Raw genomic sequence first — 72,089 nt, forward strand, 5'->3', positions numbered from 1 at the left:
AAAAGTATATAATAGAGTATATAATCAATTTTAACCGACAAAAATATGAAACTAAAATTAAATGCAAAAATAATTAGAAAATAGGTCGGAGAAGAAGACATTGCAATTTTATAGTAGTTCGGTCAAACTCGACCTACATCGATTATTTTCACAAGCACCTCTTGGAATCAATTTTGATTGAAAACCTTCTTAATTTGACTACCTTACTCCTTTTACGACTTCAAAAACCAATAATTGTGTATAAATTAAAAAAGGAGAAAAAAAAACATAAACGGCAAAACAGTCCAACGTATTACTCTAAACACTCAACAATCCAAATCGTCTTTTCAAATACAATAAAAAATTACAAAATATTTACTAAAAATAACAAAATATCAGTTAAGTCCAAAACTTTTCTATTTTTACAGAAATTATTAAAGAAAACCAACCAAATTTGGAAAAAAAAATCCAATAAAAAATAACATCAAGGAGATATCCATTTTAAAATTGGAAGAAAGTTGATTTCTACATGTGAAAATACTCGCCTTTAACCTAAAAACGTATGAAATGATCTGTTTAAAGTTATAGGTGGATGCTCCCTTCATTTTGATCATAACTTTTTGCCCCCAACCACTTCTTCGGGAACTAAAATTTATTTTATAAAGTCAAAGAATTTATTGTGATGGCCTCCAAATCTGTTTTCATTTAATGTCACTATCTTTGTGATAGTGTGGAGGGACATGATATTAGTGGATACTTTAGGTATAAAATTTATAAGGGTGACTCTGATGTGGACAACCATGTGACTTCCCTTTATTTCATCATCCTCAAACCTAAATATATTTTATTAACTATACAACAAACAACTTTCCTTTCCAACACACTGCTGATGTTTATTGTTAATGTCATTCCCACACAGATTTACACTCCTCCTTTTAAATGTATTATTTTAAACAATAAACTAATCTTTAAACTTTTGTAAATGTATCAATTTATGCATTTTTTTAATTTTTTTTGTTCGACCGATTTCGTGTGTTACTTATGAGTTGAGTATGTTAAACTCCAAAATTTTAATAAATCAATCAATTTAGATTCTTAATTATAATTCTTTTTTAAAACCATTCCTACGTACATTGATTCTCAAATATGTGTATAGACTTCTTTACGAGCCAATTTTACAAAAGAAAAGATTAGAGTAATTAAAAAGAATTTGTGATTAGAAAGTTTAAATTGATTCGTTTGTGAAACATTTATGATATAATTGATACAATTATAAATTATGCACGCTTTTAAAATTTAACTAATTTCATTTGTAAAAAATCATCAGGGTTTGAATTAAATTTTGGGTTTGTGTATTTTAAAAAACAGGTTGAATAGGGTAATTATCTGTTAGAGATAAAAACTATTAATAGTTTTTTAGACTAATTGAACACAACATTTATGTATAAAATACATACAATTGGACACTCCTAAAATTTAGGAATCAAATATGAAGTGTTGAATCTTAGCGAAAGAAAAGAAAATGATAATCTTCTTGAATTCAATCAGTACACTTGTGTAGGTGCTTTTGAGTGTGATTTGCAACAAATAGCAATGCACATTGAAAAATTATCTTTACAAATCCTATATGATCAATCAAACATTTTGAGTTGATCCTAATTCCTTAAGTTTATGCACTTTTTGTTTTTCCCTCTTTTATTTTCTTATTGTTCTTTACTTCTTTTCATTTCTCATTTCAACGTTTTACATTTTCCAACCATACGAAAACATCCTGATTTTTATTGCTGTAGTTAGCAATTTTATTGGTTCGAAAGTATTGTTGCACTTCCCTGCATGTCAATTGGGTTTTGTGCTATTGTAATTGTAATGACCCAACTCTTTATACTAAGCTGAAGTCATTACTAAAAAGAAACAATTACGAGAGACACTTTTTTTGAAACGAGGGAAGACTAAATTTTCATTAAAAACGAAATATTAAAACATTGAAACATAGACGTGGAAGCAAAATTGAGTCCCCATATGACATGTCATGGATCCTTCTTTGTCGCTCGCCAGTTTTCCTCTACCTTTACCTTCGCCTGAAATATTAAACATAGAAAGAGTGAGTATAAACATATACTCAGTAAGGGACCTAGTACTAGTCCCACTAGGTGTCTGTTAACTTCCCATTAGAGTCCTGAAAAGTGGTACCCAAGAACTGGTACGTTCCCAAACACGTGCAATCTGTGATCCCGGAGGAACATAACTGGTCTTTGGTGATCCCAAAGAAACACCTAGGATAAACTGGTCTGTAGTGTACCCAGAGGAAACACTAAGACAATCGGGCTGCGAGCGATCCCGTCGAATCACTTGAATCATGTCTATGTCCATGCTAGACTGGCGGTCCCGTCGGACTACGCAGTCCTAAATAGGTGATGATCCCGAAGGACACCCCATGCAGGTACGACTCTAATAGACAAAGTTAACAGAACACCCTATCTATAGCATGTAGCATAACATAACATCATAACATGACATGAATATTCATCTTAACGTCCTTATTCATGTGATTAATATCTCATTATATTTTCCCAAAACATGATTATTTTACTTTTTCTCCCTTACTAAATATCCTTTCTCCAAAATACAATTATTTTTTTCTTAAATAATTATATTTCAACAAATATAATTATCTTTTCTTTTAACATAATAATTATATATATATTTCCACATATACATATAATTATTAAATCTCCAACAAACTTTTCACCTCACAATTTAATTAAATAACGTCCATAATTATTTAATTAAATTCAACTTCAACAACACTAAAAATCCACAACTTAACTTAATTATCTTAACTTACCATTTAATCAAAAACTCAACAAACACCACATGCCAAAAAACCTCTAATTAATTAAATATTCATTCAACAAATATTTAATTAATTTCAATTTCATTCAACAAATATTTAATTAATTTCAATTTCCACATAACTCAAATAATTCTCATTAAATGAATTCAAAATAACGCTAAATAAATTATCTTAATTTTTGGGGCGTTACAGTAATATTATTCAATTATAGAGGATGTATTGATTAGTAACTATGTATTTTATTTTATCTTAAGAATATCTCAACAAGTTCTTGCAATCTAAAGTATTGTGCATAGACATCCTATTTATTAGCAACGTTTATTATGCATGCACTATATTTAGTACATTTATATACGTCAATCTCACTATGGTCTACCACTATTTTAAAGGGTTGTTGTCCATAGTTTACAAATAGAAAACAAAAGCAATAAGACATTTTTATTTTAATTAAGTCTAAGTTGAATTTATGTTAGTAGAGTCAACTCTATGCATAGTTTAAAAATCAAGAAATTGGCCATTGAATAAAACCCCTAAAAAAAGAAAAAAAAAAAAACTCTCATACACACCTCTATTGAGTGCATTGCTTTCCTTCAAAGTTTTATGTTTATTAATACTTCAATGAGTCGTATGATTCTCCTCGATCTTATTGTCAAGAATAAGCTAAGATTGACAATACTTAAAGAATAATTAGACGAAATTGATGGTTAAAGATAAAAGTTATAACATCAATGAAAAAAAAATTAAAAAAGATGTTTGACCTAAGAAATTGAGATCGTGACAACTCCAATCCTTATCAAGTTGAAGAAGCTTGTAGGCTCTACAATTAAAAAGAAGAAGTACGTATTCATTAACTCTTACTACTCCACAAGTCTCCTAACTTTATAACTTCACTTGATGTCTCAAAGGTTTCCATTACGATGCATGGAAAGTTAAAACTCTTAAAAAAAACAAAAAGGAGGTAAATCGATATATTCTTTTAAGAGTAGTACTTGGGGTGCATCCTCAAATGAAAATCATCTTTAAGCATCCCTTCTATCCACTCATTAAAAAAAGAAATACTAAAATACTAAAAAAATTGTTGCAAAATGATATGGTATGATTCGGTAACTAAGTGGGGTGCACAAAAAATAAGTGGTCTACTTGGTTCGTCTAGAGGACAAATATCAATTTATACCTTTATAGACCCTGAACTAATAATTGTATCAATTTAAACTCTAAATTTTTACAAATATATTAAATTAAACTCTAAAATTACATAAACATATCGATTTAAATCTTAAACTTTCGTATCTATATCAAAATAAAAATATAATAGAGATTTAAATAATACAATTATATACGTTTGAACTTTATATTAAGTATAAATCTAAAAGATGATGGTCCGTGGGGCCCAATCATAGTCAAAGAAAGCCACGGCGTTGATTTTGGGCCACGTAGAAAGCAAAGTCCGATCCTAAAAGCATTAAAAGAAGATGTATTTTTCCCTCTTCTAAATTAATAATTATAAGTGTGGTTTGGTTCCTAATGTCTACCTACCGACTTAACTTTAACTTAGTACATCCAAATTAAAAATCTTTTAAAATTAATTGAGTTCGCCCCATTTTTGGAAATACAAAAATTTAAAAGGTAATTATACAATGGACTTAAATTTGGGTTTGAATTGAATTTTACCTAAATTTTAATATATTCTTTTTTCAATGATCATCCATCTAAAACAACTTTCAATAATACACACCATCGTTTTTCACACTCTTTTGATATAAATGTTAACAAATAATCAATGAGAAATAAGAATTTCGAAATAATGAATAACAACATGAAATGAAAAATATAAAAGTGAAAAGAGTTTAAAACCTAAACGACGACAATGACAAAGCAGGATTCTAACTTATTTCAACTTAGTTTTTTCACACATCATTTTAAAAAATTGACGATGTTATGTCATTAATTATCATTCTTAAAATTTATATATACTTTGATTACTTTTATTTTTTACATAAGTAAAGGTGTATAAATACCGTCATTGTAGCACAAGAGACAACAAAATAAACACGATAACCAGCAGCGAGGCATAGAGTCAAAGACAGCATAACGCTCGATTTTCCATCGTCCAAATTTCAGGTGATCCTTCGCCCCTTCTTAATCAATCGATTTTTTTTTCTTTTTTCCAATGTTTGAATCAAATATAAAGCGGATTTTTTACTTTTGAATTCCGCAATTCTTGTGAAAAACCTACTCTTCTTTGTGGAATTCATTCAACAAACAAGCTTGATTCGTCAAATCCCCATTGTCTAATAAGTTCTTCCATGCTACGGTTTACATGTTAAAGTATTTTATATAAAACCCATTTTGTTATTCATGGCCAATCTTGAATAGGAATTGAAGTAGAGTCCGTCTGGAGGTACTATTGTGGGTGCAGTTATTGTTTAATTGAAGCAAGGAGAGAAAATTAATGGGGTTTAACTTGTGTTTGCAGAAACATTGTTTATTAGGTGTTTGAGACGTCTGTTCTTGATTTATTGTCATGCCTCACCTTGTACGTGAGAGGCTTTTCATTGGAAATATTGGTGATGCAGCAGAAGTTCTACAGCATGGTACCTCAGATATCACACATATGCTTTCGGTTCTTAGTTCTGAGTCGATTTCGTTCTTTTCCGAATGGCGCAGTGGATTGATAATCCCCAGCAAAGAAATAAAGAAGGTGTATGTGGGTGGGACTGGGTGTGATTCAGCTTCTGAGAGTGACTATGTTGATGGGTCGAAGAGTTCTTTATCACCTGATAAGCTCTTGTACTCGTTGGAATATGCTGGAAAGGATTTGAAGGTGGAGAGGATGGCAGTGCCGCTGAGAGATATGGAAAATGAGGATTTGTTGGATTATTTGAATGTGTGCTATGATTTTATTGAGCGGGGTAGAAAAGAGGGATCTGTTCTGGTGCATTGCTTTGCTGGAGTATCTAGAAGGTATGCGCAACTTATCATTTCATTTTACTTTAACCACTCATTTTTTGCTTTGGATATGTGATACGGTATTTCTGCTAGGTTATTTTGAAGGTACTGTGATTTTTTCATCGTTAATTATGGATAAATTTTCTGTTAATATTAGTTGTTTGTTCTACCTGGATATGGTGTTATGAAGATCGCAAGTAGGTACTACAATCATATAAAAAAAGGTTGTGCAGAACAAGTAAAGCATCCCAAATTTTGAACATGAATTATTAGAAAACTAGTTGAATGTGAGATATGGTGCTTTTTAAGACATCTAGCGCAGCCACCTCCCACAAATTTGAGGACAAAAATTGATAAAATTACAAAAAAATACCCAAAAATCTTATTTTGAGCTTTCTGGAGTTGTCTTGGGGAACGAAGAATGTGGGAACATACTTGATGTGGGGTGGAACAAATACCCAAATACTTATTCAAATACCTCGAAAAATGGGGCTTCTTTTGCTAATTGTTGGGACAGTGAACAGAGAACTGAGGACTTGGGGATTAAAAGACCTCCTTTGATAGAGAATTAGGGAATTTAGTTAATTTGGTCGAGTTCCTAAATGGTTGGGCTGTGAGCAATGATCGCGATAGAATGAGATGGACGATTGACTTATTTGACTCATATGTTGCTAAATCCACCTTTTTTATGCTAACCAATAGGGAGAAGACACTGTCCTATCCTTTGGTAAACAGAAATTCAAGATCTCAAAAAAAGCTAGGTCTTCTTCTATGTGCTGTTTGTGTTTACATGAGGAAGAAAATCTTGACCACTTGTTTCATCTCCACTGCCATTTTGCGGCTAATTGGTCAAGTACGTTATTTAAGGAGTTTGGGATTGCTTTTTGCCTTCCAAAAAAGATTGTTAATTGGATTTTGGAGGTGCCTGACAGTAAATTCGTTGGTGGTTGGGGAAGAGTCCTTTGGTGTTGTGCAAAACGTTCTCTTCTTTGGTGCAGGAAAGGAACAACCAGGTGATCGGAGATAAGTTCTCTCTTCGGTTCTTTTTAACGTTTGGTGCAAGACAATGACTCTTGGAGATGTATAAGCTGCTCAAGATTCTTTTTTAATTACAAACTTTGGGTTATTATTAACAATTGGCAGACTTCTCTTTGATAGTTTTGTCAGGGAGTGGGAACCTTAGTTGCCTTAGGCTGTACTTTTCTCTCCTTTTGAACATAAATTTCTGTTTCTCATTAAAAAAAAAAAGAATAAAGGAAGGAGGAACCAAGTGAGATGCACGAGCATTGGATAAAAAATTGTGGGAGGCTGATGGTCTCTTGTCTGCTTTCATGTCTCCCGTTGGGTTTCAATTTCGAAGATCTTTTGTAATTATTCTATAAACATGATTTTGTATAGTTGGAATCCCTTCTTATAGCGGGATTCATTCTTTCTCAATGAAAGTCGTGTTACTCATTAAAAAAAAGGAAATTGTGGGAGGGAGATGGCACTCTCAAAATGTTATCAACCCTATGGTTATCATCTTTCCATCTGGTAGAATTATGTGGTTCATACAGATGACATGACGACATGTCCCAAAATCATGCTGGAGGTCACGATTGAAGAGAGTGTGATTAACAAAAACTATTCTGAAGGAAGTTGTAAGGATTCCCTTACCGTTTCATTGAAATATAAAGGAGAAAACAACACAAAACAGAGGAAACACAGAGAATTTTCAAGTTCAATGGATTGATCCAAAGTTCAAGATCACAGAAAATAGGCAACCACCTATCTTATTTTGAGAGGGTTGGTAACCTCTTCTACCCACTTGACTACCTTAAATTCCACACCCCCAAAAATCAACTTTCCCTATTAAGACTACTGTCCATTTGTATAGACTCTCAGCACGTTCCTGCTGCTAACCATCGGTAGGAGAATTCCCTTTCCTACACTTGCTTGCATATGTCTTCGATATAGGGGTCTCACAGGAGTTTTTGTTTCATTCATGCTTGTAATAGGGTGTTACCGCTGAGTGTTGGCTCTCTTGAATTTCACAAGTAAGCCTTTCTACAACTTCTTTCATCTCATCGATCTCTCTTGCTGTTTCCACTTTCTCCTACCGTCTCTTCAAGGTTTTGTTTTCAGCCACTTTTCCTAACCTCTCCAAGATTGGATGTGCTCCATACCACTATGTGAGCATTTCTAGGAGCAAGTCAACACATGCTATTTTAAGAATATTTCTGCTGTTTGATTGTATTGTGAGGTGAAAACAAACCATCATGGGTTGGTTTAGTGGTAAAAAAGGAGACATAGTCACAATAACTAACTAAGAGGTCATGAGTTTCATCCATGGTGGTCACCAATCTAAGAATTAATTTACTACGAGTTTCCTTGACACCCAAATGTTGTAGGGTCGGGTGAGTTGTCCTGTGAGATCGGTTGAGGTGTGTATAAATTGGCCCGAACACTCAGGGATATAAAAAAATTGTGAGGAGAATAATGCAGCAATCCCCAAGTTCAGTTCATCAACATGAACTTCAAGATAACAAAAAATAGCCCAACACCCAACTTATTGCGAGAGAGCTGATGTCCTCTCCTGCCCATCTCACTACTTGAAATTCCACACACTACCCATTCTCGTATGTCTTCAATATAGAGGGCCTTTCAGTAGTAGCATAAAGAAAACGTGCCTATTCCTTGCCAACCACAAATTGTAGAGAATGGTTCTAAAGACATTGAGCTAGATAGAGCTAAACTTTCCGTATAGAGAAGAAAGGCAAGAACTTGATACAGAAGTTCATCATCTCCAAGGGGAGCACCAGACTTTGAATGTGTTGAATTTCATTGACCAACATGCCTGAGAATATTGGCAGTGGACAGAAGCATCCTGTGATCTTTTCTTGATTATCTCTAATAACCTGGTACTATGCTACTAGAGTTATTCTTTTGAAGCAGTCAAGATTCTCCCCATTCAAGAGCAACATACCAAATTCTTCAAAGTTAAAATTTAGGAATGATTAGTATACTTCATGCTCTATCATAGATTAATCCAGTCCTACATGATGATTTTTTCAATTTTCTTGATATACGTTAGAATTAGTGGGCTTAGTCCATTGGGGAGATTTACCTTAAATATTCTTTCCTTTTTTTTATCTCTTTATACTTTTCTATTTATTTCCCTCTTATACCTATTGTGTTATTATCAGAAAATAACAAAACTAAAAACATCATGGTTTTTCTCCCGATTCTCGGGTTTCCACGTAAGCTTGGTTTCGTGTTTATGTCTTTCAATATGGTCTTAGAGAGAAGCAACAATGAAATCCTAGAAAAAAGTTTAGAAAAAAACCAGACCAAAACAGAAGCCACCACCGCCGTTGTTGACATCACCATGGAAAAACTACTCCAAAGGATTCAGGCGCCACCGATCTATCCAATGGGCCAACCCTCACTGCCGTCTGTGCGAGCTTCCGGCCAAAACAACTTCATGTGCCGCTGTCCGTTCATCTCACCGCCCATCGCATTTGATTCTACACGCCGTCGCCCATCCAACCATCTCACCCTTTCGGTCATCCGCCGCCTGTCGTCGCCCGACAGCAACCTGTAGAATTGTCAAATCTATACATCAATGGAAATCTGTCCGTCAACCCTTTACAACAATCTTTCTTCTATAGGAAGGAGGTTGACCAACTCCATAACGGATTGGGGATTGAAGCGGGCGAGTCATCGACACTCTCCGATTATGGACAACCATATGTTTGTGGTCTCGGAATTAACCAAACCTACAGGAGAGGTGTTTTTTTAAGTTGGTGCATCCTTGACACATGATAATGAAAAGAATAATGGTAAACCAATTCTCATTTGTGAGCACTGCAAGAAACAATGACATACTAAGGATCAGTGTTGGAAACTCCATGGTCGACCGCCAAGAGGTAACAAACGTTCCTTCAACGAGCAACAGAACTCAGGGCGTATCGATGTTAGGGAGACTCCCAGCACCTCTTAGCTAACTGGCCTTACTGCTAGTCAGACCAGTTTTTCTACTCTAAGCACCATTGCTCAGTCAGGTATGTCTCAGTCCCTTGGCCTTATTAATATTGATGGGAAGAATTCCTGGATCTTGAACTTCGGGGCCACAGAGCACTTGACAGGTTTTTCGGAGCATTTTGTCTCTTATAGCCCCTGTGTCGGTAATGAGAAAATCCGGATAGTTGATGACTCTCTAGCTCCGATTGCTGGGAAAGGACAAATAGTTCTCTTTGACGATTTCTCTCTCCAGAATGTTTTGCATATGCCTAAGCTTTCTTACAATTTGTTATCTATCAGTAAGATCACCCGTGAGTTGCACTGTAAAGCTACTTTCTTACCTGAATCTGTTTGTTTTCGAACTTGAGTTCGGGGAGGATGATTGGCACTGCCTGGTGTCACAATCGTAACTCTTCAAACACAATTTTGCGGCACTTGTTCTGTTCAATCAATAAGTCAGTTGTTCAAAATTCGAAATCCGCGGACAAACTCGCGGTATGATAGAACCTCCTTTCACGTTCTTGAGAAAATGGTTTTATAAAACGTGAGAGAGAAAATAAATTGTTGAAAACATCATAAAAGAGAGCATTGAAGGCTGTCATTTGCAAAGAAATAGCTTAGTTTGCAAAGATTGCGACAAGACTCGACGAGGATGCGACTACTCAGGTACCCCCTATAGTGATATTGAGATTTTTGGCGTTGACAGACTTGCATATGGAAAAGCCGAAATGACACACTGTGGCTTGACGACACGAAAATGAAAGAAATAGACTAAATTACTTTTAAGACATAAAGATAAAGCGATTTAGGGGTATTCGAGCATACGGCCATAGGCAACAACACCTTGGACAAGTATGCCCGTGACATTCTCCCCCACCTAAACGGTTGACGTCTCTGTCAACTGGCGAAGCTTGAATTCTTCTATCTTCTGCGTCCAGGCTTCTAGATCTTCGACACGTTACCAACTGGTTTCCTCCACAGGAAGGTTCTTCCACTTTACCAAATACTCGTGGATCCTTCATGTGGGTATTCTGTCTCTTCTTACTCGTTCAGCCAGAATTTCTTCAACATCTTTGTCTTCTTTCTAACCAAGGTCGATAATTGAGCAAATTATGACATTTTGTTGCAGGTCTTCGGTGCCTTGGTAGTAGGGTTTCAGGTTACTCACATGAATTATTGGGTAGATTTTCATCCATGTGGGTAACGCTACTCTGTAAGATGTATTCCCTACCTTTTTCAGCACTTCTACTGGTCCTTTGTACTTTCTGATGAGACGCTGGTCTTTGCGTCCTCGAAACCAGATCTGTTTTGGCTGTAGTGTGATGAGTACTTGGTCTTCTGCTCGAAACTCAAGAGGCCGTTGCTTCTTATCCGCCCACTTCTTCATCTGCCTCGACGCCTTTTCTAGGTACGCTCGGACAATGTCATTTGTCCGTTTCCATTTCTTCGTGAAATTGAGGGCTTGAGGGTTCTTCCCTACATAGGGATGATCAACGATGTGTGGTAATACAGGTTGTCTGCCAGAAACAATTTCAAACGGGCTTCTCCCAGTAGATGAACTTGTCTGAGCGTTGAAACAAAATTGGACTAGTCCAACAGCTGGACCCAATTCTTTTGCCTTGCGTTTACAAAATGACGCAAGTATTCCTCGAGCATGCAGTTGAATCACTCAGGCTGTCAGTCTGAGGGTGGTAGCTTGAGGATATGTTCAGACTCGTCCCCAAGAAGGTAAAGCCAATAGATTTACCATCCTTGTCACTCACTATACTTGTCGGGACTCCCCACAACTTAACAACATGCTTGAAGAACAATCGAGCTGTCATTTCGACTGAACACTGCTTGGTGGTGGAGATGAAAGTGGCATACTTTGAAAATCAATCAACGATGACCAAAATGGCCTCAAAGTCGCCTACCTTGGAAAGATGGGTGATAAAGTCCATAGAAACACTCTCTCAAGGTCTTATTGGAAATGGTAGAGGGTCGAGAAGTCCAGCAACCTTCACTTTCTATACTTTATCCTGCTGGCAGATGAGACACGTCTTTGTGTACTGCATGGCATCATCTCTCATGTTCGGCCAAAAGTAGCCCTTCTTCAACAAGGCGTACATTCGTTGCCATTCGGGATGGCCAACCCATAGAGTGTCGTGAACAACAATTTCTTCCTTAAGTCCCTTGCTCTAGGAACGAATAGTCGATTGCCCTTTATTACTAACAGGTTCTCCTCGACCCAAAACTGTCGTGTTTTGCCCGCCTTAGCTAAATTCATGACAGTCTGAGGTGCATGATCTTTCTGTAGAAACTCTCTCAAGGTGTCTCTGACTGACCCGTCAATCTCACTCGCTCGGAGGTGAGCTAATAGGCATATAGCTGCATGTTCTTGTTTTCGACTTAGGACATCAGCAGCGTGGTTGCTCGACCCCTTCTTATGTTCAAATTCGAAGTCAATCTCGGCTAGAAATTCCTGCCATCTTGCTTGCTTCGAAGTCAACTTTGGCTGGGTAAAGAAGTGGCAGGTTGCACTGTTGTCTGTCTTCACTACAAATGATGAACCTAATAGGTATTGTCTCTGTACTACTGCCAGCATTTCTTTTTCGGACACGGTATATCTGCGACTCACCTTCCTCCGGCTTATCACCGGCAGTCTGCTCAGGGTTCCAACCTCAACGGTTGGCAACTAAACACGAGGGTTGCGCTCGTTGCAGGACTTAACCCAACACCTTACGGCACGAGCTGACGACAGTCATGCACCACCTGTGTCCGCGTTCCCGAAGGCACCCCTCTCTTTCAAGAGGATTCGCGGCATGTCAAGCCCTGGTAAGGTTCTTCGCTTTGCATCGAATTAAACCACATGCTCCACCGCATAATCAGACGCATCTGTCTCAGCCTCGAAAGGTTTGGTCACATCAGCAATCCCCAAAAGTGACCCTTCCATCATGGCTTGCTTCAGGCCGTCGAAGGCGGCTTGACACTCGGGGTCCCAACTCCATTGAACATCTTTTTTCAGTAGCTCAGTCAACGGACTTGCTCGTTTGGAGAATCCCTCGAGAAATCGACGGTAGTAATTTGCTAACTCGAGGAAGGAGCGTAACTTTGAGACCGATTTCGGTATTGCCCAGTCGTGTATCGTAGCAATCTTCCCTTCTTCCATCCTAATTCGGCCACACTTTATCACATGGTCCAATAAGTTTATCCGCTCTTGTGCAAAAGAACATTTTTCTCTTTTGACATACAGTTGGTTCTCCTTCAATTTCTGAAAAACCTTTTGTAGTAGTCTCTATGTTCCTCCATGGTCGTGCTATAGACCACTATATCATCCAGGTAGACTACTACGAATTTGTCGAGATATTCATGAAAGACTTGGTTCATCAACGTACAAAAGGTTGTAGGGGCATTGGTAAGACCAAATGGCATTACGAGGAACTTAAACGCTCCATATCTGGTGACATAGGTTGTCTTTGGCTCGTCTCCCTCTGCAATTCTCAGTTGGTAGTATCCCGACCGTAAGTCCAATTTCGAAAAATACTTCGCCCCATGTAAGCGGTCAAACAAATCGATAATTATGGGAAATGGATATTTGTTGCGAACCGTGAGCTTGTTCAAGACACGATAGTCGATGCACAATCGTAAACTCCCATCCTTCTTCTTCTGAAAAAGCACTGGGCCCCATACGGAGCTTTTGCAGACCTAATAAACCCTGCATTCAGTAACTCATCTAACTCTTTTCGAAGTTCAGCTAACTCCGGAGGTGCCATACAATAAGCATTCTTCGTAGGCGGTTTTGCTACTGGCACTAACTCGATCTCATGATCAATCATCCTTCGAGGTGGCAAATACTTGGGCAAACTGTCGGACATCACGTCACGATACTTCTCTAATATGCACAGAATCTCCTTAGGGACTGTCTCCCCTGAGTTCTCCGACGGATCAAGTGGAATGGAGATAAATGTTGGTTCGTCTCAAGAGAGACCCTTCTTTAATTGCATGGTCGAAATCATTTTCAACCCATCTGGCTGGCGAAGGTCGGTCTGTATAATAGAGGGGTAGATTTAGTGATCACCAAGCATTTGGCCAAAGGCATTGGGATCACCTGATGTTCGGATTGAAACTTCATTCCCAGCACCACGTCAAAGTCATCCATTTTTATTACCACAAAATCTACGAGGCCACTCTATCCTCCCAAACTTATCATCGTTTGTTTTACTAGCCAGATGATAAGCATGACAGCAGATTGACGACTTTCATTCTTCCTGCATCCTTCTCCCAACGGAGATTCAAACGCTTAGCTTTTGCTTCCGTTATAAAATTGTAGGTGGCACTGGAATCAACCATAGTGCTTTTGGTCGGCTTCTGGTTGATCCAGGTGTCAACGTACATTAAGCCTCTTTCCACTGGTGTATTCCACTTCTTTTGGAGAGAGGACAAATTTCAAGGCCCCCATTCGAGGGTTATCAACTTCCTCTGTCTGGTCTACTTCCCTTTCGATTTGACCTAGTCGGTCATCTGAATCTGAGGCTAAGGATGTCTGGAATACATTGAAAGCAGTTTTGTTCGGAGATTTTCTGGCCAAGTGTGGTCCTTTACATATGAAACAACTGAGAGGACGATTGGACACATTTTGGTTACTTGGTTCTCGCCAGGTGTTTCTAGTATTTGATTGGTGGGGCCTACGATCTCTATTAAAGCGTTTGTCCCCTCCTGCAGTTTTGGGAGAACTTGGCCGTTGTTCTTATTTTCCCAGACGAGGAACTTGGATGAAGTCTCGTATCCTGAGAATCGTTAGACAGGTCAAACAGCTGCTCGGCTGCAGCGTACGCTGACGGGAGGTCTTGAACCCTTTGTTCATATAGCTTTATCTTTGCCTACAACTTTAACCCTTCGACAAAATAGAAAACTTTGTCTTTCTCGGACATGTCGCGTATGTCCAACATCAGTCCCGCAAATTGTTTCACATACTCCTGAGTACTACCGGTGTGTTTCAGCTTGCGTAACTTTCGTCGAGCCAAGATCTCAACATTTTCGGGGAAGAACTGTGAGCAGAGTTCTCTTTTCAAAGCATCCCAAGTATCTATCGTACAACGTCCCTTTTACATGTCAACATATTGAGACCTCCACCACAACTTGGCATCCTCAGACAGAAACATCGTCGCCAACGTGACTTTGGCTTGTTCTGTAATCGTGGTCGTGGCCCTGAAGTACTGCTCGAGGTCAAAAATATAGTTTTTTAGGGCCTTTGCATCTCTTGCCTCATAGAAGGGCTTTGGTTTCGGAATCTTCACTCTACTAACCGGAATTGCTTCTTCAGATGGAGCTTGGTTTGTCATTGCTCGCATTGTGAGGTTCAATCTCGCATTCACATCTGCGATTTCATTTCTGACGACATCGAGGGCAGCTCGAAAATCCTCCGACATGCCGTTTATCATCTCCAAAAGTGTCTTTTGAAAGCTATCTAGCTCCCGGACATGCTCCTCAATATGGGTAACAGAGCCCATCGAACTGTCCCCACGTTCATGGCTACCAGTTCTTCCAACGTTTCCTTCTAGAGTTTGCCAACAACTCTTCTATCGGTAATACTTCGAAACGGCTAGCTACTGCATCGATCGTGTCAGTTTTCTCAGCAATCTCTTCGAGACGGGACTCCAAGAAGTAAATGGAGTCGGGAACTTCGACTAAGTAGAGCATTTGCTCCTCCACCACTACCGGTCGGTCTCCTGGGCCTTGCTCGATGGATTCGTCGACGACATATTTCGATCTTATCGTCAATTAGCCGATTTGGCTCTGATACTACTTGTCACAATTGTAACTCTTCGAACACGATTGTGCGGCACTTGTTCTGCTCGATCAACAAGTTAGCCGTTGAAAATTCGAAATCTGTGGACAAACTCGCGGTATGATGTAGCCTCCCTTCACGTTCTTGAGAAAATGGTTTTATAAAACGTGAGAGAGAAAATAAATTGTTGAAAACATCATAAAAGAGAGCATTGAATACTGTTAGTTGCAAAGAAAAGGCTTAGTTTGCAAACTGTGCGACAAGGCTCGGTGGGGGTACGACTACTCAGGTACCCCCTATAGTATATATTGAGATTTTTGCCTTGGCAGGCTTGCATATGAAAAAGCCGAAATGTTACACTGTGGCTCGGCGACACGAAAATGAAATAAATAAACTAAACTACTTTTAAGACATAAAGATAGCGATTTAGGGGTATTTGGGCATATGGCCATAGGCAACAACACCTTGGACAAGTATGCTCGTGACACCTAGCATAGCAGGAAACTTTACATCCTTGATGATGATACCTCCGGTAGTAGTATCTCTAGGACTAGTTTACTGTCTTCCTATTTTAGCACTTATGAACATGACTTTATGTTGTGGCATTTTAGGTTGGGTCACTCGAACTTTACTTATATGAAATCTTTGTTTACCCATCTCTTTCCTAAAATAGATGTCTCTTCGTTATCTTGTGATGTGTGCATTCGGGCCAAACAACATCGGGTTTCTTTTCCTTCACAACCATATAAACCCACACAACCGTTTACCCTTATCCATAGTGACGTTTGGGGTCCCTCTAAGGTTACCACCTCATTTGGGAAACGGTGGTTTGTAACTTTCATTGATGATCATTCCCATCTTACTTGGGACTAACTTATCACCAATAAATTTGAAGTTTCCTCTATTTTCCAAAACTTCTATCACACTATTGAAACACAATTCCTTAAAAAAATTGTTATTATTCGGAGTGATAATGGTCAGGAATTTCAAAACCATAACCTTAGTGAATTTCTAGCCTCCAAGGGGATTGTTTACCAAAACTCGTGCGTTTACACTCCACAACGAAATGGAGTGACCGAGTAAAAAAATCGTCACTTTCTGGAAGTAGCCCGTCCCTTATCCATCTTCAAGTGAAGAGTCTAATAGCACCTTTGAATTTATCGAACCTATTTCTAGTACCGTGTCTGACATTGATCCTCATCCTATAATCCTACCCATAAATCAAGTTCCCTGGAAACGTATTACAGGAGAAATTTCAGAAGGGAAGTCGGTTTCCTTATTAATCAGCCGTCGGCTCCAGTCCAAAATTTCGAACCTCCTCGAGATCAAGGTATGGAAAACCCTACTGAACCTTGTACTAATAATACAACAAGTGAGAAGGATAGGTCTGATGTTGCTATTTTTGAAAATGTGAAAGAAAAGGACAGTGGTGATGAGACTGAACTCAGAACAAAAACTAGAAACAATGAAGTTGAACAGGGTCATACAGGAAAAATTGACAAGTATGATCCTTCTCTTGATCTTTCTATTGCACTGAGAAAAGGTACTAGGTCCTGTACACAACACTCCATATCTAATTATGTGTCATACGAGAATCTCTCACCACAGTTTAGAGCCTTTACTGCTAGCCTTGACTCTACCACAATACTGAAAAATATTCATATTGCTTTAGAGTGTAATGAATGGAAGAATGTTGTCATGGAAGAAATGCAAGCTCTTGAAAAGAATAAAACTTCGGAGATTTGTGGTATACCCAAGGGACACAAGCTTGTGGGATGCAAATGGGTGTACACTCTCAAATACAAAGCAGATGGAACACTTGACGGACACAAGGTAAGGTTAGTTGCAAAAGGGTGTACTCAGACCTATGGTGTTGATTTTTCAGAAACTTTTTCTCCTACTGCTAAGTTGAATACTGTCAGAGTTCTTCTTTCTGTTGCTGTAAACAAAGATTGGACTCTATATAAACTGGATGTTAAAAATGTTTTTTTGAATGGAGGTTTAGTAGAGGAGGTCTACATGAGCCCTCTGCCTGGCTTTAAAGCCCAGTTGGGTTAGCAGGTTTGTAACTCTAGAAATCCTTATATGGTTTGAAACAGTCACCTAGAGCATGGTTTGACATATTCACTACCTTTGTCAAGTCTCAAAGGTACAGTCAGGGACATTCTGATCATACTTTATTTACAAAAGTTTCCAAGATAGGGAAGATTGCAGTTCTGATAGTTTATGTGGATGACATCGTTTTATATGGAATGATCATGTAGAAAGTCAACTTAAGCAGAGAATGGGTAATGAGTTTGAAATCAAGGATTTGGGAAATCTGAAATATTTCCTTGGAATGAAGGTGGCCAGATCTAAAGAAGGCATCTTCGTTCTCAGAGAAAATACACCATTGATTTGCTAACCGAGACAGGTATGTTGGGATGTCGTCCTATTGACACTCCTATTGAATTCAACAGTAGACTAGGAAACTCGGATGATCAAGTTCTAGTTGATAAAAAACAATATCAACGCATTGTGGGTAAATTGATCTTCTTATCCAATACTCGTCTTGATATTTTCTTTTCTGTGAGTGTTGTCAGTCAGTTTATGCAGGGTCCCTATGAGAAACACATGGAAGCTGTCAAAAGAATTCTGAGACACTTAAAAACGACACCTGGTAAAGGGTTGATGTTTAGAAAGACATACAGAAAGACCATTGAGACATATACTGACTCGGACTGAGCAGGATCTGTTGTTGATAGAAAGTCTACCTCCGGTTATTGTACATTTGTTTGGGGCAATCTTGTAGCTTGGAGGAGTAAGAAGCAAAGTGTTATGGCCAGAAGCAGTGCTAAGGTTGAATATAGAGCTATGAGTTCGGGAATATGTGAGGAAATTTGGTTCCAGATAGTCTTGGCTGATCTTCATTAGAAATGTGAGATTCCATTGAAGTTCTTTTGTGATAATAAAGCCGCAATTAGTATTGCTAACAACCCAGATCAATATGATAGAACTAAACATGTGAGATTGATCAACATTTTATCAAAGAAAAACTTGACAGTGGGTGCATATACATTCCGTACATCCCTTCAAATCGATATGTTGCTGATGTCCTCACCAAGGGACTTCTCAGGTCAAACTTCGACTTTTGTGTTAGCAAGTTGGACCTCATTGATATTTATGTCCCAACTAGAGGGAGAGTGTTAGAATTAGTGGGCTTAGCCCATTGGGGAGATTTACCCTAAATATTCTTTTTTTTTTTTATCTCTTTCTACTTTTCTATTTATTCCCCTCTTGTACCTATTGTATGATTATGAGAAAATAATAAAAACTAAAAACATCATGGTTTTTCTTCCTGTTCTCGGGTTTCCACGTAAGCTTGGTTTTGTGTTTATTACTTTCAATAATATCAAATATTTATTTAATTCATTTTCATTTATTGGTTGCAGTGCTGCCATCATCACAGCATATCTTATGAGAAACGAACAGCTATCTCTAGAAGGTGTGAATAAGCATCATTTGCTTGACCTACTATGAACCAGTGTATGAGTAGTTGCTTATGGTCCCAATCAATTGCTAGTTTTTCTTTCATGACTATCCGTTGATGCAGATGCACTTGATTCTTTACGAAAAAGCAATGAATTTGTCAGCCCCAATGATGGATTTATGGAGCAGGTGCTCTTGGAAATATTGTTAATTCATAAGTCACTGAAAGGTCTTGTGCAGAATCAATGCCTTAGTTAAGCCATTCTAGTTTGCTAATTACTCGTCTATATTCTTTCCAGTTAAAACTGTTCGAGGAAATGGGTTTCAAGGTTGATTATGCCAGTCCTATATACAAGCGTTTTCGCCTGAAAGTATTGGGTATGTAGTGCTTGTTTCAGTGCCCCCTGCCGAATTGTTTCATTCTAGTTCCATTGTTTGGATGCATACTGCTGTTATACAATTCATTTATTTTCCTTCTTAAAAATTTTGATTTTCCACATTATTTGTTTGGCCTATTTCTCTTCTCTCTCCCCCCAGATTTCAACATTCAATTTTATACTTTTATTTATCTTGTAACAAACTTGATAAAATCCTAGATTTTCTTGACAGTTGTATGTTGTACGGTCCTACAGTTGGTTCGTGATTAGTCAAGGTATACGTATGCGCATACACACGCTTACTTGGTTCGGATGTTATCTTACACTCTGAGTTTTAGTTATCTCGAGTCCAGCAACATATGATGGAAGTCCGAACTTAGGGAGTTGAAAGTGCAATATCATTGCCCCTGGTATTGCCACACACGGATCTTACTATACCACAACAGCTTTCTTGAGTCAAGGGACACCTTTTTAGGCGAATATAGGGAGCCATGCACAACAGATTTTTGCCAGCTAAATTTTTTGCATATTTGATGTCTGTACTTCCATTTACAAGTCAAAAGATTTGTAAACAAAAATGAAATGATTGTTTACATCTCAAAGGGACTGCAAATAATTATGCATCATCATCAAAAGATGTTTGAAAAGTGTTGAGCCACCGTGGTACTTATTCCTGGAACTGGCCTGGTCAAGGTCATTCCTGATCCCGGAAGATTAACCAAGTGTTGAGCCACAAGAAAAAGCCCTTGGAAGGATGAGGACTTAAGAAATGATCATTCTTATCCCTAGGATCAAACTGAAGCATCCCTTAACAGAGTGTCACCTTCGTTGTTCCCAATTGTTTCTACCAAAATGTTACTTTGTTAATGATTTTTCCAATCATATATTAATTGTTATGTATGCACACGTCTGTCGTTAGGCTTTTGCTTTGAGATACCGACCTCCTTTAGTGTGGTCTCATGCATTGGGACCTCTAGTGGGTGATATCCTTTTCCTTTGTGTGAATTTATTTTGACGAGGTTTTATAGGTGAATTTTCTGGTTGCTTAATCCTTTATATTATTTATTGCCTCTCCATACCTTCAGGTGAGTCCTATAACCGTGGGGAAAAAATCAACATTTCTAAACTTGGAGCAGATCCAGGCTTGTCCCGTGAAGTTGCTTCAGAGGTACAGTCATCCCAACAAGTAGAATTTTCCCATTTACGTGCATACCGCTGCAAGAAATGTCGAAGACTGGTCGCCTTGCTGGAAAATGTAGTGGATCACATTCCTGGGGAAGGTGAGACGTCCTTTGACTGGTATAAAAGAAAAAGTGGAAACCCTTTTAACAAGTCAGAGGAATCTGAGTGTTCATCCATTTTTGTTGAGCCCCTTCGGTGGATGACAGGAGGTAAATCAATCCGCAATCTCTGCCATATCTTGTAATATCTGATAATTTAGAAGTGGTCATTGAAAAGCTGGATCAAATTAACGGCCTTGTTGAAGCACACAATAGATTACTTGGACTAATGTTTTGTCCTAGTGGAAAAAAAAGGCTGTTAAGGTCCTAGGAAATACAGGGTCAATTGACTCTTCAAATGTTTATAAACACTATTTTTGCATTAATAAACGTTTTTTTAAACATTTAGAAAGTTCATTCAAACATGCACTTGATGTGAGAAAACATTTCATAAAATCTCCAAATATGAAAAATTCAATGCTGAATGTTTTTACTTCTATTATCCAGTTGAAGAAGGTGCATTGGAAGGGAAACTATCTTGTGCTCATTGTGAAGCTCGTCTTGGATACTTTAATTGGTCAGGCATCCAATGTAGTTGCGGAAGCTGGATCACCCCAGCATTTCAGCTTCATAAAAGCCGAGTTGACATCTCAACTGTCTAATACTTTTTGCGGGACAGAGAAACAGGGATGACTATAATCTCTCTTCTCATAAATGCAGATAGTAGATAGATAGATACTATATGCTTCCGCCATTAGGGAAAGGAACTACATACGGGTTTGGCATTTCTGCTACATGTATATTCCTTTCCACTCTGCAATGAGATGGAAGATCAAATGGGGGAAATATCTCGTTCACTTGATTATGCCTCTCATGTGATTCAAGTTGCTATATCACTAGTTTGATTGGTTATTTCAAAATCATGTTTCGAGGGAAATCTGTTCATGAGTTATTATTTTATGTATGAGTTTCGAACATGTCCAGGGAAAGGGTTCATATGTCTGAGTTGTTGACTTCCCGAGTAACATTTTATTTTCTTTTCTGTTTGTGATTTTAAACATTTGGCATTCGCTCGCCATCCAGGTTTTATGGTCTTATGTGAAAATGTTAGATTGTTGTGAGTTATAATTTGCAGGCACTATAAGCATTACTTTCGGCACTGAAGCTGTTTTTTTATCTCCTCAAAGTTCAACATGGTCCTTGAAAAAAAAATCGATCTAAGCAAATAAACAGCGAGAAACTCTTAATTGAAGGCCTCTTCCAGCTCATATAGAAAATGAGCTCGTTCGCCTACATGCCAACATCAAAAAACGTATGCATCACCAGTAGCAGCCACAAATTGGTCTCATCTACGAAAAGGGCTCCTAGTCGGAGTGTCAGAGTGCACATGTCTCAAAAGTTTGTAAGCAAAGTGGAAATGTATCGATCTAATTGTGGCTTTAGTGAGATATATATCAGTGAGGAGTTTCAGGGCGACAAGAATTAATTCGAGAAGCAAATAGATATATTGATGGTAGGTTGCATTAGGTATTCATGCTTAAGTAGATATGCTTGAAAGGAATTTCATGGTGACAAGAATTAGTTCAAGGAGAAAATAGGTATGCAAGATGGTAGATTGTACTTGATGCATGCTTAAGTGCTTTTCCCATCTAAACAAATTTGATGACAGTTGTCAGTTGGTTAAGTTTTCTCAAGCACAATTTGTTGATGCATGCTTAGGATTTAACCAAACCGTTAATGCCACATGCTTAGAGTTTCATGCATGAATTAAGTTAGCCTTTTAATCGTCTTGACAATTTCCTTTAATAATTGTTTGATTTGTAAAGAATAATGCTTCTTATCTCCCAATAAATTGAACAACTTAATTTAATTAGGATTTGGGTTTTGATTGATAGCTTTTGGTGTTTGATTCGGTTTGTTTTCTTAAAACAAGGTGGCCAAACGCTTGCATGTTGGACAATCAATCTTGCTTTCTCCATAATCACATAAACAACAATTGCGGTGGATTCTAACTTCTAAAAATAGAACTTTTGAACCTTTAACAATCCTGTTTAAGGTTATATGAGCTCACTATATTTAATTTAATTCTCTCAAATTTCTTTGACACTCAAAAAACCAATTCTTGTTACAGTGTGGAATCAATCTATCCTACTTTTACTACAATTAGTTTTAGTTGAAGCTCGGTCTAGTATATGATCAAAGGCCAAGACAACAATAACCATTCCATATAATATATACTTTTAAGAAGTCACCCTTCATGAAACTATCACTTTTTAAAAGTACAACGAAAGAATAGAGACGTTCCAAAAAGAAGATTAGAAAGTGACTAATGATGGTTTTCTGTTGTTGGGAAATGAAATGATGAAAATGAAAATTAATCAAGGGCATTTGGGGCCTCCTCTCTTAGTCTTCCATTGATTGTAGCAAGGACAAGTTTGTTTGTTGCCATAAGTCCCATAAGGAACACACAAGCATTTGGCACAACACTTTTGACAAAAGAACATGCATGGCTTCTTGAATGCTGTCTTTGAACATCTCCCTGTGCATCTAGGCCCACATTCTGCATCCCCCAACCTCAAACTCATTTAAGTGTTTAATTTCAAAAGATAAAAAACCGAACACTTTCTTGACTAAAGGAGAGTTTAAAATAATTGACCACATGAAAAATCCTTTCAGTAGAATATTTTACCTTGAGGTTGAAGGCTGCCTTCAGTAACTCCATGCTGAAATTTGGAAAAAAAATGGAAAAAGAGTTGCATACATTAGTTTCCAATTTTTTTAAAAAGAGACAATAATCAATTGATGGAGTCACCATATTTTACAATGTGATTAAATATTTTCCAAAAAGAAAAAGAAAAAGAAAAAGAAAATTACCATGGGATTGGAATAATTGGCACTAGTCTGTGGCTGTGGTGTTGGAGCCTCACTAATGGCCTATAAAACACAATGAACCAAACCAAAAACCATTCATATGTGTACAAAAGCAGAAAGAGCCCTAACTAATTGGTAGTAAGAAATCAAATAAAATAAGGATGGAGTAATTAGGAGAAGGGTTATTACTTGATTGTGTGCTAAGAGAACACAATTCAGCAGCATTACTACAAACAGCAATATCTCTATTATTTGCTTCCTTCCCATTATTTCAAACTAAATTCTATATATAATAGAGAGAGGCAGAGAGAAATAGAGAGAGAGAGAGAAAGAGAGAGAGAGATTGTGTTGATGATTCATTTGAGAATGTGTACATTATCGTTATATACACACACACATTTGGATGGATGAAGAAAGGCTATGAAAGAATATTGTGTGGTTTAGAATTAAAAGGGAAAGTAGAAAATAAATTAGTGTGTAATCTCTTAATTAAATGAATTTTAGGTAGAATAATGATTTAATAGTATAAGAGATTTATTGATTATTTTTGGCAATGATAGAGCATTCTAATTATAAAAAATTAAAATGATTGAAGTTAGTTCTTTTTTCTTCTTTCCTTTTTTTTTTTTGAAGGAAAAGAAGTATGAGATTAGTGTAGTTTATATTTCACTTAATCGTTATTGTTGATTACTGATTAGTAATTATAATACGCTATTTCGCGAATCATTTGAGATTGTTTATAGTTAATAAAAGTAATGTTACGTTAAGAATTGAATTAAGGTAAGTCAGAAGTATATGGATGTTTTTAATAATAAAAATGATTAATAGTTATTTTTGTTGTTAACTGCACAAACATTCCAAAGTTTTGATCAACACATACTCAACTGAGACAGGAACAACTTAAAAACATCGCATATACTTTACAATTTTGCACAAATAACATAAATGACTACCGAAGCAGACTCAATCAAAAAAAGATGTCCATTTTGTAAGAAAATGATATACAGGAGAGAATGACCTTACAACACTAATGCATGTGAAGTCACATGTGTGTTTTTGGTGTTTCTAATCCCCAAATCCAAAGAAGAAAAGAAACTAACAGAAGAAATCCAAAGAGATCAGGTGAGGGAGAGAGAAAGGTCACATGCTGCCATTAGGGTTTAACACTATTCTCAAATTTTCCCTTTCCAACAAAAGTAGTTAATAAGTAGTTTTATATTTAGGGGGTTTTAATTTTGATATAATATAAGAATTTATGGACCTCTCGTGATCACTTTTTGTTCTCTTCTGATCTCTTCTATATTATTATTATTATTCATCTTGTAAGTTTTGGCAATATTTCCCACAAAGCATATAGCCACCCATCTCACCCACTCAAACCCAACCCATTTGTCACTTCATAACTTCACCTTCTCATCTCCTCAAAACCATTCATTCATTCATTCTCCATAAGCTACTAACTTGTTTACAACTGCATAATAATATTTTATTTTTAACTTCAAATTTTAAAGTGAAAATTTAATAAAATAATACAAAAGTCGTCAAAAGTCCGAGATTATGTATCGTGATAATTGGTAAATAGAATAACTTAATATCAAACAATAATAATAGAGAAATAGAAACGTCACACCAAAATTTGTAAACAACATAACCTTAGTTTTTGGTGCAACATATCACCTACGCGATGAAAAAATCTTTTCAGTTTCAACGTAAATTTTCCCTAAGTTTGAAATTCTCACTTCCATATAAGTTATTCATTCGAGCTATATTTGAGATCCTTTTAAACCAACATTAATAATATTCTTAAGCTTGCTTTATACAAAAGCTCCCCTTATAATCTCTATGAATATTATTGTAGCCAGCTTCTCTAAAATATAAGTATGAAAAAGCAGTGAAACTTAAAATTTCCTAAATATAAGTATATGAACTCTTTTAACACTCAGGTAGGTATGTAATGGATTAAGTAGAAACTAAAACCTTTCTATCATAGTCTAGTTGACACCATTGACACGTTCCTCAACATCATTACCAACACAAAGATTGCAAACCATGCATATAAGTGTGTTTGATGGAAATTGGTTTTCTTTAAAGTCTCGTTTGTTTCATAATTAGTACACGGTCGGACTTACTAAACATATTTAATATAGAAGTCCAAATTCAATCTATCTATACAGAGAGTATGAGTGGAGAATCTTGATAGAGATTAAACGAGTATGGTGGAAGAAAGACCAAAATTCTACCATAATTGCAATTAATCAATAATAAACCCTAAACTAAAACAAGATTAAAAATAGGATTTTTTTTAAGAACTTACATTCGAAGCTCCATTGATGCTTGAACCACCACTAGGATTGACCTACTATCCTTCGAACTCGTTGGATGAAAGAAACCGAGAGAGAGAAAGAAGATGGAAAATATATGGAAAATGATTGAGTTTTAATTTTGATTTTAGAAAACCAAATAGGAAATTCAGCAACCCAATTTTGTTTTAGAAAATTGAAGCCTTTTCCATGAGGCCCCAAGAGCCTAATTTATAGAGAATTCACGTGCAAGGTTGCATGTGCATGCAAACACATGGGCCAATAACACATAACCCACTAACCATTAGTGGGTTTAATGTATTCATAGTGTTCTAACACCTAGACCACTATAGTTAGTGGGTTTATCCAAAAAAATGTTGGATTTTCCTACTAACTTTGTTCAAAATTGTCATTTGGTCAAAGTCAAACTTTGACTTTTCAAACCAAAAAGTCAACATTTTGAATTTTTACAATTTTGTCCGTCTTGACTAATTTTGACATTTCGAGCATGAATCTGCATTTATTTTCTCAAGATTCAAATCATATTTGAATATATCGTCGGTCAAATTTTGACTTTTCATAGTTAAAAAGTCAACATTTTGACTTTTTACAACTTTGACTATTTCCATCATTTTTTGAGCTTTCGAGTATGAATTTGCATTCATATTTATAATATTTAAATCGCATTTAAACATAAAGCTCTATCTCTAAACTGAAATCCAACGACTATATCACATATACTTATTGGTTTCTCTAGATCTCCTTGTAGAATTCGAACAATTCAACTCATTCCATCATATTGTTCTAAGTTTATTCTATATGAGCTAGCAGAGGAATCTAATGGACCTATAGATCATGGGCTTCAACGATTCGAGATCAACTGACTAAACTCTTTTCGATCGAGCTAATCAACATTCGTTAACTAACGAGTCATTCCACTAAAGTCCCGTAGTTGTACACCTCTCACTATAGATATATTTGTGTCCATTTGATATAACCATTATCAGTAAGTTAATCTTTCATAGGTTGTTCGTAAGCTCAGCTAGGTTAAAGTTTACCCCTGAGACTACATCTTGCTCCTTAAGTCCCACTAATCCACTATTAAACAATTGGTTTAAGGTCCAACCTACGAACCGAATCCCTCTCGAGCTAATGAGAGGACGGGGCCCCTTATTCAAGACTTGGATTCATTCCTTAAGGGAACAACCTATTTACTAACCCTAAAATGGGTAGGAGTGAATTCCATCTTGCACCTTATGATCCTAGCTATCCACCCGATCTTACCCCTGAAATGGGAGGCTTATTGGGCCAACACTAATGAGTTGTCCTCACCTGTGCAGATCCAAGGATAATCTCATGTGAACAGGAGTTCATAGTCAGCTCAGGATTAAGATTAAGTTACCTAGGTTATGAATAATTGAGATAGTTAGTTTTAAACAATAAACGACATTATAACGTAAAAGTGACTATTTCCTGGTTCAATCTTATATAAATACTTTACATAGGATTTCTCCACTTTCATGTCTTAACATGAACGATTTAAGATCACCTCGTTTGAACTAACTACAAAGTGGGTCACATCCATAGTTTATCTGAATAAGGCGCCTAACTTTTATTTATATATTATAGACTATTTAGGCTATATACTCGAACTTGATCCAAGTTTGTGTTTTTATATAAAGTTCGAGTTTATTCAAAAAATAGCCTCGGGACGTTAATTTATTAGATTTAAGATTATAGTATTCAATTTCTTAACGACTTTATTGAATAAAATATGATTATAAAATATGAGTTTTAGGACATAAATTCCAACAAATTCTATACCTTAAATTTGTTGTATAATGACTATTTTGCCCGTAGGATGACAAAATTCTCTTTTACTTTTTGAGACCTAACAATTAATTTGGTTCAGCCAAACAAGAAAGGAGTAATTGGTCCAAAATCAGCATGGGGTGCCAAATTATGGTAAAGCCCAATTACAAGATGTAGGAGGAAAATACAAAATAAAGTTAAAAAACTTTGATTTTTTCATAATGACTATTTTACCCTCAACATTACAATCCATCCTCTGTTTCTTTATACATACCTTTTGTACTCATTTAACTTTATATTTCCTTTTTGTCATTTTCTTTTCTTTAATATCATTCCATCTCAAACATTTCATATCTTTCTATATGCCTCTCTTAGTTTTCTTTTTTATTAATAATTTATGCGAAAATGATTTCTACACCAAAAGATGATATATAGAATAGATATGTGTTATAGGAAAGAAAATGAAAAACTTAAGATGTAAAACAATTTCACAGATTAGTTAATTAGTTAATATAAAATAAGAGTTTTTGGAAGATTTAAAACATTAAGTTTCATTAATGTTTGCTAAAAAAAATAATATATAAAGAAAAATAAAAGAAAGAAATAAAGAAATAAATAATGAAGAATAATTAGTAATGGGGGAGTGATCCCAAACGTCACTACTCAACCGCCCATTTGCCCTTCTTTCTAATCCATTGGACCCCTTTTCTCTTCAACTTTTACATTCTCATTTTTCTATTCACAATATATCATTCTCCATCAACAATTCTTTAATACTTACTATATTCATAATACCATAAACAAATGATATATCCAAGTTGATCTACAATTTTTTTTTTTAAAAAAAGATAATTAAACCAAACATCCAATTTGATGGCCTTGCTTTTCTTTTCTTCTTCTACAAGTAAACCAAATTAAACAATAATATAAATTAAGAGAGAATTTAATTTCATATTCACATGGTGTAGAAAAAATTCTTGAAATTTCCACAACATTCCTATAAATAAATAACCCCATTTATAAGCACACATCTATATCATCATCATCAAACACCAAACTCTCTCTCTTATTTCTTCGTCTTCTTCTTCTTCTTCTCTTATTCTTCGATATATATATGGCAGGTCTTCAATACAAGTTCTTCCCCACTGACTTCCTCTACCCTCGTCCATCATCATCCTCCGACGTCCCCAACAACATCGTTGTCTCCGTCGTTCCTCCCAAAACCGACGATCTTACCGCCAAACCCAAGGGACCAAAATCATTAACCAACAACAAGGCCGGTGTTGTTGTTGTTGTTGAACCTATCGTCATCTCCCGGAATATTCCCAAAAGCTCCAATTTCTAATTTATATTATCAATATATAGTTTTTGTTTTTTGTTTTTTGTTTTTTGCTTTTTGGGTTTGCTTGATTAATTACTGTAATTTCATGATTGAAGTTGGAAAGCTATTTACTTGAGCTTGAGAATAATACAAAAAATTATATGAAGGAACAGAGTCCTTCTTCCTTAAACTTTATTGCAAATTTGATCAATAAATATATATACATATATATATATGTATATATCCTCTGAATTAATTTTATATCAATGTTTTCATAATTTGATTGTCTATGTTGGAATATTTTATTTTGCATTATTTTTAATATGCAATTGAATTTCTTTTTAAGAAATAACAAAAATTAATAAAAGTTTCAAGTGGGGTTGGTGCATGTGGGCGGCACATTAAAAAAAAAAAAAGAAAAAAGAAAAAAGAAGACTTTTCCCCTTGAGGAAAATAAGAAAAGAAAAGAAAAAAAGAAAGTCCAAAGAGAAATTAGTTTTAGGAATTGGAAATTCTTTCTCCATTTTAGTCCAAAATTGTGTATCTCCCACTCCAAAAGTCAAATTCCAAAATCAAATTAGAGAATAAAAAACATTCTAATACTAAGAATTTGTTTTCATTGAATACCAGGTTTATCAAGAACGTCTAATTTATAAAAAGATAAAAACTAATTAGAAAAAGGAATTTGTTGTTGTACTAAAATTAATATTTTTCAAAATGTTCTAGTTTAAAAGTTTGGTAATATGACCCAATTGTAGTATTAGAAATTTGTTAAATGGGAAAATTTAATGGAAGCTTATTGGGTTTCTACAAAATTCAACATATAGCATTAAATTAAAGAGAAAAATAGAATTTGTCAAACCCTAAGCACCAACAAGGCATCAAAGAATATTCTATGAATGTGCTCTTAAATCACACATTCAACTTTCAAAATTCTTTCATGTTTATTTATTCTCATATATGCCAAACCTTTATAAATGATTTTAAAATATATTAGTTATCAATTTTAAAATCAAATGTAACACAATGTAAAAAATAATTTGTAATGTAAAAAATAATTTGTAATGTAAAAAATAATTTGTACGTCGATGTTAATTAAATCAGAAGAAAATATTCAATATTTGACTTTACTTTATTAATCAATCAAATGGTCTTTAGTGGCCTTTATATAGGCAATACAAGCACGTTCAACTAATGAAAGATGAACAAATCAGAAAGTGGAAAACCTAAAACAAACTTTTTTATAAACTAGGTACTAGTGTGCTAGTGGTGATGACACATACTTACCCTACTAACACATTAGACCTAAACACAAGGACAATAAAAAGAAATTTTCAACAATGCCTCCCTTACATTGATAATTTTTCTCAGAAAAGATCAATTTAAAGACTTATTGATTGCACAAACTTCAAGCAGTTCCCGTAATTTCTGAAATGCAGGCAACTTCAATGGTTTGGTCATTATATCAGCAATTTGATCTTCACTTTTGCAATAGTAAAGTTCAATAACTCCATCTCTTGTTAAATCCCTTAGGAAGTGAAACTTCACATCTATGTGCTTACTCCTTTCGTGTAGAACAGGATTCTTAGAAAGTTTGATGGCAGAGCTATTATCACAATAGACTTTAGTAGCACCCTCTTGCTTAAAGTATAGCTCCTCAAGTATTTTTTTCAGCCAAATTGCTTGACAAGTACAGACTGTTGCAGCTACAAACTCCGCTTCAGTTGTTGACAGAGTAACAATTGGTTGGTTCTTTGAACACCACGAAATTTTTGCCGAACTCATCATGAATACATATCTAGAAGTACTCTTTCTATCACCAAGATCACCAGCATAATCACTATCAGTAAAACCAACTAAACTTGATATTTCACCCATAGTCCACATTTTGAAGTTCCTTGCAGGTATCGAAAAATCCTCTTGGCAGCTAAAAAATGCATATCTATTGAGAATTCCATGTATATGCTGATAATGCTTACAACATGCATAATATCAGGTCTTGTTGCTGTCAAATACATTAAACTCCCCGCAATTTGCTTGTAGAGTGTGTTGTCAATCTTCCTTCCTTCAGGATCTCGAACAAGTTTAAGACCCACTTCCATAGGATTGCAATTTGCCATTTGGAACTTGTCCGACATCTCTTGTGCATATATTTTTTTTGAGAAATAAAGATTCCACTTGCTGATTGAACCACTTCAATCTCCAAAAAATAATGCATTTTTCTAAGATCAGACATTTCAAATTCAACCATCATAGATCTCTTAAATTTCTCAATCATGGCACTGTCGTTTCCAGTAAAAATAAGATCATCCACATATAAGCAAACAATGAGTAATTTTCTTCCATCTCCAATTTTTGTAAAAAGAGTATGCTCATATGGACATTTCTTAAATCTCTCCTTAGTAAAATAAGCATCTATACGACTATACCATGCCCGTGGAGCTTGTTTTAGTCCGTATAATGCCTTTTTGAGTCTATAAACTTTGTGTTCATCTTTGACCTTCACATAACCAGGAGGTTGATCGACAAATACCTTTTCTTGGAGCTCACCATGTAAAAATGTTGATTTCACATCCAACTGGAAAATAGGCCATGAATTTTTGGCTGCCAAAGAGACAACTAATATGATTGTATCATGTCTTGCAACTGGAGCAAAGACTTCTTTGTAGTCAACACTAAATTCATGCTTATACCCCTTTGCAACTAAACACGTCTCGTACTTGTCGACTTCGCCATTCTCTTTCAATTTTGTCTTGTACACCCATTTACCCCAATTGTCTTGTGACATTTAGGAAAATCAGTCAGCTCCTATGTGTTATTCCGTTCAATGGCTTCGATTTCTTCATCCATCGCCCTTTATCATTTTGGATCCTTAATAGCTTCTTCAAAAATCGTAGGATCAGAATAGGAACATAGAGCAAAATATGTAAGCGGGTCATTAGATTCATCGATTCCTATCACCTCATAGTCTGTCATCCATGCTGGTTTTCTTCTAGTACGTTGAGGTCTTTCTTCATTGCCTGATGTTGTTGACAAGCTTGTTGGATTAACCAGACCATCTGTTGAACCGAGTTGATCACATTCTGCTGACTTTTGTGACTCATCATCAATTCCATCAAAATTTGTGGACATTTGTTTTTTAGCAACACTTTTTTTCCATTGCCAAAAATTTTCTTCATCAAAAACTACATCACGACTGGTTATAATTTTCTTAGTGCAAGGATTATAAAGCTTGTAAGCTTTTGATTGATCACTTACACCAAGAAAGACACACTTTTCTCCTTTGTCATCTAGCTTTGTTCGCTTTTGTTTTGGAATATGGGCATAGGCAATACACCCAAAAATTTTGAAATGATCTACCTTCAGCCTCCATCCGCTCCATGCTTCCTCCGAACTCATATTTCGTACAACAAGTGTGGGACTTCTATTCAATATATGGATGCTCCAATTGACTGCTTCAGGCTAGAAAGTTCTTGGAATACCACTTTTCATCAAAAGGCTTCTCACCATATTGAGAAGAGTGCGATTTTTTCGCTCACAAACACCATTTTGTTGCGGCGTGTAGGTTGAAGTTAGCTATTTTTGATTCCATTATTTTCACAGAAAGTTTCAATTTCCCGTGAGATATACTCTCCACCACGATATGTGCGAAGAACTTTGATTGAGCTGTCAATTTCTTTCTCAACTTGCACTTTATAGCTCCTAAAAGCAATAAAAGCTTCAGATTTGTCCTGCAAAAATATACCCAAGTTTCCCGACTATAATCATCAACGAAGGTGATTATATATCGTTTTCTTCCATTTGAAGAGGGGTTTATCAGGCCGCACAAATCTGAATGCACCAACTCTAATGGTCTATTTGCTCTCTATGACTTTCCTGTTGGAAAAGGATCTCGATGTTGCTTGCTGGCAACACACTCTTCACAAACTTCAGCAGGAACTACAATTTGAGGAAGCCCAATCACCATGTTTTTCTGCTGTAGAGTTCTCAATCCACCAAAGTTCAAGTGACCATAGCGAAAATGTCATAGCCAAGAGACATCCTTCAATTTCGCTGATAAGCAAGAATGAGTTGTATTTTGCAGATAAAGTGGGAACATTCGGTTTGCTGTCATATTCACTTGAGCAATTAAATCCATATTTACATCTTGAATTCTGCAGACTCCATCTTTGATAGATAACTCATACTCTTTTTCTAGCAACTGGCCCACACTCAAAAGATTGGTCTTTAAATCTGGAACAAAAAGAACGTTAGAAATGATGTGGATAGAGTTCCCTTTAGTTTGGATAGTCACCCGTCCTTTTTTCAAGACTGAAATGGTGGAGTTATCACCAATTTTAACAGTATTGCAGAATGACTCGTCAAGTTCGGAAAAAGCCTTCTTGTCTCCACACATGTGATTGCTGCAACCTATATCTAAATACCACATGTTTTGTTGAGTTGCTTCATTTACATGACACGCCATTAAAAGAGATATTTCATCTTCTTTCTCTGCAAAGTGAGTTCTTTCTCCATTTTGCCAATTCAAATTTGTTCGACATTTTGATTGATAATGGCCATACTTATGGCATCGGTGACATTCAATATGTGACTTGTCTGTTGGCTTGTAAGTTGTTGAATGATGGCCTCCTCTTTCCTTTCCTCTTCCTTTTCCTTAAAATTGATTCTCTTCTTATTGATGGTGTTTTTGTTGTCTGCCACGATCGTTGCTTCCTCTTCCTTTAAATCGCCATCTTCCTCGTCCTCTATCTCCTTTGAATGTTGACTGATTTTCAGTTGAAGCCTTCAATACTTGCTCCTCTTTTTCTTGCTTGGTAACTTTTTGCTCATGAACCAGCAAAGAGCTCTGCAACTCATCAATTGAAAGATTATCAATATCTTTGGATTCTTCTATGGAACATCCAACGAAATTAAACTTCGGTGTCATTGATCGAAGAATCTTTTTCACAATGGTGACGTCCTCCATTTTTTCTCCATGGATCCGCATTTTGTTGGCGATTGTCATTGTTCTTGCAAAGAAATCAATCACCGACTCGCTTGTCTTCATTCGTAGAGTCTCGAATTTGGTTCGAAGACCTTGAAGCTGCACCCGCTTTGCCTTCACGTTCCCTTGATACTTCTTTTTCATAGAGTCTCTGTTTGGAGGTTTCTTTACAAAGAATTGTTTCCAAAGTTGCTCGATCAATTGCTTGGAAAATATAGTTTTTTGCTTTAAGGTCCTTCAGCTTCAATGCTTCCAATTATTTTGACTTTTGTGTATCAGACAATATTGCTCCAGGTTAGGCTCTACTACTCCAGATTCAACAACCTACCAATATTCCTTAGACCTCAAGAAATTTTCCATTAGCATGCTCCAATGGTCATAATGACCATCAAAGCGAGGAGTTGTTGGTTGGACAAAGTTATCAGTTGTCATGATAATACACTGCTGCTGCAAGACAAATCAAAGAAGCATTCGCTCACTCACTCCTTTTTTTTACTCACCAACCCAACTCTCAGATCACTCACCATTTTTTGTTTGTTTAACCCAATATCACTCACCAACCCAACTCTGATACCAATGTTAATTAAGTCAGAAGAAAATATTCAATACTTGACTTAACTTTATTAATCAATCAAATGATCTATATATAGGCAATACAAGCACGTTCAACTAATGAAAGATGAACAAATCAGAAAGTGGAAAACCTAAAACAAACTTTCCTATAAGCCAGGTACTAGTGTACTAGTGGTGATGACACATACTTACCCCACTAACACGTTAGGCCTGAAGACAAGAACAATAAAAAGAAATTTTCAACAGATAGTTTGTAATCTATCATCATACCAATGAGATGCCGGTTTGAAAATGACCATCTACATTACCCAAAATTGTTGATAGTGCAGGTAGGAGGGAAAAGAAAGAACAGAACATGATATAGTCCAATGTTATAGATTTGTAAGTTTATAATATATGATGAAGAATACAAAAGATGATGGAGGAAGGACTGATCACTACAAAAATCGATCTCTATGAAGTAGTGGGCCTCGAATGCAAAGGACCCAATCATCAAAAAGTGCTTCCTTCTCCAAAATTTGGTGTGTTGTGTGTGTGTGTGTGTGTGTGTTAGCCCAATATGCAATGAGCCCAATTATCAAATAGTTTCCTCCAAAATGTTATATGTTGTGCTGTTGCAACAATAATTAAGAGTAAGATCTCACTGTTTTCCCTCAAGATTAGTTCAATAATTACATTCCTTTCTGTTAGTTAATTCCTTGACTTTTAATTAACTTTCACCTTTTTCCTCCTAATCTTTTTCTGCTCCTAACGTGAACTTCAATTGGATATTATAATTGTTCTTCATTTTGTATTTTATTTTACTTCTTAAACTTCACGTTGTACCCTTTTCTTTACAACGTACCATCTCATTTAAGAGTCTCAATGTTACGTTGCTGCTTAGAGTCTCTGCTCTTTAATTCATTTGCTAATTCTTTTAATTACATGAATCGTCTCAAGATTTTGCTGTCGTTATTGTATCATCATTCAATTGTTGCGTCATGTATTCTTTTTATAAAAATTCTTTACGTGTGGAACGTTCAAGATTAAAATCTTGTGGAAATATTGGCTTTCCATTTTGTATTATAATATCATTGTTCAAACTTGGTTGTAAACACAAATTGAAATTTAACAAGGAGATTAAGCATGGAATTTAAAAACAAGATATGTATACAGAATCTCTTGATTAAATCAACCATAAGTACATACAAACAACAATAAGCAACTAATAAAGAAATTTCTTTAAAGAACAAACAATTAAATCACTGATCATTAATTATTATAATACAAACAAGAACTCTTTATCAAAACCTACTAGGAGAAGTTCATGATCTTTAGCTCTCAAGAATACTTCAATGTAACTATGGATTTTCGACACAGAGTCGTAACAGAAGAAAAATGAGGTTAGGTTTCTCTAAATATGCTTTATTTACGAATATATTGCAGTAACTTAGCATAGAAAAACAGTTCCTACGAGACTTGAAGAGAACATGGTGAATTAAAAGATAAATAAAAACAAATGGAAAAAAAAAGTGATTGGAAAATTTGTTGAAGGGAGAAAAAGAGAGAGAAAGATGGAGAGAGAGAGAAGGTTTGTGAGGAAAAGGCACCAAAAATAATCCTATACTACGGTCTTCTTTACTAATTTATACAAAATTAAAAACTCAACTTTTTTAGAAAAATTAATTCAAACAAAATTTTTAAAAATAATTAATTTATGATTGCCAATTAAATTTTGTTCACAAATTAGTTCGTTTCGATTTTACATTTAAAATTCTTTTGTTTTAATTTAATCTCTAAGTTTCGAGAATTATTTCTACACTTTTAATCTCAAGTCTCCACTTAAAATCACTTTTAGTATTTGTTGTTTATCTCTAATAGTTAAATTAAAATAATTATAATAGTGAAACTTTAATTTTAATTTTACAACGATGAAAAATAACAAAAATTAATTGATTATTACTTTTTAAAATAATTAACTAATAAACATTATCATTAAAGGAAAATTTTCCTAAATATAACAAATTGAAATATTTACGGATCGTGAAATAAATTCCATAAATTTAGCTATTTTTTAAATATTTCAGATTTGTCCTTCCATTTATTTTACGTACTCACGATTTCTTTCATTTTTTTGTTTTTGTATTTCTTTCTATCATCTTGCTTGTTTTTTTTTCATTCACTAAATGCATTCTATCATCTTTCTTCTTTTCTTTCCATCTTATCGTCTTTCTTCTTTTCTTTTTTACGTTTAGATTAGATAATCAAATTAAATAATCTTGAAAAAATTGGTTAGACATTTAAATTATGTTAACAAAAACTAAAATATTGGGTATAAAGAATATTGGAAAAAATCATTTATATACCAAATTTTGAAAAGAAAAAAAAATCCTAAACGATCTTGTAACAAAATTTAAACAATCATATACCAAATTTTGAAAAAAAAAATTGTTTAGATTTGGCAGCGTAACCCAATTAATTAAACGTGTAAGCAAAATAAACGATAGAATTGAAAAAACAAATCTAAACGGTCGTGTAACAAATAATAGTCAAATCTAAACGATCTTCTACCAAATCACGTTATCAAATAAATTACGCGTATTTTTTATGGGGCATTTTTGGTATTTTAGGTTTTTTCTATTTTCGAAATTGTTCTATACCGTGCAAATACTTTGTCGCTTTTTTATATTTTTTTAAAATACTCCAAAATTTAACAAGTGAATATTTAATGAAAAATAACAAAAAGTGAAAAAAAAAAGAATATAAATGTTGAAGCATAGGTAGGAAATGAAATTAAAAGAAAAATAATATCACAAGTGAAATGGAGAGTGTAAGACGTAGACTTAGAAGTAAAACCAAAGTCTCAAAACATGAAAGACTAAATCCCAGAAAGACGTAGGAGTTATAAATTAGATATATTAGTTGAAACTATTTATATGTATTATTTGGAGGATCAAGAGGTGGTTGATGAAAAGTGAACAGTGTAGGAAACTAGTAATTTAGTTGATGATAATGTTCTTGGTTGGAGATGAATAAGGGTTCCACATCAGTGTCTCCCACGTTTGAGCAGAAGGAAAACGTCGGATGTGGTCGTGCGTGATAACACGAAAGGGAGACGAGGGTGGAAGAGAGAAAGAAAAAGGAAAAGTGTGTGTGTGTGTGTGATGTGTTGTGTTGTGTTGTGTTGTGTTGTGTTGTGTTGTGGTAGCAATGATTACGAAAGAGAGAGGGAGGCCGCACGCTGAGGTATAAAAACTAAAAAAGAGGGAAAGAGAGATAAGAGACAATATATATATATATGTTCTTATTCCCACAATATCAAATTACTATGTCCCGACATCTCCTTCCAATCACCCATGCATTTGTCTCTTCTTTTCTTTTCTTTTCTTTTTCTTTTAAATTTAATATTTCTCACCTTTCATTTTCATTTTTCTTACCAAAATTTAACATTTTAGTTGAGTTAAGTTGTTAAAATGATTTGATTTTGAATACATTCTTAACATGAAAAGAAAAAAAAATATATGACAACTTTTACTTTATATATAACAATATAAAAATTATCTAATCATCCATTCTTAAACTCTCTAAGTTTGTGTTTAATATGTTTCAAATTTTTTAAATATTTATAATAAATTAAATATTTTTTTCAAAGTCATAAATAGAATAAGGCACAAACTTTAAAATTTAGGTTATGTTCGATAATTACTCATATTTCGCCTTTAACTTAAGTCTATAATAACCAATTTATTTACATGATTTAATTTTTTTATTTTTCATTTTCTACTTTTTACCGATGTTTTAAAATATTAAACTAAAAAAAAAAAATTACTCATGTCTCTCGAATTTAACTAAGAATTCAACTCTTTAATTAGAAAAAATGTTTAAAACATTGTAAGAAATACAAAAGAAATATCCTTAATTTCTAAAAACCAAAAAGTATACCTCATTGAGAATAACCATTTGGGACGTTTAGTTTGTTTTTAAAGACCAAGTTTATATCCTCCAAAATTCTCACCTATGTATAGCTCGGAGAGTTGAGTTGTTAGATAAAAAATTTCAAAAAACAATACAAAGTTATTAAAAGTAACTTTTCTTAATTAGTTTTGCTTTTTTTCTTTTCTCGATTTTCAATTCTTGACTTAGTAATGGTTCGAAACATCGATACAAATAAGTAAGCAATGCAAAGCAAAGAAATTCAAAGATAAACTTAATGTGTTTACACGCTTAATAATTTCCAAAAACGAAAAAGAAAACCAAGTAATCAGCACAGAAACAAGAACTCGAAACATATAATTTATAAACCGTAATAACACAAGTGGTAGTTTATAGAGAGAAAGAAAAGAGAGGAGGGTGTGGGTGTGGGTGTGGATGGTTGAAAGACCCAGGAACCACCAAATAAAAAGTTGATTAGGGTACCCCACAACTGCCCTTCACGCCAAAAGTGGTTTTGTCTCACATAGATCTATGTTTTTGTAATGTTGTGGTTTGTCGTGTAATTGTCTTTCACATATATATATATATATATATATATATATATATATATATATATATATATATATTATATTTGATGTTATTATTGTTATTATTATATGTTATAAATGTATGTGCCACCACCACATCTATCATCATCATCATCATCATCATTTTTTGCTGCCCCTTCTTCCCTCTCAGCATCTTCTTTTTGCACGCTCTCCCCTCTCTGTTTTCATTCTCCTCTATCCCCACAAAAACACTCTCTCCAGTACAACCCTAATTAAACCACTTCAGTACAACCCTAATTAAACACTTTGTCCTTCTTATTTATATATATATATAAACCCCCCAACTTAAGTATATATCCCCTGTTTTTGCTTAATATTTATTTATATATACTCTTAACATTCATCCATATCCATCAAATGCACACGTGTGTGCATGGCTAGACATGAAGTAATAGGTTTAGTAAAGTCGAATTAAGGATACGTAGGGAGTACTAAACATTGGTGTGCTTTATCTATTTAAGCACTTCAACGTGTCAGTAGAGTTTTGTTAAGTCGTCATTAACAAATTATGCAAAGATATATGGTATATTTAATTATATATAAATAATTTTATATTCTACCTTTGAGTTTGACGAGGGAGAGGAAATGGTTAACATTAGTTAAAGGAGTTTGATCGAGAGACATGACCTCTTGGATCTTCTGCCTCTAATACCATGTTAAATCATCGATTCACACAAACATAAAGGACACTAATATAGAGCAAGGTAATTTAAACACTAGTTTATTGATCTCACTTTTGGTCAATCGATGATTTAACACAGTGTCAAAGTAGGAAATCTAAGAGGGTCTTATGTTTAAACCCTTACATTGTTATTTTCTCCCAAACCAATATATATTGATTTCCTACTTGTTTGGTCTTCTTCGTATATTTTAAATCCACTAGTAAGAAAGAATTGTAAGATCATGTAATAGTAATTAAATTTTTTGGTCAGTAGAAGGTATAATGAATCTATGTATAGTAAAAGTGGACTTTCAAATCATGCTATGAGTTGAAGAATATTAGGTATGTGTGTACTAATCAAAACCTGCCCTTGAGTGAGTAGAGTTGCAGTAGCTTCAACAATGACCTATTTAAGATTGCTTCAATTCAAATGAGTTGTTGTACTTTGTTTTTCCTAATGTAAAAAGATGAGTAAAATTTGGATAAGAAGGTACACCAAGACTATGATCGTCTTTTATACGAGGTTACTATTGTGTAATTAGATTAATATTAGGTGCTGCCACCAAAGATATAATAATTAAGTAAGCATATATACCCAATTAAGATAATATTCGGATGCATACCAAAATGCACCTATGCTTCCCTCTCCTATTACAAAAAGATAATTAAAATATTTTTAAAATAAATAATAATAGTTTGCCACAAAGATTCATATTATGATAACACAATTTGATAGAATACACAAAGAAAAGTGCACTCTAAGATACACTTAACTATTTTTCGTATAACCATATGTTATCGTTATTAGTCATTGAATTTTCTGACACGTTGAGCTTCTTAGTTTGGCTTCGTTTCTAGACACTTGTTATTTTTTTTACCGTAAGGGTTATAAATTAAAAAAAAAAAAAGTAGATATTTAAGGGTTGCTTTAATTTCATTTAATTTGGCTTAATTGGCAACTGGAAAATTAAGTACGGATGTGAACAGAATTCTTATTTATATTTAAAAATTTAACCAATTTATTTTAAAAAATAAACCAAAATATTTATAAATGTAACAAATTCTTTTGGATTTTATGTAGTTTAATGCAATAATATAATCCTTTGGTTAAGTTGAGCAACGAAAAAATGGCATTAATATCAAATTTATTGTTGCTCTTTTTATTATTTAAAATTTAGGAAGGAAGCATTCACGTTACCTAATTTGAGAAACCAAAAAGAAACATAGTATTAGGTTAATAATAAATCTAATTATAATTAAATTTTTTTAATAATGTAGAATCTAGTTGAAATATTTGGAGTTTGATGAAAACACTAAACCGGAGTGATATCTTAATTCAATTATGATAAGATATAAATCTAGTAGTTTATCTTATCCTATACTATATCCTTTAAATAAATCATGTATCTAAATCTAGACATAGTTAATTTTTTTTTTTTTTAAGTAATAGAGAAAAAGAAATATCCTTGCACACACTCTTCTATGTGCAAATAAGAAGAATATGTGTGTAGTGGGTGTGTAATCAATAACACCAATGTTCTCTCATGTCCATTGACAATTAAATTAAATAAATGAAACTAAATCTAGATATCTATTTGATTGAGATCTAATACAGAAAATGGCTAAACCTAATTTAATTTTATTTATTTTTATTAAAGCCTGAAATTATGCATCACCAAATGTATAAACCATAATTAACACAGCTTCATTATTCCTTATTAACTCAATCAATGGTAATTAGTACAACCTCTAGCTAATAGAGAAAAAGTAAAAAAATATTAAACTTTGCTGAGAGAATTTGAATAGATAATATAATAACATCCGACGATAATAAAATTAGCTACGATTAACGTTATTTCAAACTCTCATTCGCTACTATATATTTGCAAAAGGTTTTATTATTTTACAATGTTTACTATTTTTTTCTCACTACGAGAATTAAGCTATATACCTTCCTATTTTGCTATAGCATAATTTATTTTAACATATTTCTATACTTTCCCTACAAGAATTAAGCTATAGTCTTACAAAAACATTATAAAAATTCTCAGATTCTTAATAACATGGATGTCAAGAGTTTCGAAAAACCTATAAAAGATCTCTCGTAACTTTTTTCATATGCTATCGTATCTGTCATTTCTTGTAGCATTTCAAAGAAAATTAGTTTACACATAAAACACAAATACTATTATAACTCAAACTAAAATAATCTATCCTACGAACATAAACTATTATAACCTAACTATAATAATTTTCTCCTTGACCTCAAATACCTCAAATATGCTCCAAATTGATTTAATATCTTTGACAAATTCATTCAAATATAAAATAAATTAATTGGTTTCTCTTAAATATAAAATTAAAGTTTATGACTAATGAACCATAAAAAATTTTAAATGTGTCAAAGAGGTTAGGTACTAAATTAAATAAACTTAAAATTGAAAAAGTTAGTGATTAAATTTCTAATTAAAAAAAGAAAACATGTTGTTCATGTTCACACACACATATGTGTAACATCATAATTAATTATGATTTTTCTTTTCTTTTTGCAAAAGAAAATGTGCCTTTTAGCTATGATTACACTTTGACCACTTTTTTTGCAGTCCAATAGGTTTTTTTTTTATTGATTATAATATTATTCTTATAAAAAGGTAAATAAATAAAGTGTTGTAAATTAAATGTAACAAATAATATATATATATATATATATATATTTATTATTTATATTGTACTTATAATAACAATTTTCATTAATAATAATAAAATCACTATCAATGCAAAATGCTCATTTACCTTTCGGTTGTGGTCTTTTCTTCTTTTGTTTTTCCACATTCTTTTGTGTGCTTATGGTCACATTTTTCCATGAAGTTGAAGTCACAATTGGATCAATTCATAGCCCTCTCTTTGCTCCCATTCTAATTTTTCTTTCAAAAATTTTATTATTATTCTTTTCAAACAGACATGCTCACCAACCCAATTTATCTTCCTAAATATTAATCAAATCTCATATAAGTGTTTAAAGATTTCACTCTGTTTTAACGAAAAAAATAGCATTTATTTATAAAAATAATGTCATATCATATATTATAGATGAATTTGAATTCGGGTAAACAATGGTATGAATCACGTAATTACAAGATTTAGTAGACTTACTTTCAAGTTAAATACAAACATCGATCAAATTAGATTTAAGAAAAGTTTCAATATTTTCTCCTATTGATTTTTGACTTTTAGACATTAATTAAAGTTTTGTTTTCACTATTTCATGCATGGGTTCACATGGGTTTTGGTTAGAAGTATTTGTTTTTTGTTGTTTTTGTTTAAATGTTGTGGATGAAGAGGGATAGTTGCTACAATTAATACCAACATCATTGGGAGAGAGGTGAGTTCTTGCTGCCACTGCAGCTCTCATAAAAGTACGATAAACTTGGAGGAAAATATTCCCCTTTTTTCTCTTCATGCTTTGCTTTGGAAACTTACAATAAAAACCAAACCCCAATCATAATTTAATTTTCATTTCCTTTCTTTCTAAATGCTACTTTTTGTTTTTATAATTGAAAACCCATTTTTCCAAGTTTCTGATATGTAATTCTTTAATTATAAAAAAAAAAAAAAATAGTGAAGTTTTATTATCAGAAAATCAATTTCTTAATAAATGAGCTTTGCCCTGTTTGCATTTAACTATTAAGTACAAATATATAAATTATTCCCTTTTAAGAAATTAAGTAATTGTTTTGTAAGAAGATGTTAGTGAAATAAAAAATTAAAATATCGATGTAATTATCAATATCAAAATTTCAATTTTACAGATATATCTATAAAATAACTATAGCTACTTTTTTATATTGGATGATCTATTGGATTTTAGGATAAACTATATAATTTAAAAAATTAGAATGTAATTTGATAAAGTTTTGATGTAAAGCCTTGTAATAACCCATGTTCATGGTTTTGATAAAATCTATAGAAGTAGTCTCCATCACAGGAACTACTTAATTATATGAAAGTTTTATCAAACTATAAAACTTAAATTCCCATTAATCAACGGGAGATTTTGTTTTAAAAGTCAAACTCTAAACCAAGAAAAAGAAGGGAAGTTTGCGTGTTCATGTGATTGAAAATTGGATTAGAAAAGAGATGACAGAAAATAAAGAGAAGAATATGAATTATTACACTGAGAAAGGAAGATATTGAGAGAATGAATAATAATCATTTGTGGTGAAGTACAAGGCGCCTCCTCTTGGATGTAAGGCTAGAATTTGAGCGTTCAATAAGAGATTTCAACGCATTTTGAAGGAAATGAACAGACTCTACGCTATGGTGGTCGTTAGCAGCGATAAGCAGGACGTTACGGATTCGACCACCAACCGTGACAATGTCAGCCCTTAGGGTTTTGAGGTGTAGAGAATTAAGGATATCATTAAGGTCGGGGATGAGGTCCGAGCGGTCCTCACAACACAATGATGCCTTGAACACAAGCCTTCCATCCTCTGACTTCTCCCCGGAAAGCACGCTGATCTCATCGGTCTCCGAGGGGAAGCTTTCGAGCTCTGCGATCTCCAACGTCTCGTTTTTAAGCTCTTTCACTCGCTCAACCACTTTTGCAAGAAGAGATGCCTTATCCGTCTGATTAAAAAAAATGTGAATTTTAAGTTTTAAGTTTTGAAAAAAAAAGAGGTAAAGAGTGAACCTTGAACTTGAGTTATACAAATAACTAAAAATAGTTTTAACTGTTTCGCTTATGTATATTTATATAGGAGAGGATCGAGATCTACCAGCCTATACTAAATTCACCGAAGAGTATATGTAAGGCTTAGAAATAATAAAAGGTTTCAAACTTTCCTAAATACACACTAAAATAATAGGGGTAAGAAGATTGTAAGTATAGAGAGAAAGAACAAAAAGTGAGGTTGTATTTTATGACTTTTTGGCAGTGAAGAGAGAGTTTTGGCAGTTTTTGCTATGAAGAAAACAAACAAACACTGTCTCTAAATTTGTCTAAACCCAACAAACAAACAAACAAACATCTGTTTGTTGTGTTCAGAATATCTTAGGGGTTGGAGTTCACCAAAGATTCTTTAAAAAAATTCATTCTCTTGTTCTTTTTACTTGTACATATGCACCCATATCCTATTTTTTCTTTTTTAATTAGGAATACGACCAAAGTCTCATCTGGCTAACCTAATAAAAAGTTTGAATTTTATTTTTTTTTATAAAGGTTGAGAAGAAATGAGTTCAATCTCATGACCATCATCTAAAGATCTGACTCCAAGTTTTCTTTGACACCGAAATAATAATGCGTATACAATTAGGCAAGTTCATATATCAGATCAACTAGGCTAGGATGATTCTGAGTTTAGAATGAATGACAAACTATCTTAATGGTAATATATGTAAAAGATTTGTATAGAGGTCTGTTGTTCTAACAATTTGTCAGTCTTTGTTGGGTTTATATAAAAGGGTTGTTTTCAAATATATAAACAATTAAAGTAAAAAGGAAGAGACGGAGGAATTAATGAGTAAATTAATTAAAAGGAAAAGAAAATTAAAGGATGATCGATCACCTTAGAATTACAAGGAAGAAGAGTACGAAGCTTATCAAGATGAGAATTAATTCTCTCCCTCCTCCGCTTCTCAGCTTCCTTATGATTCTTCAAAGCCGCCAAAGCTCTGTCGTGAGGCGACGGCGCCGCCACCCCGGGGGGAGACTTATTATTATCCAAAGGGTAATAAGAGGAAGAGCTATTGGACATGGTTTGAGTAGTAGTAGCCGGCGGCGGAGGAAAGGCCGCACCGCCTAGGCTGAAGGCTCCGGTCTGTGCCAGCAATCTGTAAAGCTCAGAGCTTTGTGGTTGATCATGATCATGGCGTTGCATCATTACTCGAAATTAAATTCCCTTTTTTTTTTTTTCTTTAAATTTTCAAAATTTTTCTTTTGCTAAAGGGAGAGATTGGGTTTTGTCCTTTGGGGGGAAAGCTTTCGGTGGGTTTTTATAATTTATTTTTGCCCTTTTTGAAATTATTATTATTATTATTATTATTATTATTATTATTATTATTATTATTATTATTATTATTATTATTATTATTATTATTATTATTATTATTATTATTATTATTATTATTATTATTATTATTATTATTATTATTATTATTATATATTGGGGGGTGGGGTTAATTAATTCTTATCCGACAACTACTTGCGGTTGGCTTTTAAATAATGATAATGTTTTTGTTTATGTTTATGTTTTTGTGTATACATAAATATCTTCATATTCATAAATTAATATTAATTAGTATATGTAGGGATTTATATTAATTATTATACTACATTTTTATCTTAGCTTCCACATGTGTGAATCACTTTTAGTACTACATTCTACAGCTTTTACTTTTGGGATAATTAAATAAAAAATATATAACCTAACTCTATTAATTAATTACCTTTTGAGAGAAGCAATAATATTAATCTTTTAAAAAAGAATTAAATGAAATATACCATTTTTAATTTAGTGGTTTGGTTAATTGCATCTGTATAATTATTAAATTTTGAGTTTGATTTCATTTTAGTTTCTGGTATTTCAAAATGTTATACCTTTTAGTCTGAATTCGATTTAGATTTATTTTTTAATGTTTCAAAATATTACAATTTTGTTCTTAAGATTTGAGTTCTATCTTAAAATTTAATTTGTCTCTATGTATCGAGATTTACGTATGTATAAGTAACCTCGATTTTCTACCAAACACTAATTTTTCAATTTTAGTGTTAAAAGTCTATTGATTTTATTTTAAAGTGTTTTGAAGTGAAATTTTAAGTTTAAATTTTATCAACAGGAAAAAGGAAAAATAGGTTTTTTTTTGGTTTTTAAGTAGGTATAGGGTCTAGTTTTCATTTAGTTTCTATGTTTATCGGACAAAAAAATCAAATGTATACGTAATTTTCTTCGATAATAAAGATATAATATTAGATAAACATGAAATTTCTAACTTAATTAAAATCAATAGTAAAACGGTCTCAAAATGTTTATAATATAATACATTGATTATCATAAAATGAAACTTGATGTTATCTAATAAACATATATTATAAGTTTCTTGAATTTGTGGAGATAACATTCTCCATATACAACACACCTTTTCGATACCCAGAGAAAAGAAGATCAGTGGGTAAGTAATTATGATCATTTTGCTATAAGGGTGTGTTGTATATGGAGAGACCCACAAGCAGGGAGTGAATGGACACAACAGAATGTGGGGTGTTATATTATATATATATATATATATATATATATATATAACACCCTACTTTTTACAAAGTTGATGGAATTAAGTAACAATAATCTTAATTAAGATACATAATAGAACAACTTACTGTCATACATACATAGCACACTCAAATTAATTAAAGTTAAGCAGTACTCGTGTGTACTACATAGACGACGAAAATGGGTTGTTGATCCCAAGGCTTTTATATCTAATTACAATATATGATACAAACACATTCACGTAACATTCCATTAGTTGATTCTCTCGTTCTAGTTAGGGTTGGATGTAATTAAGTTTAAGGATCATATATATGTTGACGTAATTGTAATTAACTTGGAGGTGGTTTTTCTATTTGTAACTTACTCCCTGTCATATAAATTTTTATCAACTGACGTAAAAGGAAGTAATTCACTTTCTTTGCTTTTCTACTATCGACTTATAATCACAAAGACCATATGATCATATTTTGGTGTTTTGTTGTTTTGTTGTTTGAATTTAACATCGATATATATGTGCAACATATTAACAAATCATTATTAAAACACACAAATGATTCCATTGAATTAAGTTACGATCTTAAAATTAGATAGAAACTCATCCAAAATGATGAACCTGAAATGTTTCGAACATATATTTGCAAATGTAATGGCCCCTTTGGAAGTGTGGACTGACTAAAGGATATGTAAATTTGTGATTTGTTTACTCTTTTCATCTTTCTTCTTTAGATAGATTTATCAGCAGTTTTGATGTTTTTCCCAAGAATTATGACCAACATCTGTTTACGATTGGGTCTTTTTTTATTTTTAAGAGGAAACAGGGAAACAGGGTGCTGTGTAAAGAGATTAGGGAACCCCAAAGGGAACCACCAAGCTTTACAAAAGCACCTAATTTATTAATATATCATAGTTACAGGGGCTACAGTGAAACCCAGTGGGAATCCTTAGCTAAGCATGGCTTTTACATTTAAGGCTATGGTGTTTGGGTTATAATCTTTGAAATTGTGGTGTTTACTACACCATTGACCTATGTGGTTACAAGTATCTTTCCAAAGGTTTACAACACTTTTTTGCTTGTTTTGGAAGATTCTGTTATTCCTTTCAATCCAAAGGCACCAGAGGATGACTTTGGCAGCATTGAAGTTAATGATGTTTGCCTGAGATTACATATTGAACTGCACAGGGATTTGATAGCATTGTTAGTGAAAGAGATACCTGTTTCTTCATTCAATCTTAGTTAGAGGAACTTTGCATAATTCCAGTGTATCATTAGATGTTCTTTATCTTCACCCTTTGACTTACAAATTAAAGGACACACCAATTTGGATTGATGCAACATTCTTGATTTCTCTTTTGGATGACCTCCATTGTATTTATACCTTCTTCTTGCATTATGGACCCAAAAAAAGAATTTAAATTTTTTGGTATGGAAGATATCCAAAGATTCTTGTATTGTTTCTCTTCAAAGCCAGCATTGCAAATCTGAGAGGGTGTGTGGAAAACTTCTTTGACTGATGCAATGGAGAATTGTTTATCTCCTTTCAGGGACCAAAGAGGTTTTGCTCAAACCTCTATTTGCACAAGGGACTAGGAGGTTGTTTGTAATTTGCTGCCAAGTTGTTGTCTCTTTGTTGTTTAGAGGCTGCCTAGAAGCAAAATTCCACTGCTTGCTATTGTTGTCCCATAACTCTTTGACTGAACTATTTTTCATCTGGGAGAGGGTATATACTATGGGAAATCGATTTGATAAATTGCCATAAGTATTCTGTTTGCTAAGCCAGAAAGAAATGAGTTCTCCGTTATTTACTGCCCAAGTATAATTCTCGTCTTGATACCCTTTATGATTGCTCTCCACGGAGCCTTTGAACTGCTGTATTTTCCTTTGGAAGGAATTGTGCCAAGGTGGGAGCTTTTATATTTAGGTTGGATTAGCTTTTCCTCCGAAGGGCATTTGGTTCCATTTGGTATCTACAGAGCCACTTGCAAGAAAGAGAGCAAAATTTGTAACTCTCAAATTGGTTATACCCAACCCTCCCCTATCTTTTGGAGAAGTTACCTTTTGATGAGATGGGAACCTGTGGCTTTGAAAACTGAGAGTTGGTAGGTAGGAAGCCTATACAAGGATGCGTTTATGCGTGTTAACCTTCCACCTTTTAAAATATTTGCGTATTTCCAATTGTTGAGTTTCTTGTGGATTTTCTCTTCAATATTTTTCCATAAAGATTTTGAGGGGGAGTTTCCACTTAGAAGAATACCTAAGTACAGTAAAAGGAGTTGGTGAGGGATCTTCCAAGTTTTTGCTACTTATGTTGTTTGGTCTAGAGGGACGTTTATGAGGATGTACAAACGATTGGGTCTCATGTTGTGTCTAGACTCTTCGATTGGTTAAAATTATAAATAACTCGTAAATGATTGACTTGAATGAAGTCATTATATCTATGAATATAACTTGTATTACAATGCATAATGGTGCAATTTCCAATTTATTGTGTATATCCATGGATTGAAGATGGTAAATTAATTGATTAAAAAACTTTAATTAATTAATTTTGATGTATTCGAGAGATTATAGTCTATAGATTCTTAACGTCTCCTTGCTAAGTCCACAAGAACATTACATCAAATATATTGAAGGAATAAAAATTTGCACGCTCTAATTTATATTAAATTAGAGGGATTTTAACTCAAATAGCCTATTTATGCCTGTGTTTTTATACAATGGGCCTAATTTGTTTATATATTATATTGAAGTACTAAATTGGTCAATATTTTACATAAAAGTTTGGTCCAAATTACTACAGTACCCATATTTAATTATTAATAAATAAAAAAAATCAAATAGGAAAGTGTAACGTTAATGCCGTATATTGAGGCATTTTTTAATCACGAAAGGCAACTCCACGAAAGACATTACACATCCTCTTCCCCGGCGTTATTCTGCAACAAATCGTTAGGGTTTCATCACTTCTGCAGCGTTCGTCGATTCCGATGAGTGTTCTGCCACATTCTTCCATTTCGGTAAATAACTTTTTCCGTCTATTTAGTGTGAACTAAATGGGGTATATATGAAAATGTATTTCATGCGCAGTGATAGAGCTTGAAAATTTGTTTAGGGTTTTCAAGAACTCAATCTTCAGCGGAAATTAAATATTCGGCCATTTTCCTTGCAACATACCCTTCAGAATAATTTTACAGTTTAGGTAAGTTATTTTGTTTCAATTATTAAGTGAAAACAAAGGGGGTATATATGGACCATTTTACGTGAATGTAATGCCAAAAAAATGTAAAAAAAAATGTGTACAAATTATATTCAGTAATGCATGTTGTAAGTATTTCCTAATTAAACATGCATTTTTTCAGTAATGCATGTTGAAGACTGTATATATTTCAGTAATGGAAGTTGTTATACATTCAATCATACTTCATATTGTTGCATACACTGTATGATAAGTTTGGAAAAATATGGTTAGAAGAAGCGAAAGATGCCTTGGATCAAGCCTGAAGAAGATTAAATCTAGCAAAGATAAACCTATTTTGATAGAAGATAATGCAGAGGTATATTTGTGATGGAACAAAACACTAAGAGCATGCAGCAGCGGAAGAAAGGATCATATTCTATTTTATATGCATCTAAACAATTTAAAAATTAACATGCAACTGCTATGTGATGGATCAAACGAATAGTGAAAAAGGTAAACGATGAACTTACCTTTGAAGTTCTCAACTTCTACTTCGTTCTAAAACTTCTTCTCTACCTTCAGATCACGAGCAAGGACAACCACTATGTTGACCTACTAATCTCATGACCAAGAACGGAGTTGTGGGACCCGATTTTGCGAAGTAAAAATTTTAGAGAGAAAAAAGGTGTATCGTTTAGGTGATTTTTTATGAGGAAAAAACATTCATCTCTCATTCTGTAATGAGAAGTCTATATGTGAAATCAAATTATTTCATATAATCTCAACACCTAATTAATTCATTAACGAATTAGTGGCTTTTAATTCACAATAGGCTGCCACATTACTCACTAACTTTTATTTAATTAAGCAATTAGTCAAAGGGGCAATTTGATCTTTTGACCAATTAAGTCAAAGTCAAACTTTGACTTTTCTTAGTCAAAAGTCAACTTTTTGACTTTTTGCTATTTTTTCCGTCTTGACTAATTCTATCCTTCCGAGTATGAATCCGCATTCATTTTTCTAAAATTCAAATCATATTTGAATATAAATCCGATCAAAGTTAAAAGTTAAAAGTCAACATGTTGACTTTTACAACTTTGACCGTTTCAAAACTTTCCAAGCTTCTAAATATAAATCTATATTCATATTTATTTAAATCATATTTAAACACAAAGCTTAAAGTTTATATCTACCGACTTATATCTTATATTTTTGTCGGTTTATCTCTCTTTTCTTAGTTCGAACAATTCGAGTTACTTCAACATACTTGTTCTTAGTTGAATTCATATGAGCTAGTAGGGGAACCTAATGGACCTATAGATCATGAGCTCCAACGATTTGAGATTAACTGGCTAAACTCTTTTAGACCAAGCTTAATCAACATTCGTTAACTAAAGAGTCATTCCACTAAAGACTCTTAGTTGCACTCCCCTCACTATAGATATATTTCTGTCCACCTAATATAACCATGATAAGTAAGTTGATTCTTCACAGGTTGTTCGTAATCTTGGCTGGGTCAAAATACTGTTTTACCCCCGAGATTACATCTTGCTCCTTAAAACCCACTGATCCACTATTGAACAATTGGTTTAAGGTCCAACCTATAAACCTGAATCATTCTCGGGCCAATGAGAAGGTGGGGTCCCTTGTTCAAGGCTTGGATTCAGTCCTTAAGGGAACAACCTATCTAGTATCCCAGAAGTGGGTAGGAGTGAATTTTGTCTTGCACCCTATGTCCCTAGCTATCCACTCGGTCTTATCCTTGAAATGGGAGACTTATTGGGTCAACGATGATGAGCTGCCCTCACCTATGCAGATCTAAGGATACTACCGAATGAACAGAAGTTCATAGTTAGCTCAGGATTAAGATCAAGTTACCTAGGTCATCATAATTGAAATAGTCAGTTTATAGTTTACGGTATTATAACTAAAAGTGACTATTTTGTGGTTCCAGTCTTATGTAAACTATTTACATAGGACGCCCCCACACACATGTCTCTACATGAACGATTCATGATTACATCGTTTGTCTAACTACAGAGCGGGCCACATCCATAGTGTTTTTTCAGAATAAGGTGCCCAACCTTATTCATACACTATAGACTATTTGGACTATTAACTCGAACTTAATCCATGTTTATGTCTCTACATAAAGTTCAGGTATATTGACAAACTCAGTAAAATAGCCTCAAGACCTTAATACTTATTGGTTTTAAGATTATAGCATTCAATAATAAACTTTATTGAATCAAATAACAAAATACGAGTTTTAGGACACAAATTCCAACAAACTCCCACTTGAACTAAAACTCCAAGTAAGTTAGAATTTTATAATGAGAGAAGAATATATATATATATATATGAGTACAAGAACCATATATAAACCAGGGCACATAATCCCAATAATTTGATATTTGATATAAAAGATTAAATATTGTATATATAGTTAAACAAATATTTAAAATGTGTATATATCGTAGGAGGACATAAGAAATGAAGAACCACAGGATTACCAACCAATACAAACAATTTATCCTGAGGATGATGAAGAAGAATTACAAGGGTCGACAGGTACACAGATAGTGGTGTACGATGATAAAAAATTTAATGAGAACGAATATGGTTTTTGAAACTCTAGAAGCAAAAATGCCCAAAAAGAAGGAAGGAAAACAAGTAAGTTCAAGTAATATGTACTGTTGTATATATATTGCATATATTACATATGGTGTTTATATGTACTGACGTATATATGTATTTAATTATATTTGTTTGTAGAATAATGAAGGACAAACATCGCATGATGTACCTGAAAACTCCTCATCGGAGTCTGATGAGGTATATTGTTGATTTTTACATATTATAAAATTGTATATTACATTCAGATTTATGTATAAATTGAAACTAACGTTAATTATATTCGATTATGAGTAAGACAATGTACCAATAGCGAGAAGAAAATTGTTCAAAACTGTGATAAAGGGGAAAAGAAAGGAGATTGATGCTGAAAATGTACGTATATTTCAAATGTAGATATGTAGATAACTACTGTTATAATACTAAAAGTTTGTTATTGTTTATATGAAATGTAGGTATCTAAAAAGAGGAAGTTTGAGAAAGATGTTAGAGCAAGTGAACAAAAGAAGATGAAGAAAAGTGATAAGAAAGAAGCAATGGAAAAACAAAAGAAGAAAACAAATGAGAAGACAAGATCAACAAAATAAAAAACAAAGGTATATAACATTTATGCATATAATATTGCAGTTTATTGTATTGTATTTAGTTATCACTAACAAATTATGTTAGTATATTGATACAGAAAATGAGTGAGGATGAAAAAATGGGAGAAAAAAGAACGGAGCAGAAGGAAGATTATGAGGTATTCATAGCTATGATGAAATATAGTTTAGATAATGTTTTATACTAGTATATATAAAGTATACATATAACAAAGTTGTTCTTTATATGTTGTGTGCAGGGTGCACCATTGATCCTTAAAATGAGTCAATAGTCTAGAGTGCAAAAATTGAACATATATGCAAGATTTGATGTAATTAGGAATATTAAAAAAACATTGAACAGTAGGGAACTAGAAATGTTTAGGAAAACAACTTTTGGAAATTTTCTAAACATCAAATTCACCAAATTCCAAAGCCAACTACTATACCACATAATCAAACGTCAATTTATATTGACAAAGGACGATGAGTTGTGGTTCAATTTCGAAGGAATTATTGTCAAATTTGGCATTAAGGAATTCGAAGCTATAACAAGATTGAACTGTGGTTCATTGCCGACCGTTGATATTTCGATGGTGAAGGACAATTTTCTATCAAAATACTTCAAGAATGAAGATTCGATACCTAGGTCTAGGGTCTCCTTCTTATTTAATGAATCGAAAAAATTGAAGGAGGAAGATAGAATTAAGGTGGCTAAAATATACTTCTTAGAGAATTTCCTCCTAGGGAAACAGTTCACAACGGAATGTGGTTTGGAAAACATCAAATTAATTGATGATGAAGAACAATTTGATGCGTTTCCATAGGGTAGGTTAGATTATAATGTGCTGATTGATTCTATCAAGAAATCTATAAAAAAAAAAAAAAAAAAAAAATCCTACTGCCCTAACTGTTGGCATTACTGTATTTGCTTACTCCTTACTAGTATGGGTCTATGAGTGCATCCTACTATTAACCAGACCATCAATATTCTGTGCACAAAAAGTTGATGATAATAAGATTTGCATGCTAAATTGGGTTGTAGACAGCCATTCGGAATGGAAAGATCTGGCTGAGAAGGTCTTCGATAATGATAAGGTCTGATTTTGCAACTGTATATTTTATACATAACAATAATATTATACTCACATATATGACTATGATTTCTGGAACAGTTCAAATTTGAGGTAATGTTTGAGGAACATTTCGTGGAAAGAAGGACGCTCCATGAAAATATAATGAGGGAGGAAACTAATATTACATTTGAGAGAGGTGAAAACTCAAGGCAAAGTGAGGCATCCAATGAGAAAATTCCTGATTACTTCCTGAAATTTCAAGAACTCATTCTGGCCAACAATGAATGTTTAAACAATAAATTGGACAAGCTGATTAAGGAGATCGAAAGTCTCAAGGATATGTTGAAAGAAAAGGTAAATCAAACAGTGAAAAATAATGATAACATACCAAGGGATGACAATAATGATGAAGGTGAAAGGGATACACACAATGAGAATGTTGAACATGAAGTTCAAAGGGATGTTACTAATCAGCAGGTACATATTCTATTCATTCCTGTGTTAAATATATATGAAGGTATATTTTTCCAAACTAATTATAATAATGAACAGAATGGAAACAATGAAAAAGAAAATGACGGAGAAGAGGTAATTTATATTTGTAATTTATATTGTATATTACATACTAATTATGAATATTAACAAGGAGGACAAAATGAATTGTTTGATGATGACATATACAACACTGCTCTACTAAATGAAGTAGAAAAAATTGAGAAAGAGGCTTTGAAAATGAAGGTAAGTAATTAAGTGATTAATATTAATATATTTCAATATATATATATATATATAGTTATATTGTAAAATTGAACATTATGTGGTTAATGTAGAAGAGAAAGTTGGGAAAAATACTTGCTCAAAGACCTATACCTGGTAGGACTGCTTCAATTAATGTATGTATATTTCTAGTATTAATAATATATACGACGTCATATTGAAAATGTACCTAAATAATTAATGAATGGAATAATAGGCTTATCAATAAGCAATCAGGAAGAGCATGAGAAGATAGACTTTACCTTCACGGATATTGAGATCGCTATACATAATGAAATTTGGCTCTATAGAGCCAAAAAAGGAAATGATAGAGTTCAATGCTCAAGGATTTGAAGCACTAAGCTTTAAATTGCTCTCCCAAGGTCTTTAGAAGAATGTGATATTTGTAAGGAAAATAATGAAGAGTATATTTCCAATATTATGAAGTATATAGGAACATATAATTAAGGAGAACTTAGAAAACATTTATAATTAAAATTAAAATTTTAACAACATTATAATAAAAATAAATATAATAATCTAGTTCAATAAGGAAAACTTGCCTCTCTTGTAGTTATGACTAACACGTCCACAACGACCACATTTAACGCGTCTCTTGAACTCCATTCTTGAAGGAATTCTAATATTCTTTGGACAACCAACATCACGTTTTACATTAGTTGGAAGATGACAATGGACATAATATGATCAGGTATTTTCCATTGACAATAGTCACCTAAAGGATTTATTACTCCTCCATATATTAAACTCAAAATGCTATTCAAGTAAAGGGGGGAGACATATGACTTAATTGATAAATGTTTCATGGTGAAAACAGCACATGCATACGCACAAGGTATTTCCAATATATTTCACATCCTACAACTACAAACCTTTGTAGGTAAGTAAATAACATATTGGGATGTTTCATCTATGATCTGATATTTCATGTTATTAACCGGATTAACCTACAACGGAAAAATATAATAGTCGTATATACTGTATATATGAGATATGCAGATGTATATTAAGCATAAGTAATAATTGTTAAAATGACCATACTCTCATTGATCGACTAAGTTCAATTTATTCCCTTAATATACCTTCAATAGTTTTTGTAAAATAAATCACTTGATAATCAACTTCATTTCTTCGTTCAAAAAACCATCTTTGCAACATCATATGCAAAACCTCGAGCATTGAACATATTGGTAACTCTTTAGCCTTCAACATAGTAGAATTCAAACTCTCGGATATATTAGTGGTCATGACATTATATCTCCTACGTTGTGAGTAGGCACGAGACTACTTAGCAAAACCAATAGATTCAAGCTCCTCGCGTATACCAGGGGTAGAAGATTCCAACAAACACATTTCATGTTTGAAGTCTGCAATATTAAATGTCTTCCCACATGAATGAAAGACGATATCCACTATTCTCTTATACTTCAACTTGAGGTTCCGAAGTAAATGAACAAGGCAGATGCAATGTAAAACGTTGGGAAATACTACCTCTTTAGTTTTGCATATACTTTTATGCCTATCAGATACTATGACAACATCATTCCACCCACCTATAATTCTCTTTAACTGGTTACAAAACCAAATCCATGAGGAATCGTTCTCAGAATCCACAACACAAAAAGTTAGTGGAAAGATCTGATCATTGGAATCAGGTGTTGAAGCAGATAACAAAGTAGCACCGTACTTATTCTTCAGACTAGTTTCATCAATAGAAATGATTGGACGACAATGTTGTCAACCAGATATGGGAGAAGATAATGCCATGAAGAAGTAAAGAAATCTACCATCGGCATCAACTTTATATTTAATAACAGAACCTATAAACATAAAAAAAAAAAAAAAAAGAACATATAAGAAAAAATGTATAACAATATACTTAGGTAATATACCTGGGTTGTTAAGTTCCAATATGTATGCAAATCTAGGTAACATGTTGTAGGAGTCCTCAAGAGATCCGCAAATATCATCCAACGCAGCCTCACGAGCACGCCATGCTTTTTGGTAACATATACTTAAACCATGTTCAACACAAATGAAATGAACTATATCTTTGGGAGTTGACAATTCAGAACCAGCTAAAGAAATTTTGTTCTTAATTAGGTCCTTGATAACAGTAAATGTGGCTTGTCTATGATCCGTTAATGGAACATCTACTGAACATGTATGTTCTGAATCAAACCTAGTAAGAACTCATATTGACCTATCCCCATGAATAGAACAAGAAGCACGCAATGACCATTTGCAGTTTTAATGGCACATTGCAAAATCATAACTTCCTTATTCGATTTCACAGTAATGTACTGAAAATTATCTCTAAGAGCAATGGCTTGTACACTTTTTTTGAACAAAAATTTAGTTGAAAACATGTCTTGGACTTTCAGTGCAAAATTAGAATCTACTTTAGACATATGTATGTTTTCAAAAAATCTACCCCAATCATCATGAATTTGAGTTTGAAAAGACTCGACGATGATGAACCCAAACAAATAGATAAAGGACCAACAGAATGAACAATAAGGGCAATATGACGCTCAACATTCGATGTTATTATATGGTAAACTCATTTAACATCATTAAATGTTAATCATAAGGATAAATTGTCCTAAAAACAAGTGAATTCCTATTTATGTAAAAAATTATACATTTAGGATATTTCCGAAATTTCTTAGTCAAAGTAGATCTTTTCTCTAAATCTTTCTAAATTAAATTATATAAAGGTCAATCAATTAGTGTGTTGCATTAAATAGAAATTAAATATTTTTAAAATATATATTTTAATACAATTAAGATTACTTTACCATGTATAATACATTGATATTAATATTAAATGATGATAGTACAATAGAACCCTTTTTCTTTAACCTCAAAGTTAATAATATAATTTTCATATCAATTGGACTAAGTTCATTTTGACTAATGATAGAACTTAATTTGAGTGGTCCCTGAAAAATTATCTTTTTAGTACAACAATGACTAATTAGAGTTGGAGGATTTAAACAATTCTTAGTATCATACATCCTCTATTCAAAATGGGTCCATTGTGTCTAGTTGAACGGGCTATTTTGACTTAAAGTCCTATTAGTCCTTTTGAACCGAGAGAGACAATTCTTAGTATCATACATCCTCTATTCAAAATGAGAAGTTATAAGTGTCAATAGACCTCACACTCCCATTAGTGAACATTAATCCCACTCTTTTTTAAAAGTATACTAAGTTAGCACACAAATAAATTGAGAGGAAAAGAAAATAGCATAGGAAATTTTCCTACCACGAACATCGATAGAGAGGGGGAATTTAACATTTCTACATGGAGAATGGAAAAAAAAAAAAAGAAGTAAAAAAAGAAGAAATAAGAAAGTAGTAAAAGCCAAAGAGCCATGAATGGCCTTCTTCTTAACTCTTGAGTTTTAAGTAGTTGGCTAAACCTGGGTACATTATCCTCCTCTATTCTTCCACTGTACAATAATCCTCTAAATTTCAACCCCCACCAATCACTTCAATGACAAAACGTAAGCAACAACTTGCAAAACTACAACAAATTACACCCCACATCACAACATGCACCAACAAGCTTCTTAGGCAACAACTTCAGCAACCCTATTCCTTCTGAGCAGGATCATATTATTATGGTTCTTCACTACGGCACGGCCGAATTCAGAATGATATCGAATTCCTTCAACGATTTTGGTCAAGGAAGTTTAACAATAGAAAATTTTGGGTTTGTTTGTCTGAGTTCTTTTTTTTTTTTTTTTTTTATGCCTTTTGAAATGCGCGAGAAGAGACACCATGTAGAAGTCTGACAAATCCCAGGAAGCTAAGCTTCCCATCTGAGTGTCTGATCCAGTCTTGGAGAACCACATGGACCGGTACCGAAGGACTAAGTCCAAGTTCCTGAGAGAGAACATAACATGTATATTACGACATAAACAAAATCAGCAATCAAAGATAACATAAACAGTAAACAATGACATAGACATTTGAGTGATTTACTAATCCAAGGATAGAGGAAGAGAGCAGTTCATTAATAAAGAAAAAAACAGATATTGCATATGCAGAGATCCAATAGAATTAGAGAGTTTATATACGACATCTCTCTAAACCCTAGACCCAAAATCATAAACAGCGTACAATGCCAACTTCTTCTAAGTTCCTAGGGCGTTGGCCAAGAGCCCCCCACCAAGGCAAGACTCTGTGCGTAGTCATTCGGAGTGCCAGAGAATATATTCAAAGCATTTCAAAATACATCATAAAACATGCCACTTCAACCACATGCACAGTAAAGGACCCAGGAGAGGGAGAAAAAGAGCATACCGAGGCAAGTTCCTCAATCATTATTGGTCGGTTCCCAACCTTGTCAAAAAGATCGTAAGCATGTCGGGCATGTTGCTCCCAGTTCTCCATTCCCTCTAGTTGATATATACTTATGGCAGCCGCACAGAATTCTTCAAAGTCTAATTTTCTGTACTGAATGGAACTAACCTGCCAGAGGGCATGCAACATGTACATAATTGATATGACACTTTACCCATACTTCTTTTCAAAGACGTATTAGAGTTCAAAGAAAAGAAAAGAACTTTTACCACGTTGGCATAATCAAGAACTCTCGAATCCTTTATTGCTTCTGTTGAGTTCTTAATTAAAGCCTGCAAAATTATAATTCCATTACAATACGTTCTTGGAAGTCTTTATCATCGTATGTGATATCAGAAAAAGATCCAACCGTCTTGAAGTTTTGCATGGAAATGAGCCCATTCTTGTTAGGCCCCAACAGTGTAAATTGCTTCTGAAGATAACCTAGTTGAACAGCACTTAATGTCTTTGCAAGAGCCTGTGGAAAATTGATGTCCCAAACCAATCAGTTGCAAGAAGTTGGCATCTTACGAGGCTGAAGAACGAAACAAAAAAAAAATGGCCTAACATGATAAAACAATAAAATATAAACGGTACGATAATACTTACACCCAATGCTGATTTGCGCAGTGAAGATGAGCAAATATAACTTCTGACAAGCTTGAAAGTAATCGTATCCAATGGTATCTTGATATCTTGGTGATCAGCTAACCACGGATGGCCTACATGCAAGAATTCTTGTTTGAGCTTTACCAAAAAAAACAAACAAATGCTATAAAATATATCTTTGTAAGCAGAGCAATTAAAGAAAGATCTTCATAATGGAGTTCAGCAAACATACACAGGGCCTGAGCAGCAGTCAATCTCTTGCGATAGTCTTTGTTCAACAGTCTCTTCACAAAATCAATTGCATCAATAGATAAACTAGGCCATGGGGCTTCCTCGAAGTTCGGATCTGCCTTTAAAACAGCTCGAAAAATACCAGATTCTGTTCGAGCCCAAAATGGTCGACTTCCACACAAGAGAATATAAGCAATTACACCAATACTCCACATGTCTGCCTCGGTTCCATATGATCTATGTAAAACTTCAGGAGCAACATAATAAGCACTTCCTACAATGTCATTCAATCTCTCATCTGTATAAAGGATCAAAATGTCAGAAATCTGCAGTCTAATTTCAAATAGATGGTTGGATAAAAACAAGAGTTCAGAGTCCAGACCTGGTTTTACATAATCAGACAGCCCGAAATCAATAGCTTTAAGAGTGGAAGTCTCATCTTTTGATGTAAAAAGAAAATTCTGAGGTAAAAGGCGTATCGCAATTAGAAAGAAAAAAGTGTAAATATCACAAAGATTAGTAAACAACCAATTTGAATGTCAGTAAGACGAACAAACAAATGTTAGAAAAGACATTGCTACGTATCATGGTTTTGACTGTTGTTACTTCGCTTCAGGTTAGAGGTTCAAACCTCACCTCCACATTTTTGTGTACTAAAGAAACTGTACAAATTAGATCCAAATTCTTTCAAAACTAAAATGACACCCGAAGAAAATGCCACTAAAGGCCCATTTGATAACACTCCTAGTTTCTGTTATTTCTTTCTTTTGTATACGAATTCTATTTTCTATTCCTCGTTTTTTACTTTTTGAAAAAGAAAAATGAAATCAACTTTCAGTTATTATTTGTTGTTTCTTTTTTTATATTAAAAAATAAACAGAACTTTGTTATAGTGTCTGTAACCCTTGCATGTTTTGTTCTCTCAAATTGTAAGTTTCTTTTTTTTCAGGGTACTCAAATTCTAACCTAGAACATTTAAAATTTACATGAAAAAAAAACTTTCTAAATAAAATATCCAAAATTATTTTGTTGTATTTACTTTATGTATATATATATAAATAGTCATTAACAGAAGTAGAAATGTTCTTTATTTCTAAAACTTGTATATAGTTTTTAAAAATATTTCTAAAAAGATGAGAAACGAGAAATAGTAAAGAGTTAACAAACACATTTTTCTCAAAAACTATAAACAAGAAATTGAAAATGAAAAGCAGAAATATCATGAAACGACCATTGAGATGCTCGAACTTGATTTCAAGTAAACAAATTCTGAAACACTCGAGGTATATAAAACCATGAATCAGAACAAGCACAATAGCAGCCTCATTTCCCAAATTTGAGCTACCTCCACAAAACAAATTTGTCTACTTTATTTCCAAATTTTGAATACACTGAATCTATGTCGATGTAGATGGGTGAAACATGAATAAAAATAAATACAAATGAGCAAAAAATTTTAGCCATTTACCTCAGGCTTGAGGTCACGATGAACCACACCTTGAAGGTGACAGTAAGCGACCACACTCAAAATCTGAACCATAATAACTTTTGCATCTTCCTCTGAGTACTTGCCACCCCTAAAGAATTCAAAAGATTATCAACAACTAAGAAATCCAAACCAAAGACCTGCTAGAGTGAACAATCTTCCTGTACATTCAGTTTAGTAGCAAGCAACAATAAAAGGATACCTCGAAAGTATCCTATCAAGAAGTTCACCTCCTTCGCATAACCTGAAGAGCATAAATAATAAAATAAAATTGTTGTGTGAATTTACTCAATCACGCTGGAGGTTAGATGGTTGGTAGGTGCAATATAAACTTACTCCATCACAACGTAGACATTTTCTTCATCTTCATATGAATCATAGAACTGCACCAAGTTTTTATGTCCAGTGAGGGCCCGCAGTATCTTCACTTCCCTTCTCACATCCTCTATAGCTATTGCAGTAGTCATCTGCACATTATTTTCTTCCCGGTAAGAACCAGAAAACTACTCGTAGCAAAATGCTGAATTCATGTCCAAAAGGCATTCGTCGTTCATAAAAAGAATATCGTCCAATTCAACCAAAAAATTAAAAGTAAGAATGCATCCTATATTAACTAATTTTAGCAATCAATATTTTATGAACAAGTTACATAAGCTGGTAGGAACTAATTTAGTTAACTTAAATAGATTTGTAGTTCGATTTCACCCAAGCCTGTGGCATAAATGACAAAGAAAACAATGTATGGATGATTCATTACTAACCAAAAGAAGAAAAGAAGTGCCTTATACAGCTTTTTTGGTCCCAATTCCCCAACATAAAACAGACAGACGAACATGATATTGGGTTAAGTAGGCACACAATCACCTTAAATGCTAATAAAAGAAGGGGCTCCACGAACATTTCATCATAGCAAAAATTCTCCAACCTCAAAATTCCCCGCATTACACAAAAGAAAATCATGAGACACCAAAAAAACTATCCGAAATACAAACAACACCAGATTCATAAATCCAATAAATTAATGAATTATCCAACCATTATGAGATGATGAACCGATATTCTTGACATTGCACAGGATGAAAATAAGAACATAGAACTAGATACTACAACAACTTAGTGGATGCAAATTGGTAGTGGAAAAACAGAGACGCAAGTTAGTAAAATCAACCTTGGATTTGGGGATGATTTTGACAGCGACTTGTTGGCCTTTGAAGGAGCCTTTTTTAGCCCTGGCAGAGCAAGTATAGCCGAAATGGCCGCGACCCACTTCTTCACCAAGGTCATAGTGAGCGGCAAAGTGCTTGGAGTAGCCGAAGTTCTTATCCAAGGCTACATCGCACTCGCTTCCTTCGGGGATAGATGCCTCATTGGGTTTGACGGAGCCATGGCGGCGAGCGAGAAGAGCCCGAATGTGCTTGGCCGGAGATGGCGGCGGGAAGGGGCGCTTGAAAAGGCGGAGAGGGGTGGAGGTGAGGCTGGAGTTGGCCGGAGAGTTCTTGAAGAGATTGGGCAGAGGACTGGGGCTATAGAATGGGAAACTGGTTGGGGTTTTGGGGGTTTCAGATTGAATCACTGAATTGGGGTTTTCAGAATTGGGTTTTGGGTTTTGTTCAATGGGCTTTCCATGACAGAGCCCCATGGAATCCGAAATCCACTTGAACACACACACAAACTAAAATCACTCACAGATTAGACCTCCTTGCTTTACCAAAACTCCAGCAATCGCAATGTTCTTATACCATTCCCAACAATACTCACAAAACTTGGTTGAATTCTATTCCACAGTTTAAAAAAAAACAATTGGGGAAGAATTATGGAGTTGATCAGCCAAATCAGGGGAGATCAGCAAATGGGTAGAGAGATTATCATCCAAATATTCGAATGGTATGATGATAAGAGAAGAAAAGATAAAAACCCACGTGGAAAGCAAGCAAACTAACCTGGAAAAAAAACAGAGAGAAGGATTGTTGTGATTGAATGTGAAAAAGAGTGAAGAAGGGAGAAGGAAGAAGAAGAGAGAATTGTTGAAGAAGAAGGAAATGATGGTGAGAAAGAAGAAGAAGAAGAAGAAGAAGAAGAAGAAGAAGAAGAAGAAGAAGAAGAAGAAGAAGAAGTGAGTGAATAAGAGAAAAAGGGAGGGGGGGTTGAGAAGAATGAGAGGGAAAGAAGAAGAAGAAGAAGAAGAAGAAGAAGAAGAAGAATAGAAAAGGAAGAAAGAAGAAATTAAAATGGAGAAAAAGAAGATAAAACAAAAGTAAGGAAAAGATGCTTAGCAGAGGGAGCAAGAAAAAGAAAAAGAAAAGCAGAGTGAGAGAAGAGAAGAGAAGAGAAGAGAAGAGAAGAGAAGAGAACCCCTCCAAACCTCCTTTTCTTGCTTTTTCTAAGTAAAGTTCTTCCTTTTTCTTTTTTAATTACAAATTTAATCCATCTAAATTTCTTTTTCAAAAATAATTATTTTCTTAACCCACAAAAACTATTCAAAAATATTTTAAAAATATAACCAAATTTAAAAATCAAACTAGGAATATATTCATTATTAATAAATCCTTATACATCGTTAATATGTTCTTATATTTATTCGAACAAACTTGATCAATAGTCCAAGTTAATACTAGTTTTTTTCTCAATCTATTGTTAAGTAGAATTGTCGTATATAATCCTAATCATTTAGACTATAATCAAAATTTTATCAAACTAAATAGACTAAGTTTTCCTCAAACTAATACTAAATTTATAGCATTATATTTTTGTTGGCACTTTGAAATTTTTTGATGGTTTAATTTTAGTCCGTTAAAATGAATCTTAATAATACAATTGTTTGTGAGAGAAAATATAATATATAAATATATTTTCAAAATTTAAAGATGAAAAACATAATGAATTTGTAATTACTTTTGTTATAGTAATTGGTTAATGGCTTGGTGAGGCAATATGGTTACTTGTTGACATAATAATAATAATAATAATAATAATAATAATTGTAATATTTGATAAGCTATTTAATTATTCTTCTCTTCTCTCTTAACAAATAATGGAAGTGGGGTTGGGTTTGGATCCTTCCAGCCTGTCTTTATTGATCACCAAAAACTAATAATAAATCTCTCTCCCTCTCCCTCTCCCTCTCCCTCTCCCTCTCTTTAATTAATTAATTAATTAATTTAAAACTTTATTAATCATAATTATAGACAAAAAGAAAAAACAATATTAAATAATATGAGCTACCCAACCCAAGCCTACCATTAACCATACATACATATTTAAATAATTGATATAATTTAAACTTCTCATATGCTTTTTTTGATATTTGGGTTTGATTTTACATTTACCTGATTGGATTCAAACTTAAAAGAACAGAAATGTAAATTGGTTGCCAATTACAACATTTACTTATTTGAAAACGTAAAAATAGAATTTAGATGGGAATGCTGTGTGAAACTGGAATGAAAGATAGAAAAGGCACAGGTTGTCTTAGCATTCAATTGATGTGTCCTTGAAGTCTCTCTGCCTTCAACAAACCTAAGTTTTTGCCATTTTGAAACAATTTAATTTAAGTCTTGCCAGTTGGAGTCATGTTTATTGCCAAATTGCATATATCATTACACTTCTTCTCTATTCTATGTTTTTATGGATAAAATCATGAATGCTTTTATGTGTTTCTCTCTGTAATATATATTTATATTTATATTCACTTACCTAACGGAACAACCAATTATAACAAACTCTTAGTTTAGTTCGGTAATAATCAATATAGTCTTCTTTTTTTTTTTAAGGGTCGGAGGTTTAGGTACCATTTGTTTTATTTTTTACGTAGACACCATTTAAAAATTGTAGCTTTCTAAAATTTGTTTTTGTTTTTAAAATTTGACTAAGAATTCAATTATTATATTAAAAAGAGATGCAAATCAAGACACAAGAAAGATTTGTCAAATAAAAGTCTTAACCGTTGGATAAATTTAATTTATCTTTGATTGATTGTATTTTGTATTAAATCTTATATGGTTATATATGTGTGTATATATATAGGTAAAATATTGTTGTTTGTTAGTATATGGTTAAGTGGATAAGAAGATACAGATGTTACCATAATTGAAGGTTTGATTTTCACTCCAATGTAAGTTAATACACAAAGTGGGAAAGAACCAAAAGTATAATAATAACAAAAAGTAAAATGCACATTAATTAATTAAGTAACTGTAATGATTATAAGCAATCAATGTATAATATTGGTTCATTATTATTATAACATTTATAATCATTATTATAATAATCAATAGTTAATCAATACGTCTATTAATCATTGACTATTTTAGTCCCATTATTGTGGCATCAAATAATAAGATATTGTTTATTATTAACTATATCAATAGATTTTATGTAAATAACGTAAGATAAAAAGATAAGAATATGTGCATGCATGGATGACTATGGCTCATTCAAACATATTCTAAAGTTGGGATACATCGACTAATCATTTCTTGATCGGTTGATAAATTATTGGTTGATCCATTCGTTTGACGGAAATTAAATGTTCTTTCAAATCATTCTATACGTTGTTGACAAAACCAACAATAGATTACCAACAATCTCTTTTCAAGTGACAAGGACATTGTTGCAACACTACATAAGGCCGTCGTTTATGAACTTTCTTGTGACTTATTGATACCATGGTAGTTGATAGAACCTTAACTTCTTTTTTTTTTTTTTTTTGCATGTTAATCTTCATAAATTATGTTCAATTACTATGGTCATGGTTTTTTAGATGGTGTTAAATTGCTACTTTTGGTGTTAAATGATAAATCATTTTGCATAGACTAGAATAATTTGATTAAATGGATAGTTTATATAGTTAAAACAATTAGAAATTGGAGGCCATATATAATATAATTGATGATTATTAATTTTTGTTAAAGAAGCAATAGTTGATGATAATGATTGGCATAGAAATTAAGGATTAGCAATAGAAGAGATGAGGATGAGATTGAGAGGACAGAAATAATCTGTTTACATTATTAAAGTTAAAACTGCACCATATACATACATCCTTATGCTACAATTTTAATTCCCCCCTTTATATATAAATATATATACATGTCAACATTTAGATTAATATCGCTAAATTTTTCGGTATTTTCAAATTTTTCAACGAATTTAATATCAACGTTAGGAATGAATCGAATAACTTTCATTGTATTCACAGAACATACAAAATAAGCAACAACGTTTCATTGAATTTAAATATAAATAATAGATATTAACTTATTTTAAAATATTTATTAACCATTTAATTTTTTTAAATATCTATCGATACTGATATTTAATCGATATTGATCACATCAATAAATCCTAATCTTTGACGAATTAGAAAAACAAATAAAAAATGATATTTAGTTAATTAATTTTGGTTTCACTTGAAATATCTTACATAAATAAAGATATTATCTTTCAATTATATATATGTTCATCTTGAAGGACAATTGCAAATATATCAAATCTAAAATATTTGGAGAAGTATCACGATGCAAAAGAAAAAAAATTTAAATATAACAAAATTTAGATTAAATTTTCAATGTCTATAAGTGATAGATTATATTACTCATATAAGTCTATCAACGATAAATTCTAATAGAAGTATTAGCAATTGAAAAATTATTGTAAATAAAAAAAATTATTTAAAAAGTATAGTAAGTATTTATTATCGGTAGAATTTAAAATTTTCCTATATTTTGGTTTATTTTATATCAAGTTTCTTGTTTGTTTATTTTTTTTTTTCCTTTTATTTTGGCAATTAGAAAATGTTTTATTTCATGGATATTATTTTTTATAAGAAGTTTTTTCAAAAATAGAAAAATTGACAAACTATTTATATTTCATAGAACATAATCATTGAAAGACAAAATTGATTATTATAAATATTTTTGTTATTTTTGGCAACTTCGCTTCTCCTCTTTTCATCTCTTTCAACAAAAATAATTTATGTATATTTAGGGATAGTTTATCCAAAAGAATGTAGCTCAAGAAAGAGATAGATTTAATTATATAGTGATTTGTTTTTATAATTTAAAACTAAGAGAAATATAAAAGTAATGGCATATATTCCTTATTGCCTTTTATATTTTTAGCAATTTTTTCTCCAAAATCACACACACACACACACACAAATTATATTTAACCTTTTTCTTTTCGGTCATTTAATAATAATGTTTTCGTAGATTAAAACCACAAATTAATTTATTAATTTGACAGTTATATCGAGTTTATTAAAAATGAACATAATTACAATTGAAATTAAATAAAAGAAAGAAAGAAAGAAAGAAAGAAAGAAAGAAAAAAGGTTGATTCTGATAAGATGAGATTAAGATAAATAGTAAAATGAAAAATAGAAAAGGGAGTGTCTGTGTGTGAGAGTTGCAAAGGATTGGATTCTTTATTGAATAGCTTATATTATATCAACCTTAGCTTTATGTAAAATAAGAGAGAGAAATTTTGCAAAATTATGCTCTATTTCTTTCTTTTATATATATATATATATATATTATTTTCCATTTTTTTAATCTATATATTTATTTTAATATTGTACAACTATATATATATATATATATATATATATATATATATATATATATATAATAAATTTCAATTCAAATTCAAGTAGCTAGCTAGGTGAAAAGTTGCAACCAAAATTCTGTGTTCCACTATAGCTTGACAAATCTAGCTTTTTTACAAATCAAAGTATAGACAAACTATTGCATATAGAGGTTAGGAATTATGTGGGAATATATATATATATATATAGTGAATGTAATGTTTGACGTAAATGAAACAATATTAAACATTTGAATAGAGGAATTTTGGAATATGATAATATAGCTAATAAATGCTTAAAAAGATTGAAAGTGTTAAATAAGGTATATCTTATTTTTTTTATGGTTTAATTATAAAAATTTCAAAATTAAGCCTTATTAGTTTGGAGTAAATCTATGTTAGTTAATCCCTTGGAAATTTTTCTAGAAAATACGTTAGCAAGGACAAAGATATTAAAAGGACTTATTTTGATTTATGTTTTATGAGGATAACTTTTACTCTTAAAAGCCTTCAACACAAGTAAGAATGATGTGTTGGAGGTGTTGAAGCTATTAAGTGTCGAATTTGGATTTTAATTTCTAATTTAGTTTAACCGTAATTGGAATATGATCATTTTTCCTTTCTTTAGAGGTGAAGTTTCGATTTACATTTTCTTTTGTTGTAAAAAAAAATTCTAATTAACTTTTTTTTTCATTCCCCTCATGTGAACTTTAATTCCATCCAACTATATCCATTTTTACAAAAATTAAAATTAGAGTCAATATTTATAGTCATTCTACTGAATAGGGCAATTAGTGTTAAGAATTGCAAAAGATGTTTTTAGAAAAGAGAATTTCAAAAAGACCCTTTTTAGCTGTTAGTTTCAAAAGACCCCTTCAGTGAATGATTGATTGATTTTTCTTTTTTAACTATTGAAATTATTTACCAAGGCTTAGTGAATTCCATAAAAAAAAATTCATTAATTAACATTATTTTATTAATAAAATATTTCAGTAATCAATCCTTAATGTTGCATTTCAAAGGTATTAATATTAGTCTTAGTTACGTTAATATTCCATTAAATTACCTCTAAAAGTACATAATTCATTAAAACAAATAAATTTCGAATTATCAAATTTATTAACAAAAGAAGAAAAAAAAAAAGGTTTGACTAACCAACATCAAATCCACATTTAAAAAGAAAGTAGAGTTTCGGATGTAATATTCACGTACTCAATTTTATCGATTACTTAGATGTAGGATGTGGGAAAATATAACATGGTGTACCTAAGCATAAGAATTTGATTCCCTGTGGTATGTACTTTCAAACAAACAATAATATTTCCAAACATTAGATGATGGAATGAAAAAGGAGGGAAAGAGAATTATTAAGATTGAATTTTTATGTATGAAAAATGTATATTTTCTTGTTGATAAAGTTTATGATTGGAATAAGAATAAATTCGAGTTGCAGTCTTTATGTTTGATTAATGTTCAAATATTCTTTATATTTATTGAAGGGGAAATTGCAAGAATAGAGGGAAAAAAATTATAAATATTGTTAACTTATAATGTTTGTTAATATCTAAAATAAAGTCGTGTGACGATAGATTTTATACTTCTAGTAAAAATAATTTGGAGCTTTTATAGTAACCCGAACTTAAAGAGGTAGAAAAACCTAGCTATTTGTATATTGATACAAAACCAATATATATACACACACAAACATATATCGGATGCTAAGGAAGTTAGTATGAAATTAACTTCTAAATAGACGGCCATGATGAACTCTTTTTTTTTTTTTTTTTTATCCATTCCAATTACTTATGAACTTTAGTTTGGCTTAATTTGTCTTATATATATTTTCAAAAGTATTATTTTTTAGTGCATCAACGCCAACTCATAATGCATGGTCCAATACGACTTGGTGGTAACTATTGATACGCCAATGATATATCCACTTAAAATTTAATTTTGAACTAGTATATTACTATCGATAAACTAATATTTTATTTGAAATGCGTTTTGAATTAATGAGTGTCGGAATAAAATTGAAATATTGATGCTATACTTTATAACATTAAATGATATACTCCATATTTGGTATATCAACAACATTGTTGACATATTTTTCTTTCTCTCTAAATATGGTATATCAATCAACTTATATATGAAGTACGTACATGTACATTATACAATTGATATGTCATATACATTACATTTGGTATATCAATTTCTATTAATATCAAAGTATTTTATTATATTTTGTAAACATTTTCAACAATTTTATCGTTTACCATAATTTCTCAACTAATAATTGAAAAAAAAAGAAGATCAAATTACAAATTTTAAAATTGAAAAAGTATAAGCCTAAACTAAGTTTGCATGTTATGAGTTATGACTTTATAGATTTTTAATTTTGAACTTTCAATTGTATTAATGTAATAAGTCAACAGTTCCTTAAAAAGATAATAAGAATCTATTAATAATTTGATAGTTTATGAAATTATTGGAACTAAATTTAAGAATCTATTAATAACTAAATATAGAAAAAACAAAAACTAAATGTTATGATAATACACTAACCATTCTTTTATAAAAGCTCAAGAATCTATTCAATTTTAACCCCAAAAAAAGGAACTTCATTTGTTAATAATAATTTATAAATTCTGATTCCTTTTTTCTTTTGTTCCTTTTTTTGAAAAGAATTATTCTTTTTTTTTTTCTCTCTTAGATGAAGATTTAGTCTTTTAAATGCTTTTTTAGGATTTTATTAGGTAGAAAAAAGGAAATAAGAATAATGTTCGTCAATAACAAACACTCGTCAATGAGAAGCTCTACATAAGATTATGTTTGATACTAAAAGAATTAAAATCTTTTTCAATATTCATAAAGGTGAGAACACATTTACCATATTTTGTTAAAAATTGGTAATTATTTTAAATGACAAAACGATTTTTTTCTTTCAAATAAGATAAAAATGTCACCGATAAACGTTACATGTCTATCAAAGTTTAATAGACAATGATATTTTACTATAAATATAATTAAGTTGACTCATTTTTAAAATATAGTCCAAAATAATTTGTAATTTATATAAAAAATTACACATAAAGGTCGACAGAAAAATTTTTTTATTGATGTATGTTGATAAAATCTTCTCGAATAGTTTCTACGTTCTTATGGTTCGATCAAATTTTGAGTAATAGTACTCTCTAATTATACTTTTATTAAAATGATTTACGTTTAATCTCTTTGGTATGAACTTTTTGTGAGAATTTTATCGTCATAAGACTATTAAAAGGTCATTTTTTTTAAAAAAAAAAAAAGTATAAAAATAGACTAAAATATAGATAAGAAGATTCTAAGTACTACAAATCTTTGGATAGTTAATACATTAAATTAAATTATATTCATTTTGACATTAACTATAGTACAAAAAGCTTACCATAATTTTAAATCGTTGTACTTTTTTTTTTTAAAAAAAAAAGATAAAGTATCCTATTACTTATAAATGGACCAAATTACAAATTTAATTTTTATGGCCTATATATCTTGTATCTTAGAAGCAATCTTAGTTTGATTCTGATGATTCTAAAATATTAGTTCGTTATCTATTAAAATCTCACAAGTTTTTTTTAATAAAAGAAATCTCATAAATTATTGTATAAAGGTTTGTCAA

At 32.8% G+C, this 72,089-nt stretch overlaps 5 protein-coding genes across 8 annotated transcripts; 1 reads left to right on the forward strand and 4 right to left on the reverse strand.

Annotated features, from left to right (window-relative positions):
* Positions 1 to 4,746: 4,746 nt before the first annotated feature.
* On the forward strand, positions 4,747 to 21,744 carry LOC103502696 (uncharacterized). Of its 2 annotated transcripts, none has more exons than XM_008466728.3 (7): positions 4,747 to 4,954; positions 5,310 to 5,797; positions 18,983 to 19,035; positions 19,144 to 19,208; positions 19,319 to 19,397; positions 20,482 to 20,787; positions 21,124 to 21,744. In XM_008466728.3, exons 2-7 carry the CDS (start codon positions 5,358 to 5,360, stop codon positions 21,276 to 21,278), a joined length of 1,098 nt encoding a protein of 365 aa, XP_008464950.1. In that variant the 5' UTR covers positions 4,747 to 4,954; positions 5,310 to 5,357; the 3' UTR covers positions 21,279 to 21,744. The 2 variants fall into 2 exon arrangements, with proteins under 2 accessions (XP_008464950.1, XP_050939769.1); XM_051083812.1 differs by lacking the exon at positions 4,747 to 4,954 and adding an exon at positions 4,990 to 5,234.
* Positions 21,745 to 22,809: 1,065 nt separating this feature from the next.
* Positions 22,810 to 23,849, reverse strand: LOC103502695 (protein GAST1). Its single transcript, XM_008466727.3, has 4 exons — positions 23,677 to 23,849; positions 23,491 to 23,550; positions 23,306 to 23,339; positions 22,810 to 23,176 (listed from the first exon to the last, which is right to left on the reverse strand). Exons 1-4 carry the CDS (start codon positions 23,752 to 23,754, stop codon positions 22,995 to 22,997), a joined length of 354 nt encoding a protein of 117 aa, XP_008464949.1. The 5' UTR covers positions 23,755 to 23,849; the 3' UTR covers positions 22,810 to 22,994.
* A 9,743-nt stretch (positions 23,850 to 33,592) lies between these two features.
* Positions 33,593 to 34,048, reverse strand: LOC103502717 (uncharacterized). The gene has a single exon (XM_008466755.2). It carries the CDS (start codon positions 34,046 to 34,048, stop codon positions 33,593 to 33,595), a length of 456 nt encoding a protein of 151 aa, XP_008464977.2.
* A 9,800-nt stretch (positions 34,049 to 43,848) lies between these two features.
* On the reverse strand, positions 43,849 to 45,639 carry LOC103502694 (transcription factor bHLH106). Its single transcript, XM_008466726.3, has 2 exons — positions 45,223 to 45,639; positions 43,849 to 44,284 (listed from the first exon to the last, which is right to left on the reverse strand). The coding sequence occupies exons 1-2, from the start codon at positions 45,535 to 45,537 to the stop codon at positions 43,868 to 43,870; spliced, it is 732 nt and encodes a 243-aa protein (XP_008464948.2). The 5' UTR covers positions 45,538 to 45,639; the 3' UTR covers positions 43,849 to 43,867.
* A 12,892-nt stretch (positions 45,640 to 58,531) lies between these two features.
* LOC103502693 (CDPK-related kinase 7-like) lies at positions 58,532 to 64,172 on the reverse strand. 3 transcript variants are annotated; one of them, XM_008466724.3, is made up of 11 exons: positions 63,015 to 64,172; positions 62,183 to 62,313; positions 62,049 to 62,090; positions 61,829 to 61,937; positions 60,743 to 60,821; positions 60,362 to 60,658; positions 60,130 to 60,242; positions 59,891 to 59,998; positions 59,751 to 59,813; positions 59,482 to 59,649; positions 58,532 to 59,061 (listed from the first exon to the last, which is right to left on the reverse strand). In XM_008466724.3, exons 1-11 carry the CDS (start codon positions 63,483 to 63,485, stop codon positions 58,924 to 58,926), a joined length of 1,719 nt encoding a protein of 572 aa, XP_008464946.2. In that variant the 5' UTR covers positions 63,486 to 64,172; the 3' UTR covers positions 58,532 to 58,923. The 3 variants fall into 3 exon arrangements, with proteins under 3 accessions (XP_008464946.2, XP_008464947.3, XP_008464945.2); XM_008466725.3 differs by lacking the exon at positions 63,015 to 64,172 and adding an exon at positions 62,711 to 62,836; XM_008466723.3 differs by having other exon boundaries at positions 60,362 to 60,821; positions 63,015 to 64,128.
* Positions 64,173 to 72,089: the final 7,917 nt, after the last annotated feature.

Source organism: Cucumis melo, chromosome 4, assembly GCF_025177605.1.
Source record: "Cucumis melo cultivar AY chromosome 4, USDA_Cmelo_AY_1.0, whole genome shotgun sequence".
NCBI lineage: Eukaryota > Viridiplantae > Streptophyta > Magnoliopsida > Cucurbitales > Cucurbitaceae > Cucumis > Cucumis melo.

Coding starts and splice junctions, on each gene's coding strand:
- LOC103502717 (XM_008466755.2), bottom strand. CDS start 34,048: ATGAAAAAGAAGTATCAAGGGAACGTGAAGGCAAAGCGGGTGCAGCTT.
- LOC103502694 (XM_008466726.3), bottom strand. CDS start 45,537: ATGATGCAACGCCATGATCATGATCAACCACAAAGCTCTGAGCTTTAC. Junction 44,285..45,222: donor TTCTTCCTTGTAATTCTAAG/GTGATCGATCAT, acceptor TTTTTTAATCAG/ACGGATAAGGCATCTCTTCT.
- LOC103502693 (XM_008466723.3), bottom strand. CDS start 63,485: ATGGGGCTCTGTCATGGAAAGCCCATTGAACAAAACCCAAAACCCAAT. Junction 61,938..62,048: donor CTTGATAGGATACTTTCGAG/GTATCCTTTTAT, acceptor TGAATTCTTTAG/GGGTGGCAAGTACTCAGAGG. Junction 59,650..59,750: donor TTCTTGATTATGCCAACGTG/GTAAAAGTTCTT, acceptor GCCCTCTGGCAG/GTTAGTTCCATTCAGTACAG.
- LOC103502696 (XM_008466728.3), top strand. CDS start 5,358: ATGCCTCACCTTGTACGTGAGAGGCTTTTCATTGGAAATATTGGTGAT. Junction 19,036..19,143: donor CGAACAGCTATCTCTAGAAG/GTGTGAATAAGC, acceptor CCGTTGATGCAG/ATGCACTTGATTCTTTACGA. Junction 19,398..20,481: donor TTTTCGCCTGAAAGTATTGG/GTATGTAGTGCT, acceptor CCATACCTTCAG/GTGAGTCCTATAACCGTGGG.
- LOC103502695 (XM_008466727.3), bottom strand. CDS start 23,754: ATGGGAAGGAAGCAAATAATAGAGATATTGCTGTTTGTAGTAATGCTG. Junction 23,551..23,676: donor TTCTCTTAGCACACAATCAA/GTAATAACCCTT, acceptor TGTGTTTTATAG/GCCATTAGTGAGGCTCCAAC. Junction 23,340..23,490: donor CCAATTATTCCAATCCCATG/GTAATTTTCTTT, acceptor TCCAAATTTCAG/CATGGAGTTACTGAAGGCAG.